Source organism: Salvelinus sp. IW2-2015, unplaced genomic scaffold (genome assembly GCF_002910315.2).
Source record: "Salvelinus sp. IW2-2015 unplaced genomic scaffold, ASM291031v2 Un_scaffold1150, whole genome shotgun sequence".
Classification (NCBI taxonomy): Eukaryota; Metazoa; Chordata; class Actinopteri; order Salmoniformes; family Salmonidae; genus Salvelinus; species Salvelinus sp. IW2-2015.
The window spans coordinates 105,056-166,003 of record NW_019942756.1 but is presented as its reverse complement, the minus strand read 5'-3'; the positions used below and the strand labels follow the sequence as shown (position 1 = coordinate 166,003).

General features: G+C 43.4%; 2 protein-coding genes across 2 annotated transcripts; one reads left to right on the top strand and one right to left on the bottom strand.

Annotated features, from left to right (window-relative positions):
- The first annotated feature begins 986 nt into the window (after positions 1–986).
- Positions 987–36,085, top strand: LOC112069912 (protein FAM193A). Its single transcript, XM_024137306.2, is given in 26 exon segments — positions 987–1,542; positions 3,618–3,692; positions 4,078–4,323; positions 5,964–6,148; positions 13,609–13,776; positions 14,316–14,547; positions 17,167–17,291; positions 17,528–17,675; positions 17,895–17,969; positions 18,194–18,268; positions 18,391–18,503; positions 18,906–19,160; positions 20,330–20,486; positions 20,905–21,048; positions 21,268–21,370; positions 21,373–21,414; positions 21,417–21,440; positions 21,443–21,546; positions 24,008–24,224; positions 25,029–25,358; positions 26,409–26,709; positions 30,848–31,034; positions 31,400–31,741; positions 32,082–32,955; positions 33,139–33,220; positions 35,119–36,085. Coding segments are annotated over 26 exon segments (4,917 nt in total). The 5' UTR covers positions 987–1,323; the 3' UTR covers positions 35,213–36,085.
- Positions 36,086–43,504: 7,419 nt separating this feature from the next.
- Positions 43,505–51,466, bottom strand: tnip2 (TNFAIP3 interacting protein 2). Its single transcript, XM_024137305.2, has 6 exons — positions 50,950–51,466; positions 49,964–50,269; positions 47,716–47,805; positions 46,730–47,071; positions 46,275–46,397; positions 43,505–44,425 (listed from the first exon to the last, which is right to left on the bottom strand). The coding sequence occupies exons 1-6, from the start codon at positions 51,268–51,270 to the stop codon at positions 44,132–44,134; spliced, it is 1,476 nt and encodes a 491-aa protein (XP_023993073.1). The 5' UTR covers positions 51,271–51,466; the 3' UTR covers positions 43,505–44,131.
- Positions 51,467–60,948: the final 9,482 nt, after the last annotated feature.

Below are 60,948 nucleotides of genomic sequence, written 5' to 3'. Positions count from 1 at the left end.
GGTGCTCTACGGACAATTCCTTCGACCCCATGGCTTGGTTTTTGCTCTGACATGCACTGTCAACTGTGGGACCTTGACAGATGTGTGCCTTTCCAAATCATGTCCAATCAATTTAATTTACCACAGGTGGACTCCAATCAGGTTGTAGAAAATCTTAAAGATGATCAATGGAAACAGGATGCACCTGAGCTCAATTTCGAGTCTTATAGCAAAGGGTCTGAATACTTATGTAAATAAGGTATTTCTGGTTTTATTTTGTATAAAACCTSTTTTCGCTTTGTCATTATGGGGTATTGTGTGTAGATTGCTGAGRATTTTTWAAAATCCATTTTAGAATAAGGCTGTAATGTAACAACATTTGGAAAAGGTCAAGGGGTCTAAATACTTTCCGAAKGCAGGGTAATGGATGAGGAGAGGAGAAAGGAGCATGAAGACCTAAGCACAAGGACCTAATAACCAATATTCTGGCATTTGAGCAAAAAGTGAAATGGGAGCAGAACTAATCTTTAGAGCTGGACTGGACTCGGCACATGGCCAGKTTCTCAGACCAGTGGGCCCAGCAGGAGAGGGTCTGAAAGAGGGAGCGGGGAGAGATGACGAGGAAGATATACTGCTCAGTGCTCACCACCAGAGATATCCAGGATACTCATGAGAAAGTGTAGAAAGAGAAAGCTGAGATGTGGGTAAGAGCTTTAGGATGCAGAAGATCTTAAGCGCGCCTCCAAGCAGACCAAGGCTGAGAACGCAAGGGCAGAGAMGGAGAAAGCTACCCTCCAGGAAATTATTCACACACTTAATGAAGATGAACGAGGATATAAACGGTGAAGCCTAGTTAATGCAATGAACAATCTGTCATGACCTACTACAGATCACTTGACTGAAATGATAAATACTTGCCCACTCCCCCTTGAGGACACATAATTGCATATACCTGTAGCATACAAATTGCCACTTGCATTGATGAACAGGTGTGGATTTAAGAATGGGATCATGAATGGTCACTTCTGGTGTTTTTCCCAATTTTGGGGATGCAGTCAGAAAACCAGTTTGTCATTATCCATCTCACCAGCACTAACGGAAAAAAACATCATTTCCCATGAATCCTCAAAGACGTACTGTTGCAACGCAAGCTCGAGCAGCCAATTCCTGTCCAGTGGCCATATTGAAATCTCAAGTCTATTAGGACTCTAAAGGTACTGGATGGCTGTCTAACTGGAAGTCTTTAAAATATCGTATTTTTATAACAGAGGGATTTGAGCCAGACATTCCACCTGAGACTCTGCCTGTACTGGACGGCAAGTTGTCGCTGACTTTTGTGGGAAAATGAGTCCAACCGATGCTAAACGAGGAGCTAAACGCAGGAAGAACAAGCGGGGCGGTGGCAGCAGTAGCACTGTCTGCAGTACCAGTGGCAAGGCCGGGGTTTCAGCCACGGCCCTGAGTTCTCAAGCCACGGCAACACCCGTGTCTGCCATGGGCTTTTTGACATCAGGGAGCTCTGGAAATGGGAACATGGTCTCTATAACAGGCCTGAACGGAGAGGTGAGAATATACAGTCGACGTGTTGAACACTAACGTTAGAGATCGCGTTTAACGTTACACATAATCGAGAGACATTTGAGGCCTGACATTCTTCAGTAACGTTAGTTAAGCCACTGAGGTAGCTAGTTAGTTAACGTTAGTTAACTCGGGAAATGGCAACCTTACGTTGACAACAGCCAACAAGTTCGTTTAGCTGGCTAACTACGTTAGTAAACTTTCTAGATAAGGTAACGTGTTAGTTATAACGTTAGCTACTTGCTCAACTTGAACATAAACTAGCCTGGCTGACGTTTCTAGCCATCTTGTTCTAGCTACTCGACAACTACAATGTTGACAGCCCGAAAATAGCATAATTTGCTTACTCGACAGTCRTTATCTTATTAGCTTATTAGCTAACTGTTCGCGACGTTGTGTGATTGGATGTTTGTTACTTGCKAGATGGATAACTTAGTTTACACGCTAGATAGTTAGCTATGACCAAGCTGACCATCGACACTGCACTGTGCCCTTAAACTGAATAGTCTCTTGTAACTGACTAGCAACTAGTTACAGAATGCAACTAGCTAACAATTTCGCATCAATTTGTACAGCCAGTTGGCCGTACATTTCTTGTCTGATGTTTTCATATTCACAATTTTAGCAGGAGTAGTGGCTCACCAGACTAACGTTAMAGGAAGTCTCAGTCGAGTCTGTCAGTGTCATCGGATTTGCCTGCTAAGTAACAGTAGGCCTATAGTTTGTTTACTCAAACTAATTATTTAATAGGTAGGTCATTACTAGTTAGGTCGTCCCCTGCGTTTACAGACACAAGAATAATGTGTAAGACAACGGCAAGAMTACTGTCACACAGCCAAGCCAGCCAAAGAACTTCCACAACCACGATCCTGCAATATACCAATGGCATAGCTAACATAACAAAATTACATACTTTGCTGTGAAATGGCATATTGAGTGTCTTGCTTTGTTCTAGGTTTCTTACCTCCTCTCCATATATTGTAGCTATGCCTTGTCAGTCTCTCTATATCACAACAGTTGCCAGGGAAACAACATCCACTAATCACCAAAGACTAGGCCTATCATGTGTACGTCACATTGGCTACTACTAGGTTTACCATCTTTAGGGCTGAAGGACTTTCTCATATGATGAGCCAATATTCCCAAACAAGTCCATAATGCAGACTTGTTAATAACTTGCATACCTAGTCACTGTCTAAGCAAATCCAAGGAAAGTCTGATTTGAGCAAAATGCAACGTATTGCACTCACTCATTCAAAGATTGAGTTTCATTAGAATAACTAGCCTATATGCCAGACATTTTCTCCATTATGTACATTCAGTAGGCCCCATCTCTTGCAGGACCAGTTATTGGTCAAATTATTCATCTTGTTGGTTGTGTACTCAAGGAAAGAGAAAGACAGCTGCCAAGAGATGCTGGGTAGTGCACTTACTTTACATGGYATCTGCTGCCTGTCTTTGGGAAGGTTTGGGGTCAGTCCCACTCAAGACAAACAAAGCAGCTAGGCCTGGCTAATTATTGTAGAAAGAATTTACATAGATCTGCTCAGCATTTACACTTGTCAGGACTATTATTTTCATCTAAGAAGTAATATAATTTTCTCATAACCTTTTGTTTAYCTCATCAATGTCTTTTGATTCATTCTTCAGATGTTTACAAAATCTTTGCATAGTGCATACATACACTGCATTTGATCTATCAACTCCAAATCGAGACTACACTCCGCGTATGTAAAGATCAGCTGTTGAAGACAGAAACAGCAGGTGAACTTGCTSGCCGTGTCAATATACTGCTGCGCTGAGCATTAATATGAAACGTAATATCTGCATATGTCCCTTGCAATATCGCCAGGACACATCATCAACWGCTTTGTGTTTTATTTGTAGTTCAAATAACATAATTCGGAGACAAACCTTAATTGTGTGTGGCCAAGTAGCCCCCAGCCAGGTCAAGTGCTAACATGCTTCAGATGGCCTTGTAATTGACGCTTGGCATCGKTGCTAATGAGAGGGGTGACTCCGGAGGTGTTGGTTCATGTCGGGCCCTTTGTGTCCTCCAGGTCCCTATGAACGGTAACGTTACACCACAATTTTCGGAGGGGCCGGTGAATTCCGACTTCTCTGGAGTCCTTCAGGTAATACATCACTCACTGTCTCTGCAGCTACTCATATTAGGCCTACGGTAACATAGATCAGCATCAGTTTATCTGCTGTGAGTATCACTGTCTGTGTGAACTGAAAAGCCGGGGTGGCGTTCAATAGGCACAAACTGTATGGGAAAAATGGAGATGGCCCATCCTAAACTTTAGGACCAATAATAACTCTACCAATCACTTTCCAATAAAAAAATGTTCCTACCTGTTTGTGCTTACTGCTCGTGACATTGTCTTAATTAACTTTAGAACCTGCCTGGGTAGGCTTCATATTGGAGGACTGACTAGTTAGTAGCTACTGGTTACTGCCACTACAGTAGTGCTACACCCTCGTCTAACTGACATCCACTCCGTCTCCAACCACCAGACCCCGTTCACATTTGGCCTGAGCCAGAGGGCCCCATACTCCACTACCGGTGACCGCTGCCTCCTGTGCCGGAGTGAGCGCAAGCCAGACAGCACCCTCCATCCTGACATGGGGCTCCCCGGGGCGGGGCAGAATGGTATGGTGCAGTCCCCCAGCACACTGCATCTGCCCCTGTGGGTGTGCTCCGACTGCCGGCGCACGGTAGAGAAGGAGGACCGCCACGCCTCCCTGGAGCAGTCGCTGGTGGTGAGTCACCACGGGCTGGTGGAGGGGTGTGGGTGGTGGGGGGGGAGAAGTAGGGTGGTGAGAAGKTGATGCTGGACCAATGAACTGAATGACAAAGGCTGTTTAAATTGATATTTGTGTGCAGTTAGTGGATAGCCAAGCGCTAGATAGATGCAGGCAGGCATTGGTGTAACATCATAACATAAACATTTTGTCTAGGCCTTTCAAAGTGTRTTGCATTATGGGGATGAACATTTTCTGACTTGCACCTCCAGGTCGACTGCAGGAACTTTCCCAAAACCATGTGATCAAAGATCATGCAGTTTTTTTTATGAAGTCGCCTTCAAGTCGCTGCAGTTGCTTCTCACCAACTCCAMCATGCAGCCATCACCTGCATTGTGGGAGGCACTATTTGTCAACCGATCATTAGGGTGTTTTTGGTTGACCCGTGCGAACGTGACCAACTACCTGACTGAAATTTGAACCAACTTTACTGCTATTCTACAGAAACAGGAGATGCAAACGAAAGTGATATTTGAGGACTCTAATCAATACATTTTACACACGTTATGTTTTCATGTTGTGAGTGTGATATGGGGGTACAGACATTTTTATAAAGGAAAAACTTTTATAAACAATAGCAGACAGTTCCATGTTGATCTGAGCGTTGCTGTTAGAAAACCACCACAGTGTCTGACTTTCGGCTGTCGCAGATACCTTCCCCGACTTCACTCGCTGACTTTCGTCTACTGTCGGCTTTGCTAGAGTACCTGCTCGAACACATCCATAGAGTCGGGGCAAAAGCGTGATGGCGACAGGCATACTAAAGGTAGAGCACAACAAGGATTAAAGAGGTAAGGAGACAGAGGGCTTGCAGCCGACTGACTGATCTACAAATTACCTTGCCATAAATAACTACTCATTATTTGTAGAWTAGTCAGTCAGCATTTACCCAAATGCATGACAGATTTGATGATGTCGAAAAACGACCAAATAGAGAGACACCGACCCGTACCACACAGACGCGTAACACACGCACACACGCAGAGAAAGTGGGGGAAACAGGCAAGCTACAGGTGGAGGTGTAACAAGGAGCAGAAACACCTGAGTCCTGAACAAACGCACACATTGTATAACATTAGTTTCCCTCTGTCTGATGACTCAGCATTATAGAGGCTTTGGCTCCTCCTTTCCTATCAGCGGGAGATAATGACCTAAGACAGAAAGCCACACCAGTGTTTAGACGTCTGTCTTGCTAATGACTTCATGTTAATGGCTGTTCCGCGTACACTGTCTTGCCTCACTCGTAAGAGCCACTCTGTGTTGGCGACGTCTAGCGGCTAATTGAATTCCGAAGTTGGGGAGAGCCCGACAATTCCTGGAGTGACCCTCTGGCCTGGAATGCGCTTGTTTTTCTTTCCATCTATTTTTCTGCTATTTGCTTGATTACGTTCTCTAATTTCCCTCCTGTTCTGCAATTTTGTCTCTAGTCAAGTATAACGAGCATCGACTTCTATGTGCACTTTGCTGCAATGAAATAATTCAGAATACAAACCTAAGGTGACAGTTGGTAAAGTTGTGTCACTTTTATGGTCACGCTTGGTTGCATTATCACTGCTGTTTTGCACTTTCTGATGCCCTGTAATTTCTCATTCCCCCAGAGCCAAGACTTCCTGTTGCAAATGCCTGTGGGTAATGGAGGCTTGGGCCAAGAGCTGCCTGCCACAGGGGGCAGACTGACCAATGGTGGCACACCCCCAACCCTCCCCACTCTCCCCGTCCCAGACCTCACCACCTCTATGACCGCTGACACYGTGTGCAGTTGTGAGGCCTGCAACGAGAGACGGTGAGCTGGATGGACACATTTGTGGTGGTCACTAGACAACCACACTAGAAAGGACGAAAGTGTATCGTTTGACATATTGAGCTAGCCTAGTATATCAGCTATGTGTTCAGGAAGTTCCAAGAAGTTGCCACCTGTGCTACCATCCTTTCTAGCATTGTCAGATAATGACTAATCTAGTCCACCAGCCGGCTCTCTCTCTGTCGAACAGTCTGGAGTGGACGACCAATCCGCTGGTTTTATTGGTTGATCTCTGTCCATCAGCGTCTTTTCTTTTTCTTTCAAATACTTTAACTTCACTTGATTGATTACCTGTTTGCTAAAACTCTAATAGTTCACCTAATTTCAGTTTGACAAAATAAGCTAAACTCAGCAAAAAAAATTGCCTTTTTCAGGACTCTTGTCTTTCAAAGACAATCCAAATAACTTCACAGATCGTAATTGTAAACGGGTAAACACTGTTTCCCATGCTTGTTCAATGAACCATAAACAATTAATGAACATGCACCTGTGGAACGGTCGTTAAGACACTAACAGCTTACAGACGGTAGGCAATTAGTCACAGTTATGAAAACTTAGGACACTAAAGAGGCCTTTTTACTGACTCTGAAAAACACCAATAGAAAGATGCCCAGGGTCCCTGCTCATCTGCGTGAACGTGCCTTAGGCATGCTGCAARGAGGCATGAGGACTGCGGATGTGGCCAGGGCAATAAATTGCAATGTCCGTACTGTGAGACGCCTAAGATAGCGCTACAGGGAGACAGGACGGACAGTTGATTTGTCCTCGCAGTGGCAGACCACGTGTAACAACACCTGCACAGGATCGGTACATCTGAATGGAATGAGCGTTACACCGAGGCCTGTACTCTGGAGCGGGATCGATATGGAGGTGGAGGGTCCGTCATGGTCTGGGGCAGTGTGTCACAGCATCATCGGACTGAGCTTGTTGTCATTGCAGGCAATCTCAAAGCTGTGCGTTASAGGGAAGACACCCTCCTCCCTCATGTGGTACCCTTCCTGCAGGCTCATCCTGACATGACCCTCCAAGYATGACAATGCCACCAGCCATACTGCTCGTTCTGTGCGAGATTTCCTGTTGGATCGGAGGGTGAGGGCTAGGGGCTATTTCCCCCCAAAATATCTGGGAACTTGCAGGTGCCTTGGTGGAAGAGTGGGGTAACATCTCAAATCTGGTGGAGTTCTTGAGGAGGAGATACACTGCAGTACTTAATGCTGCTGGTGGCCACACCAGATACTGACTGTTACTTTTGATTTGGACCCCCCCTTTGTTCAGGGACACATTATTCAATTTCTGTTAGTCACATGTCTGTGGAACTTGTTCAGTTTGTCTCAGTAGTTGAATTGTTGTTGTTGGTCATGTTCGTTTCATATAAAGCAGTAAAAAGTAAAATGTGCTCAGTACTAGTACGGTTTTAAGCCGAATACTTCTCTATGCTGCCTGCCGCATAATCTGTTTTCTATTGCGCACATATGATACACAGTTGTTGGTCTGAACACGTCTCTGGAGCCACTGAGACAGAGGAGCATGTATCAATCCTTCACTGCAATTCATTGATTTATTGCGGCCAGCAGTTCAAACAAAATAATAATGATTCTCAAATCAGTCGGGTCATTTAAAAAAACAATTTAAAAAAAACACATTCGTTCGCAAACTGCACATCACTACCACATATTTCCCTGTTATCTCTTCGGTCATGGTGATCTGGCTCTGCTGTGGTGGCTGTTCGGACCAGAGTATGTGAGCGAAGCTGGAGCGGATCGAAGAGTGGAGCGTGCCCAGTTTGACTGCCGCAAGATTCCCAAAGGCTGGAGCGTCGGCCTTCTYTCCAGCTCCAATTTCGCTGCAGTAGTGCTCACTTCACGAACTCAGGGCATGCCCGGCCCAGGATGCATTTGTAGTCTYCTTGTGTGCTGCTGCTATAGCCCCTTGCTTTAGCTACTGTGATGGAGTTCACTAAATATTTTCATAAAGAAACTGATAAATCAAGGTGACTTACAAAGATGAGGAGCAAGAGAGGGAGTSGATGATGTAGTGTCCACAACTAAAGAATCGTTGTCGAATCTGAAAAGACACATCCCAATAGCATGATAGTGTATTTACTACGTGTACACAGTGGTGGAAAAAGAACCCAATTGTCATACTTAAGTAAAAGTAATGATGCCTTAATAGAAAATGACTCTAGTTAGTCACCCAGTAAAATACGACTTGAGTAAAGTCTAAAACTATTCGTTTTTAAATATACTTAAGTATTAAAATTATTAATCATTTCAAATTCCTTATATAAAGTTAACCAGACTGCACAATTTTTCTTCTTTTTAACCAGGGGCATACTCCAACACTCAGACATAATTTACAAACGAAGCGTGTGTGTTTGGTSAGTCCGACAGATCAGAGGCAGTAGGGATGACCAGGGATGTTCTCTTGATAGTGTGTGAATTGAACCAACATTCAGAATGTAATGAGTACTTTTGTGTGTCAGGGAAATTTATAGAGTAAAAAGTACATTTTATTTTCTTCAGGAATGTAGTGAAGTAAAAGTTGTCAAAAAATATAAATACTAAAGTACAGATACCCCCAAAAAACTACTTAAGGTATTTATACTAAAATACTTTACACCTTTGCCTGTACATGCTAAAAGAAAGGGACGAGTTGGGTAGATAACTAAGTGCGTCATTGTAGCAAAGTATTTATAAACCAAAAATCTGATCTCAAACTTTTTGTTCTATTATCTATACAATAGACCATCCTTTTTTGGTTTTAATTTGTATTTCATTCTATGTATGTTACATCCTACAGTTGAAGTCGGAAGTTTACATACACCTTAGCCAAATACATTTAAACTCAGTTTTTCACAATTCCTGACATTTAATCCTAGTAAAAATGTCCTGTCTAAGTCAGTTAGGATCACCACTTTATTTTAAGAACATGAAATGTCAATGCTTTTATTTCTTTCATCACATTCCCAGTGGGTCAGAGGATTAAAAACACACAAGTAGTTTTTGCTAGAATTGATTTTAAATTGTTTAACTTGGGTCAAACGTTCCGGGTAGCCTTCCACAAGCTTCCCACAATAAGTTGGGTGAATTTTGGCCCATTCCTCCTGACAGAGCTGGTGTAACTGAGTCAGGTTTGTAGGCCTCCTTGYTCGCACAAGCTTTTTCAGTTCTGCCCACAAATATTCTATAGGATTGAGTTCAGGGCTTTGTGATGACCACTCCAAGACCTTGTTAAGCCATTTTGCCACAACTTTGGAAGTATGCTTGGGGTCGTGGTCCATTTGGAAGACACATTTGCGACCAAGTTCTCATTTAATACTGCGACCTGGCTGAGATAAAGCAAAGCAATGCGACAAAAACAACACAGTTGCACACAAACAAACGTACAGTCAGTAACACAAAAGAAAAGAAAAATAGAAAAATCTATGTAGTGTGCAAATGTAGAAGAGTAGGGAGGTAGGCAATAAATAGGCCCTAGAGACGAAAATAATTACAATTTAGCATTAATACTGGAGTGATAGATGTGCCTATGGTGATGTGCAAGTAGAGATACTGAGGCGCAAAAGGGTAAGTAATAATATGGGGATGAGGTAGTCGGGTGTGCTTTTTACAGATTGGCTGTGTACAGGTACGGTGATCGGTAAGYTGCTCTGATAGCTGATGCTTAAAGTTAGAGGGAGACTCCAGCTTCAGAGATTTTTGCAATTCGTTCCAGTCATTGGCAGCAGAGAACTGGACGGAAAGGCGGCCAAAGGAAGTGTAGGCTTTGGGGATGACCAGTGCAATATACCTGCTGGAGCGCGTGCTACGTACGGGTGGGTGTTGCTATGGTGACCAGTGAGCTGAGATAAGCCGGGGCTTTACCTAGCAAAGACTTATCGATGACCTGGAGCCAGTGGGTTTGGCGACGAATATGTAGTGAGGGCCAGCCAACGAGAGCGTACAGGTCGCAGTGGTGGGTAATATAAGGGTCTTTGGTGACAAAACGGATGGCACTGTGATATACTACATCCAATTTGCTGATTAGAGTATTGGAGGCTATTTTGTAAATGACATCGCTGAAGTCGAGGATCGGTAGGATGGTCAGTTTTACGAGGGTATGTTTGGCAGCATGAGTGAAGGAGGCTTTGTTGCGAAATAGGAAGCCGATTCTAGATTTAATTTTGGATTGGAGATGCTTAATATGAGTCTGGAAGGAGAGTTTACAGTCTAGCCAGACACCTAGGTATTTGTAGTTTTCCACATTCTAGGTCAGAACCGTCCGGAGTAGTGTTGCTAGTCGGGAGGGAGGGTGCGGGCAGCAATCAGTTGAAGAGCATGCACTTAGCTTTACTAGCAGTTGAAGGCTACGGAAGGAGTGTTGAAGCTCGTTTGGAGGTTTGTTAGCACAGTGTCCAAAGAAGGGCCAGATGTATACAGAATGGTGTTGTCTGCGTGGAGGTGGATCAGAGAATCACCAGTAGCAAGAGCGACATCTTTGCTATATACAGAGAAAAAAAGAGTTGGCCCGAGAATTGAACCCTGTGGCACGCCCATAGAGACTGCCAGAGGTCCGGACAAGAGGCTCTCCGATTTGACACACTGAACTCTATTTGAGAAGTAGTTGGTGAGGCAGTCATTAGAGAAGCCAGGGCTATTGAGTCTGCCGATAAGAATGCGGTGATTGACAGTCGAAAGCCTTGGCCAGGTCAATGAAGACAGCTGCACAGTACTGTCTTTTATCGATGGCGGTTATGACATCGTTTAGGACCTTGAGCGTGGCTGAGGTACAGCTATGACCAGCTCGGAAACCAGATTGCATAGTGGAGAAGGTATGGTGGGATTCGAAATGGTCRGTGATCTGTTTATTAACTTGGCTTTCGAAGATTTTAGAAAGGCTGGGCAGGATGGATATAGGTCTGTAACAGTTTGGGTCTAGAGTGTCTCCCCCTTTGAAGAGGGGGATGACCGCGGCAGCTTTCCAATATTTGGGGATATGAAAGAGGTTGAATAGGCTAGTAATAGGGTTTGCAACAATTTCGGTGGATAATTTTAGAAAGAGAGGGTCCAGATTATCTTGCCCAGCTGATTTGTAGGGATCCAGATTTTACAGTTCTTTCAGAACATCAGCTGTCTGGATTTGGGTCAAGGAGTTTGGACAAGTTGCTGCAGGGGGTGCTGAGATGTTGGCCGGGGTAGGGGTAGCCAGGTGGAAAGCACGGCCAGCCGTGGAAAAATGCTTATTGAAATTATCGATTATCGTAGATTTATCGGTGGTGACAGTGTTTCCTATCCTCAATGCAGTGGGAATTAGTGCTACAGGAAGCACATTTCTGTTTCATAAAGCTTGCCTTAGCTTTCCTAACTGACTGAGTATATTGGTTCCTGAATTCCCTGAAAAGTTGCATATCGCGGGGCTTTTCGACTCTAGTGCAGAACTCCACAGGATGATGTTTTTGTGCTGGTCAAGGGCAGTCAAGTCTGGGGCGAACCAAGGGCTATATCTGTTCTTAGTTCTACATTTTTTGAACGGGGCATGCTTATTTAAGATGGAGAGGAAATAACTTTTGAAGAGCAACCAGGCATCCTCTACTGATGGGATGAGGTCAATATCCTTCCAGGATACCCGGGCCAGGTCGATTAGTAAGGCCTGCTCGCTGAAGTGTTTTAGGGAGCGTTTGACAGTGATGAGGGGTGGTCGTTTGACCACGGACCCATTACGCACGCAGGCAATGAGGCAGTGATCGCTGAAATCCTGGTTGAATACAGCAGAGGTGTATTTAGAGGGCAAGTTGGTCAGGGTGATATCTAAGAGGGTGCCCATGGTTACGGATTTAGGGTTGTACCTGGTAGGTTCCTTGATGATTTGTGTGAGATTGAGGGCATCTAGCTTAGATTGTATGATGGCCGGGGTCAGCGTCCCACCTCGCCAACAGCCAGTGAAATTGCAGGGCGCCAAATTCAAAACAACAGACATCTCATAATTAGAATTCCTCAAACGTACAAGTATTATACACCATTTTAAAGATAATCTTCTTGTTAATCCAGCCACAGTGTCTGATTTCAAAAAGGCTTTACGGCGAAAGCACACCATGCAATTATGTTAGGTCAGCGCCTAGCCACGGAAAACAATACAGCCATTTTCCAAAGGAGAGGTGTCACAAAAGACAGAAATAGCGTTAAAATGAATCACTTACCTTTGATCTTCATCTGATGGCACTCCCAGGTCTCCATGTTAGACAATGAATGTTTGTTTTGTTCGATAAAGTTCACATGTATGTCCAAATAGCTACATTTTGTACGYGCKTTTAGTCCAGTAATCCAAAATACACAAGGCGCGGGCACTAAGTCCAGACGAATAGTCGAAAAACTTTCCATTACAGTTCGTAGAAATATTTCAAACGATGTATATAATCAATCTTTAGGATGTTTTTATCATAAATCTTCAATAATATTCCAACCGGACAATTCCTTTGTCTTTAGAAATAAAAAGGAACGGAGCTCGTGCTCACGGCTGCGCGCGTGACTAAACTAAAGGCTTTCAACCAGGCCACTGGTTCAAACAGCTCTTATTCTCTCCCCCTTCACAGTAGAAGCCTGAAACAACTTTCTGAAGACTTGACATCTAGTGGAAGCCTTAGGAAGTGCAATCTGACCCCATAGACACAGTATATTGGMTAGGCAATCATTTGAAAAACTACAAACCTCAGATTTCCCACTTCCTGGTTGGATTTTTCTCAGGTTTTCGCCTGCCATATGAGTTCTGTTATACTCACAGACATCATTCAAACAGTTTTAGAAACTTCAGTTTTCTATCCAAATATACGAATAATATGCATATTCTAGCCTCTGGGCCTGAGTAGCRGGCAGTTTACTCTGGGCATGCTTTTCATCCGGACGTGAATATACTGCCCCCTACACCAGTGAGGTTAAACAGAGTTCGTACCTAACAGTACAAACTCTGAAGATAGATGGCAGGGATAAATTCAGATATGGTGTCCAGGGCACAGCTGGGGTCTATAACAAGCGGCAACTGTGATGGACTTGTTTCTGGAAAGGTGGATTTTTAAAAATAGAAGCTTTAATTGTTTAGGCACAGACCTGGATAGTAGGACCGCCCCTTTGGCAGTTCTATCTTGTCTGAAAAAGTTATAGTTAGGGATGGTAATTTCAGGATAAATAAATGTGTGGATTTGTTGATTTGTGTTGAGTTATGCAATCACAGAATTGTGGAATCCTGGAGGGACTGGATATTAGCCCTTTAAAAGAGGAACATGGATGCACAGAATCACTAATACTTCGACTATATGGGTTGTAGGAAACGTAGGAAACGCTCATTTTTGTTTTCTTTTGCATAATGTTTGCTTGCCCTAATGAACATGACCCTGGGTCCCTTGTCTAAGAGCACCCAGTGTCCTCTCACTGATGCATCACAATTACCTCTTTGACCTTCACCCCCTCCAGGGAGATTTCGGCTGAGTCAGAGCGCGAGTCCCAGCTACTGCAGAACCACTGGTCGGAGGTACGCTACCTAGTGCGGTGCATCTACCGCCAGACAGGCACGCCGCTGGCCGACGACCAYGACCATCCCCTGGACCGCGACAAGGAGGGCATGAAGGAGCTGGTGGACAGGTAAGAAGACCCAGCTAGAAAGAAGGCAGCATGTCTTCCACCCTCTTTCCCTCAGTCTGTCTCTGCCTTCTTCCTTCCTCCCCTCTTTCTATTCCTTCCATCTTTCCTTCCCTCCTACTTTCCTTTACACACTCTCCTTCCTACCCTCCATCTCTCGCTGCTTCCTGCCTCATTCCTTTCTTTCCTTTTGCCCTCCATGCTCTCTCSCATCCCTACCATCCTCTTTTCACTTCCATCTTCAAGGTGATCAGTTATCTGACAAGAGTACCGCAGTAATCATTGAGGAGTGGTTACCTCACTTTCCCTTATTCAATTTTGCCAGAAAAGAGATTACTTTCAGAAAATGGTAWGTCATTTCAGAGGCTAAACCTTCCTCTGCTACTACTTGGCGCTAGACCATTTGTTACGTCGTTCCAGAAAAACTAAATCAAACTCGAGTCATTTGAAAGTGTTTGAGATGCATTTGACTGACCACCATAGATAATCACTACAAGTATTAGCATATTGTATGATATCCATCTTGCCCACCTCCTGTTCAGGCTGTGCGAGAAGGACCCGTATCAGCTCTACCAGAGGCTGGAGCAGCAGGCCCGCGAGTACGTCCTAGAAATGAAGGTGCGCCTGCTCAAGCACCTGTCGACCGGCTCCAAGGCTGCGGCGGCTGCCGCCCAGGGCCCCCCGCAGGCCCACCAGTTCGTCTCGCTGCTCCTGGAGGAGTACAGCGCCCTCTGCCAGGCTGCGCGCACCATCAGCAGCTTCCTCCTCACCCTGGTGAGTCTTCTGCTGTTAGCGATAGCATTAAAGATAGCATCAAGTTAGCATTAGCAATAGCATAGTCTTAGACCAGTGGGCTTTTAAACAGTTTTGCTCAATAACTTTCAGGGTTGGCATTTCCGCTAGCCTTAGTGTTAGCCTTAGTGTTAGCCTTAGTGTTAGCCATAGTGTTAGCTTGTGCGTTAGCCTTTATCAAATCAAAGTTTATTTGTCATGTGAAATGCTTACTTACAGGCTCTAACCAATAGTGCAAAAAAGGTATTTGGTGAACAATAGGTAAGTAAAGAAATAAAAACAACAGTAAAAAGACAGTGAAAAACAGTAGCAAGGCTATAAAAAGTAGCGAAGCTACATACAGACACCGGTTAGTCAGGCTGATTGAGGTAGTATGTAGATATAGTTAAAGTGAATATGCATATATGATAAACGGAGAGTAGCAGTAGCGTAAAAGAGGGGTTGAGGGGGGGGGGCGCACACAATGCAGATAGTCCGGGTAGCCATTTGATTACCTGTTCAGGAGTCTTATGGCTTGGGTAAAAGCTGTTGAGAAGTCTTTTTGTCCTAGACTTGGCACTCCGGTACCGCTTGCCATGCGGTAGTAGAGAGAACAGTCTATAACTGGGGTGACTGGGGTCTTTGACAATTTTTAGGGCCTTCCTCTGACACCGCTTATAGGCTGTCTTTTGAGGATCTCAGGACCCCAGGCTTTGTCGTGCCCTCTTCACGACTGTCATGGTGTGTTTGGACCGTTCTAGTTTGTTGGAACTTAAAGCTCTCAACCTGCTCCACTACAGCCATGTCAATGAGAATGGGGGCGTGCTCGGTCCTCCTTTTCCTGTAGTCCACAATCATCTCCTTAGTCTTGGTTACGTTGAGGGACAGGTTGTTATTCTGGTACCACCTAGCCAGGTCTCTGATCTCCTCCTTATAGGCTGTCTTGTCGTTGTCGGTGATCAGGCCTACCACTGTTGTGTTGTCTGCAAACTTAATGATGGTGTTGGAGTCGTGCCTGGCTATGCAGTCGTGGTTGAACAGGGAGTACAGGAGGGGACTGAGCACGCACCCCTGGGGGGCTCCAGTGTTGAGGATCAGCGTGGCAGATATGTTGCTACCTACCCTCACCACCTGGGGGCGGCCCGTCAGGAAGTCCAGGATCCAGTTGCAGAGGGAGGTGTTTAGTCCCAGGATCCTTAGCTTAGTGATGAGCTTTGAGGGGACTATGGTCTTGAACGCTGAGCTGTAGTCAATGAATAGCATTCTCAYRTARGWGTTCCTTTWGTCCAGGTRGRAARGKCWGKGTGGARTGCAATAGAGATTGCATCATCTGTGGATCTGTTTGGGCGGTATGCAAATTGGAGTGGGTCTAGGGTTTCTGGGATAATGGTGTTGATGTGAGCCATTACCAGCATTTCATAGCACTTCATGGCTACGGACGTGTGTGCTACGGGTCTGTAGTCATTTAGGCAGGTTTCCTTTGTGTTCTTGGGCACAGGGACTATGGTGGTCTGCTTGAAACATGTTGGTATTACAGACTCAATCAGGGACATGTTRAAAATGTCAGTGAAGACACCTACCAGTTTGTCAGCACATGCCCGGAGCACATGTCCTGGTTACCTTTACGGTTGCCTTTGTGTTAGCCATTTTGTTAGCATCAGACTAGCACAGCTTGGTGCTGCTCAGTGTCTCTTTAGCGGTTTAGCCTGAATTTTGGCGACAACAACAGTTATACTAGACTTGCCCCCAGTACGTGAAGGCTAATAAGTAACGTTGCCTCAGTAACTTGCACAGGATTAACATGGGCTTTAGAATCTCCACAGAACTCTGGGACAAGCCAAAGACGGTGTCACAGAATGACTCATACTTTTCGGAAGCAGCACAGATGTTTGTCTGAAAGTTGTCACCTTAGATTAGGGACAATAGTCATCAGCCTAGACAGCTGCCACTGCTGTGGTTCTGGAATATGGGGTAGCAGCCATTTAGCCACCTGACAATGGTGTCGCTCCAGTTACTTTATACACACACACACACATTGAGGTCCAGATTATTGACAACCTTGATAAAGATGATTTAAATACTGAGCTATATTTTATGCTCAAAGAAATTTGGTAAATCATTTTATACTAATACAATTGCTCAGAGAAAGTGATTTTGTTTATCAAGTAATAAAAAAWAATCTCTCAAAGGTAGGGGTCAAAATGATTGTTTCAATACTTCACCTTTTGAGGATAACGGCACTGAGCTGACATGGCCATTGCAAAATGTAGATTTTGTGACCAATTTAAGCATTTCTTTGGATTTTGATGTGTGCTTGAGCATACAAWATAGCACAGTATTTTGATCTTTCTATAGTCATTTTTGCTTATCTTTATGAAGGGTGTCAATAATTTTGGACCGCACTGTATATTAAGGAATTTTCTGAATTATTATTTTAGAAAAAAAAGAAAATGTGTTAACAGATAGTGAAAGAGGATGATAATGGGGAAAGACATCGAGGTTGTGTCAAACGGCCCTATGCGAACACAGTAGACATGTGTGCCTGAGGCTGCGGCATTACCGCTTGACCGGCCAGGACGCATGAACTTGGTTTCTAACTCTTTTCTTGTCTGGGTTCCACAGGAGAACGAACACTTGCAAAAGTTCCAGGTGACGTGGGAGCTGCACAACAAGCACCTTTTTGAGAACCTGGTGTTCTCTGAGCCCATCCTGCACAGCAGTTTACCTGCACTGGTTGCACAGCTGAGGTAGGACTGAGTCTAATGACAAAACAGCCATTAAGAAGAGGTGTTATTAAAGTGTATGCTTCTTCTTTTTTTTTTCATAGACTCCTTATATAATCCCTTTGTTTTGTTTGTCTTAGTATAGCAACATCATTAAACCTGGTCTATCCTCAAACCTAAATAGGCCATTGGTATGATAAACTGGCCTAGCTGTGTGTTTCCAATGTTTTCTTTAAAAAAATTATGCAATTTCTGATTAGGCATGGCACGGCCTCCCTCGACACGTACAACGAGGACATGTACAGGACCCTGCTGGAGAGCTACCAGCAGCTGGAGCAGGAGATGGCCGCCGTGGCGGCCGAGTGGCAGGAGTGTGAGAAGAGGATTGACGACTACGTCGACGAACAGGTACACACACACACAGACTGAGAGAAACGCATCAAATACACACACAATATCCCTGTCTCTGCTACACTCCACGGGCTGTTCCTTGTGTGTGACAATGGAACTTAAATACGTGTAATTTACATATTGTGATGTCCTGAAGGTTTTTAACACATACGTCTCCTTTGAATGGTTTCTTTTGGTTTTTCTGATGCTTAACAACTAGTTTTCTCTTTCTGGCAGCTGCTTTTTAAGGTGGAGGGCCAGAATCTCACAAATCAACGGACAGAACCACATAAGTCTTTAATTAGCAAAAATGTAAGTGGTTTATCACACAACTAAATTTCAAGTAATAAGACAATTACTCTAGGTATCAGCATTGGCTATCTTTTCATTCCCTAACCCTTACCCATTTTATKTATGTCATATTATTTATATAGTCCAACAGAGAAAAGGTGAATAGGTGCTCTAATTTATTAAAAAGCCGACACTTTTCGACCTCAATCTGTCAAAGYGCATAATTAATGTCTACCTATTTCCAGACTTTGAAAACAAAACAACGGATGCTGAAGGAAGACTGGGAGTTCTTTAAGCAGAGGAGGTTTATAGAGGAACAGGTATGATGAACAAACAGTCTATAGAAATAGTATTTTTTTTTTGTGAAACTGGTCGGACAGATTTTGACCGTGTACATTTTTAAATCTGCTGTACATTAATTGTATTATTTTTCTCTTCGCAGTTAACCAACAGTAAGAAGTCTTTAGCTGGTGACAGTAACTTTACAGACACGATGAGAATGCTCTCCTCTCGTCTCAGCATTCCAGACTGTCCAAATTGCAATTATCGAAGACGGTGAGTTTGGAGGACTCATTTAGCCTGCGATTTACAGATGGTGCGTTTGTTTCTTTGTAGCGTGTAAAGTAAAATACAAATTTTTTTTTTTTTTTTTTTTTTACCTATGTGGGTATTGTATGACATAAGTCCAATGAGACATTCAAACTTGTGTGCGAGGTATGTTTTTAATCATAATTTATTAACCCAAAGTAAAACAAATCGATGTTTCTAACCAGTACCCAGTGACCTTATTCAGTGACCTGAAAGGAAATGGGGTATAAAAGTGTTTAGCATCTCATGAACCACATCAATATAATATATTAACCACAAAAACGATGACCTGGAACACCACCACTGGCCACCTGCRACCCAATCTTTGTGAAACCACCTTTTAATTAACAACCATCCCTCCTCTCCCAGATGCACCTGCGACGACTGCAGCCTCTCCCACATCCTGACGTGCGGCATCATGGACWCGCCCATTGCCGAGGACCTCCACATCAAGCTGCCGCTTCAGGCCACGGAGCCCCCACAGCACCGGGACTACCTGGCCGAGGTGCACCCCCCCAGTCTCTCCTCCGGGGGCAGCTCAGCCTCCGCTTCGGCCTCCAGCTCGCCCGTCACCATACAGCAGCACTCGCGCCTCATCCTGCCAGAAGGGGTCGCCACCACCYTGTAAGTCCACCAGGGGTGGCAKGTTCTTTGTTGTAAAAATATGTATTTATTCAGCAGATTATAGCAAATTTATTTTCAAAACAAGACCTTAGTATATCATGTAAAGCAATAAAATAACATACAAAAAAAAATACATTACAATAATGTAAAAAAATACCTATCTATCAAAGATACACATTACTAAAATGAACAAAGAACAGGCTTATGAGTTCATGCTAGTGCTGGGACGATCAACTGAAAATTATCAACACATTATCGTGGACATTATGCTGATATCGTTCATTACGATAAATAACATATAGGGCCCTACTAGGCGTGGCAGGTAGCCTAGAGGTTAGAGCGTTGGGGCAACCGGAAGGTTGCTGGATYGAATCCCCGAGCTGACAAGGTAAAAATCTGCCGTTCTGCCCCTGAGCAAGACTTCCCCGGGTGCCGAAGACATGGATGTCGTTGTGTTAAATGCGGAAGACACATTTCAGTTGAATACAATCAGTTGGACAACTGACTAGGTATCCCCCTTTCTCTAGAGAATTATTTTACCTTTATTTAACTAGGCAAGTCATTTCAGAACAAATTCTTATTTACAATGATGGCCTACACTGGCCAAACCCGGACGACGCTGGGCCAATTGTTTGCCGCCCTATGGGACTCCCAATCACAGCCGGATGTGATACAGCCTGGATTCAAACCAGGGACTGCAGTGAAGCCTCTTGCACTGAGTGCCTTAGACCACTGCGCCACTCGGGTGCCCTTAAATGTGAAGTATGAAATGAGTTTGCTAATACGGGTAGTTGTTAATGGGACAATTCATAGCTACAGTATTCAAAGTAGGAGTTTTAAGGGTAATATTACAAAAAATAACTGTTGGACATTGTTATAAAGTTATTGTTCAATTATCATTCATCCAATTTATCGTGATGTGTATTTTTTTKGTCCAGATTGCCCAGCTCTAGTTCATGCTACCAGCATTTATCCCAATATCTAGTTGATGTTGTTATAGATGTATTTATTATGGTTATGGTTACTCTTGTGGTATATGTAGTTATAACTCCTTGTTATCAGGTATGTGCTCTCCAATCATGWAATTTCCTATAATCATTTTATCATGTTAACATGTTTTGGTATTCACCTTCATTATTTTCTCTTTCCCTATCTCTTCTTCCTCCTAGCCATGGTAGTGACGACGATGAAGTGCCTCCACTGTTGGGCAAGTTTGCGGACATCTACCCCATGGGCGGCTATGAGGACCCAGGGGTGGTGGCCGGCATGAACGGCCTGCACAGCGAGCTCAACGGTGGCGGGGAGAACATGGCGCTCAAAGATGAGGTGTGTGGGTGGTTGATGGCCCTGGGGTGTAGTTTACCCTAGGTACAGATCTAGGATCAGCTTCCCCCCCCATCCTGACCTTAACCATTAGTGGGGGAAATGCAAAACTGGCCCAAGATCAGCATCTGGGGCTACTTCACCATACACCGTGAGTGATGGTGCCCTTGATGCAAGTTTAACACATTTCGCTGCTGAATTTCTCTGTCCAAGTTCCTGGACTGGGAAATATTTGATTGAGGAAATGTTCTTTTGACTCTTACTTATTCCTGCTTCCTTTCTCTCTCCCATCTCTATCCTCCTCACTCCCCTCTCTCCCTCTGTTTTCTCTCATCCTCTGCCTACTTCCTCCCATCTCTCTCTTTCCATTCCCCTCACTCTCCCCTCTTCCTCTGACTACTCTCTTCCCCTCTCCCTCCAGTCTCCTGGAGGGAGCAGCAGTAGTTCGTCGGAGGGCGACGAGGAGGAGGCTGACGAGGAGTGCTGCGGGGAGCCTCCGGGCCAGCGGAGGGAGCATTCCCCAGGGAAGAGCAACAGCCCTCCGCCCTACTACCAACAGCAACAGGTACAACCACACTACACAACTAGGGCTTGAGGTAGAATTGGTATCAGGTTAACCTACTGAGATGTAGAATACCTAGAGAGAGATTATATTAAATTTGAATAGATTCCAATGCATGGRGAACACAGCCGATTGTGTATGTCGCCATCTAGCGTAAAATGCTCACATTGGTGCAAATGAAGTAAAACTCACGGTAGCCATCTTGTTTCTCTCTCATTCCAGGTGGAACAGCACGCCTGTGAGTGCCACGTGTGCAACCAGGACCTGTCCTCCTCCCTCCCCCCCCTGGGCCCAGCTCCCCCCCTCTCCCCCCGCCAGCACACGCCCCCTCCGGCCACCACCATCAGTTCTTCACTGAGGGCAACAACAGACCCCCAGCCACTCGGCCCTCCACCTCTACCCCACATCCACGGCCACCTGCCCCTGCATAACCTCTCCCACATGCCCCGGCCCCTGCTGCACCCCACACTCTACCCCAGCCCCCCCCTTTCACACAGCAAGGTGAGTGAACACACACATACCACCAACAAGGGTTAAGGGTAGATGTTACCCTTAACCACAAATCTAAGGTTAGATTATTACCCTACTTCCAATACTGACCTGGGGTGTCCGAGGGGGCGGGGTGAATGAAATCTGACCCTGTGTCAGTGGTTAGGGGCAGCTTATATTAACTCCTGAATGCTCAACAGATACAGGCTGTGCACCAATAGTCTTGAACGGCTTCCTTTACTTGTGTCCCTTACTGATCTTACCACTGCTCTRTAAGGGTGTTGATAGGTGAAAACCATTTCAACGGTCTTGAGGGAGAGGAGACAATGAATGGAAGTAATTTATGGGTATTGGGATACAGCCATAGTCACACAGATATGGCTAGCACAGTTATTGTATAAACAGTTATGGACAATGACCATGAACAAAAAATTATAATCGTCATAATAGTATTAGTACATTCATTTTAGGAGAATGGGGGATTGAACTATGTATAGTTTACCCAATAGCAGTTTTTCATTTTTACATGRATCGGGTAAAATTTGTAATAATTTTACGAGAGGTCGGGAGGAGAAGCTGAATTTCCAAAAGTTCCCAAGCAGTCAAAACCATTTGTTTTTGAGACAGTGGTGTCACCAAAGCTGTGTTATATTCATTAGGTATGTTGTAGCAAATTTTCAAAGATGCATTATAAGCTCAAAACATTATTCAACACAACGACAATTGAGTAACCGTGGTCATTTGCATGATAATTGTTACCAAAAATTCCATTATTGTCACAGCCCTAGTTAGACACTTTATTGGCTATACTTTGTCTAGAAAACTGATGGGGATTTACATTTATTTAAGTTTAAGGATATGATWTGAGTGGTAACACCTCTCATCCCTCTTAACTGGTMATTTAGGGTGTTTTCACCTTGGGAACTTTTCATTGGTGGAGTTTGTTTTGCATGGCCGGGTGGGTGGAGTTTTTGCATTTTGGACCATTCCATTGGTCCTTAAGTGAAATATCCAGCCAACCGGGGCACCGGGCCATGCAAAACGAATTCACCCATTGATACATTCCCTTCAGGGGATTTACATCACAAGGAAGTGATTCAACTATGTCATACCTTTTTTTGGTTGGATGTTTCACTGTAATTCCATGGATATGCCACATGGTCRCACTGTATCAAATGAGCTCTTATCTACTATGAGAGATTGCAGCTTGGTTATGCCAAGTGTTGTAAAAAGCTGTCACTATTGAAAATATCCTAAGGGTCCAAGCAAATACAGTTGGTTCTGTGTCCTTATTGCATTTATTGGCATTATTTTGGCAGTTTTTTTCACAGACACCAAATTAATATGGGCTGAGGGTCCAAGCACCAAGGGCCAGTTTCCCGGACCCAGATTAAGCCTACTCTTGGACTRAAAAGCAAGATCAATGGAAAATGCTTTTTAGTCTAGGACTATCAATCAGTCACATTTATTTGGCAAGGGAAAAACTCTCKMRARRSRSARMMCYMKAGAGGAGCTAGGCTRAAGTCATCAGGCACACAGGACAACAGATAAGACAGGATAATTACACCAGATAGGATAGACTGAACCTAGGYCCCTGGCACAGACTATTGCACCATAGATACTGCACCCGTCCTAGGGCCGGCATGGTGGAGCACTAGTAAGTCAGTGACTCAGCCCGCGTAATATAGGCAGAGAATCCCAGTGGAGAGAGGGGATCCAACCAAGCAGAAACGGCAAGGGCGATTCGTCATTCCAGTGTCTTGCCGTTCACCTTTGCACCCCTGGGCCWGACTACACTCAATCATAGTAAATAAGAATTTGTTCTTAACTGACTTGCCTAGTTAAATAACAGTTCAATAAATAAAAAATAGGACCTACTGAAGAGATGAAGACTTAAAGTGAAGTGAAGACTTAAAGGTTGAGACCGAGTCTGCGTCTCTCACATGGGTAAGGCAGACCATTCCATAAAATGGAGCTCTATAGGAGAAAGCCCTACCTCCAGCTGTTTGCTTAGAAATTCTAGGGACAATAAGGAGTCCTGCGTCTTGTGACTGTAGCGTACGGTAGGAGCCCATGTAATGCTTTGTAGGTTAGCAATAAAACCTTGAAATCAGCCCTAGCCTTAACAGGAAGCCAGTACTGGAGTAATATGATCAAATGTTTTGATTCTATCCAAGATTCTAGCAGCCGTGTTTGGCACTATCCAAGTTTACTGCTTTATCCGGGTAGCCGGGGAGTAGTCTAATCTAGAAGTGACAAAAGCATGGATTAGCTTTTTTGCATAATTTTTGGACAAAAAGTTGTAGATTTTTTTACGAAGATGGAGAAAAGCTGCACTTTAAAATATTCTTGATATGTTCTTCAAAAGAGAGGTCAGGGTCCAGAGTAACGCCGAGGTCCTTCAGTTTTATGAGACAACTGTACAACCATCAAGATTGTCAGATCAAACGGAACTATTCTATCCTGTTCCTAGCCTCTCCCCCCTTCCCCCACATCGAGCCACACAGGGCCCAAGCAGCAGGCCTTCAGCCCCTCCCTACCGGACCACGTCTACCAGAACTGCTTTGGCGGCGGCGCTGGCGACTGGAACAGCTCGCTGCAGTGCCTCTCGCTCAAGTTCGAGAACATCTGCGACGCTGCCATGATGAAGAATTGGAACCCATCAGTGCTGCTGCAGGAGCCCCTGCCAGGTGAGAACATACCTCTTCATCTAGCCCATGGACGACCAACCTTCCTCCTGGAGAGCTGGTGTAGGGTGAAATCGCCCCTTGACGCTGGTACTGGGTCCGTTTAGCATTTTCCGCACTAATGGTTACAGTTAAGATTGGGGGAGGGAAAGCTGATCCTAGATCTGTGTGGGAACTTCACCCCCTGAGCTAGCTACCCTACTGCAGACTTTCACTACAAAACCTAATATAGCSCGCCTGATTCTACTAACCAGCTGCTCACACGGAATAATTCATCTTAATTAGCTAAATCAGGTGTGGTACAATGGGGGTGGAGCAAAARCCTGCATACCAAGTAGTTCTCCAAGAGAAGGATGATTCTGCCATCCCTGCTGTAGGCTAAAGGAGGGGCTCATTTTTATTTCAGCTCCCAGCTCCATTGCCTGCAACTACATGCCTGATCTTGTAGTAAGAGTTCCACTCCCATTTCAGCCTCCTTCCCCCAGCTCCTCYTCCTTCTGACTTAGTCTCTGTAGTTTACACAAGGATGGGTCCYGACAAGGTTCAGTGTTCATTCTACTATAGTATAATTGTTCCACCCTCTTGCCATAGAATTCAATGTACAGTGACAGCCATCCTTATTGTTTGTCCAATGTTCTTTCTCACCCGTCTTTAGACTTACACAGGATCTTACACATGCGGCGAACTCTTGTTTTTCAAATGTTTTTCGCCAGGCCATCCTTGTAAATAAGAATTTGTTCTTAATTTACTTGCCTGGTTAAATAAAGGCGAAATAAATACAAATAAAATGTTTGTCTTCATCTCCAGGGGACATGCTGGGATCACCCCACCACCCCGGCGTGCCCCTCCCCCCGCCCTCCTCCGGCTATGGGGACCATGCCCACACCGCCTCGGCCGAGTCCACCCCACTTCACCTCCCCCCACCCTCGCCGTCGGAGCAGCAACAGCCSCTGCCCAGGGAGAGGAAGAACACCGCCAAGAAGAAGTGTCTCTACAATTTCCAAGATGCCTTCCTGGAGGCCAACAAAGTGGTGATGGCCACCTCTGCCTCCACCGCCTCAGTCTCCTGCACGGCAACCACTGTCCAGTCAAGTAATAATCACATCCAAGTTTCATCTAAAAGACCCAACTCCTTAGGTAAAACTGAGGAGGAGGAGGAGCGCAGCTTTGGGCTCGCCCAATGGCACACTACTACGCTCCAATATCCATACTTACACACCACCACATGCATACGTTTGGTTAATTCTAAAGACGTAAGCATGCTTCATCACCGAATTAGTGGGCTCGTGTACTCCCTTTAAAAGATCTTCGTTTGAAAAATTTGATAAAAGCAGCAGTAGTACTGTTTGTCCATTTTGAGACGCTGTAGTCAGAATTCATCTAAGAACTCAAGAAATCCGTCCATTAGTTTTGACGTTTTTGACGAGAAGATCTTAGTCGCGCATTTTTACATTTAACTAAGATGTTTGGTGCAGCATTTCTCAATTAAAAAGTATGTCGTAGAAGGACAACAAAGACTATTGAAGAATATCTACTGTTGACCAATCACCAACGAAGGGGCGTAGACTTTGGCTACCGACTTCGTTTTTGCCTCCCCCAAAAAATAATAGTGCCCGAACAAACAGTCCAAAACAAACAATAATATCACAATGTCTTCATAATAAACTCTKCTGAACTTTTTCGGTTGGGATGCATGCAGAAGCTATATGAAGTATGTTAGTGTGGGTATTGGAGCAGAGCCATATCTGCATAGTCTAAAGTTGCATCATCTCCATGTCTTGTTGATATGTACATATGTGACAAAATGGGGGGGGGGGGGGGGGCTTACGGCTAGCAGTCACTAGCCCCAAGGCTGCGTCTCAATGGCCTGGATTAGCTTCTTCTCATTGACATCTCCTTGATCTGTACTGATGTCACAGGAAAGCTGCCTGAGAAAGGGAAAGTGTTGTGTTTGCAGTATTGGTTGTAAATTAACATGTTCCAAATACACAATAGACAAGCAGAGGTCAGAATATATCTGATGACCCAAATACATGGGTGTSACTTATTGTTGGTAGATTGTAAATGTATTTCCTCCATTGAGGCATTTGAGATGACTTCATGTAAATTGTCTCYGATCTTCACTGACCAGCTGCTGAATGTTCATCATTTCGTATGCATTCGTTTTTTTTCTTCTGTCTCTGCCAGGTGAYGTATTTCACAATATAGGTAAAGAGGACCATAGGCAACAACCTGGCCCCATCGCCCCTAGGAACAGCCCCACGGGCTTGGCCTCCCTCCCTCCCCTCTCGTCTGGCCCAGCCCTGCCACCTGCCCCTGGCAGCACCGCCCAGCACCACTACCCCAGCATGGGCTCGCAGCCCTTCCTAACGACGGCCGCCCCAGGCTTCATGGAAGCYCACCACCAGGGCATGTGCCTGTCCCCAGCCGAGCCGCCTGCCTCCGCCCCAGCCGACGGGGCCATTAGCGCCCCGCCCAGCGTGTGCAGGTCATTCCCTTTAAGTTTCCTTTTAACACAAATCTAAGATCAGATTAACCTACTCCTGATACTAACATTRACCATTAGAGTGATGAGAAAATATCAAGGCCTGAGTGTACTGCAAGCTTTATTTTCAAAGCCTTTTACATTTTAATTCAGCTCGTGTCATGCTAATTTTGCTTTCTGCGACCTGCAGAAAACAACTTGGAAGACGTTGACCAAAAATATGTATAATCCTCAAAAGTTTCAGCGAGAAAGCTACACTACTGTCAACAGAGCTCGGTGCTTATAATCGGAATTATTAGGTTACAAAATCTGGCGTTTTGGATATAATGATGTTGTAATGACCCTGGGTTTATAAGCGCGGATATCGACTCTGCCGCTCGAGCATGCTTTTGTGGCACAGTCGATAGCGCGCTGGACTTCGGGCTAGAAGGTGGAGGGTTCRAGACCTGCTCCCTGCTGTTTCATTACAATATGTTAGAGAAAGAACCCACAGAACGATTCMGAACAGGAAGAATCATATTTGTCTTGGTAAACTGTAAAGAAGGCAAATGTCATCACCAAAGTGCGTTTTCACCAACTCTGGTCAGAGTAGGGGAACACCCTAGCCTGTATCAGTGGTTAGGCATTGGCATGTCACAGCTCTAGGATTAGATTAACCTATTCCCAATACTAATATTGGCCATTTAATTAAAGTCTGATCCTGTATCAGTTGATAAGGCAAAACTTCTGCCTACTACCGCTCCATGGCTATTGGAGAGCATTGAATTGTAACCACCCATTGATGCTTTGAGTGGGCTTCTACACAACTAGGTCTTACTCATAACATTACTCATAAGAACATTGGAAGCCTATCGCTCCCTTCTRTACTTCATAAAATGGATGAGCTACATGCCAACGTTAAGTTCCAATGGGCATACTGAGAGGGCCAACTTGATCTGTCTTACTGAACCATGGTTAGATGACACATCATTGACTCAGAGCTGAGCTTTGCTGGATTCGGAGCACCATACAGGCATGACCCAGACATGGGAAAAGCACAGAGGTGGTACATTTCTATGGCAACGAGTCATTCAGAACTAACTTGCTCCAGGTCAGGCTAACTCCATTTACCTTGAATGAAGCTGTCTGAGCTGTGGTTTGAGGACCAATGAAATCATAATCCCTCCCTCTCTGAAAGATTGTGTCATCATCCCCTTTAGTTGAAGAAGATGACTGAGTAAATCTTGTATTTATTATTTTGTTAACTATAGTAATTTTAGAATACCTAGCACATCATACATTTATTCATGACAAAATGCCTCTGAAACTTCACACACCTTTGTATGACTAGGCTAATACAATTATTTTAGGAGCGGGGGGGGGGGAAGCTGCTGTTGCATTGATTAGCACACCAAAGACGACATTAAAGATACGTAATAAAAGAGACGGCACTTCTAACGGCCTCTTTCACACCATAGCCTGCTGAATTTGCAAGATAACTCGAAAATCATTTTGATTTGGGCACAAATCAAAAATGTGGCACTGACTCGCCCATAGATTTTTTWAAAATTATTATTATTATTATTYWTTTTTTTWGACTTTTCAGCATTGTCTCAATCAAGAATTCGGTGTTCGACATGCACGCCCCGCTACAAGCCTCATAGAGTTAGCGGCAGGCATACGAGCAATATCCACTGTCGTAGTACCAATGAAGTCTCAGCTGGAGTGTGAAGCTAACTGACGTTGGCTAGCTTTATAAAAGCCTGAGTAGATCTAGCTTGTATTGTAGTATATTGTACCACTCTGGAATCGCACTGCTCATCAGATGTGGCGCTACTATCCCTCTCCTTCAGACCAAAGTACCTGGCCCGTGAWTTCGGTCAGTTCTTTATCACTCTTGTCTATGTACTACCCACAGCCAATGTTACTTGCACTGCAGCTGTTATCACTTCTTGCGTGCAGCGCATAGTCAAAATCACCCGGACTCCCCGATTTTAGTCAAACTGGGGGATTTCAACAGCTGTACTCTCAAAAAGACTCTTCCTTCTTATCAGCAATATGTTACATGTGCAACAASGCGTAGTAGAACACCAGTCTATTCAGAAGGCTCCTCTAAGCACTGCGGCTCATAATGCAGTCCACCTCATTCCAGCCTACCGAATTAAACTACAGAGAGAGGGAATGGTCTATAAATGAGTCAAACCGTGGAATGAAACATCCAGGGCGGTGCTGCGAGACTGCTTTGACAGTACAGATTTGGACTGTTCTCGGAAAATGTCACACTGGATGAGACTTTAGAGGCTTTGTCTGATTATAGAATTGGCGGCCTTGTGTTTTCAAATAATATGCCCTGCATTACAAAGGAACTGAAAACGACGTTAAATTCGAAAATAAATAGCATTTTCCTCTGGTAATAGGGCTGGAATCAAAGCGTATTCAGCTGAAGCTGAACAGACCACTTTGTAACCCTTTTTGCTTATTTTATTGAAGGGTGAAGGACTATTCCAGGATGGAAAGATGAGGGGTACTTGGAAGGGCCTAAAACCCTCTCTGGACTACCAACTAACCACACTGAGCTCAATRTCCRATCAAAAGAACATTGCATTGAGTTTTCCAAGAGTCTGAACACGTTTTATTCTAGGTTTGATAGTCTGGACTTCAGTACTGAGGAGGATGAGCTGTTGTGTGAATTTTTATCTTTAGCAMAAGGAAAGCTGATTTGGTTATAGAGGAAGCATACGTCGATAGGGTGTCACATCTAATGTCAGTAAACAAAGCGACTGCCTCAGACAACATCAGCAACTGAATTCATGCCCCAAGGAATTGTCAGGTGTGTTCTGTGAGCTGTTCAATCGCTCACTGAGGGAGCATACAGTACCAGCCCTGTGGAAATGATCCATCATACTCCCAGTGCCCAAGAAGATCCGCTCTGCTGTCCTCAGCGAATACCACCTTGTTGCATTAACGCCTGTCATAATGAAAAGTTTGGAGTGTTTGGTTTTCTCCCACATACGAAACCCCCTTCAATTTGCCTATAAGCAACGGCGTGGATGATGTTCTTGTGTTCCTACTGTACTACACCTTGCTAAGTCCTATGCCTGGATGGTGTTTGTGGCCTTGTCCAGTGCTTTTAGCACTATACAGCCATATCTAATGGGTCAGAAACTTTTGAATATGAACCTAAGTCAAACTCATTCTGTGGATTTTATATTTTTTGTCAAATAGACCACCATTGGTGAGATTCAACTGTGAGTGCAGCATAGGGCTACCTATACGGAGGACTGTAGGAGCTCCTGCCCTGAGAGAACATACAGTACATAMAATATTCAGATGACACTGCTAATCTTGGCACATCTGATGACCTGATTCAGTCCACAAGTGGACAAGTTTGACCTCTGGTGCTGAAATCCAAAGACCTAATCATGGACTTTAGGAAGCAGCCGTCGAGCTGATTTGCTCCAAGTCAATTGCCATCAGTACAATAGTTAACAACAAGCTGAACTTAGGAGCCAACTTTGGGACAGTGTTATCTAAATACCAATCCAGACTGTACTTCCTTCGTAAACTTAGAAGTTTGGCTCCCTCACAAGTCAGAATACCCTAGAGAGTTGTGCAGGTCAGTGGTAAGATTGTAGGGAGAAGGTGAAAGGCTCTCCTATGTTTACAAAGAGGGGTAAAGAAATACTTTTGGATCTCACACATCCACTGGACAACCAATATGCAGTACTGCCACCAGGGAACAGGCTCAGGTCTTTTACCTCTTTAAACCAAGAGCGCTACTAACAGTTTTGTATCGGTATCAGTACGGCTTTTAAGTGAAGAATGTGTTTGTGTGACTTACATTATGTTTATCTTGTATAGCACAGCTCTTTAATGAAGTAGATATTTCTGCTACACATTGATCTTGCGTATACCTTGTAAGCATTTGTATCAGTCATGTGTGAATGTTGCTGGTTATATGTTTACTATAGATCTTTGTCTTATCCGACTTGTCACAACTGAGGTTCCTTCTGGAAAAATAGAATACATTCAATTGGAAGCGCTTTATTTGACAGTACAGAAAGTTCYGATATTTATTGGGTGAAATTCACCTACCGGGGCTTCAACTACTACATTTTGGCATGACATTGACATTTTGACCTTGGCGTTTGACCCCATCTAGTGACCCCGAGTGTGAGGGCCACCGTTGCGAGGGAAACGGGGCGTATGACCACCAGGGCTACGACGGGGAGGAGAGCCAGGACGAGGACAGCTGCTCGGAGCACAGCTCCTCCACCTCCACCTCCACCAACCAGAAGGAAGGGAAGTACTGTGACTGCTGCTACTGCGAGTTCTTTGGCCACGGCGGGGTGAGACATGCACGCACACGCATATACTCATGTACTAATATGAGTATATTACTATGTATCAACTTACAGAAAAGTCAGAAACAGAAGTCTGTAATAGTGTTTAATGATATAGACTGACATTATGTAGAATACAATATCTAAATCTTTACTAGAATGGCCTGTTGGACACTGTCTAGCCAGCAGCTGAACGGGCCTAGTCTAGAGAGCTGGCACTTTCAATAGAACTTTTGATTAGGTCCCCGACACATTTTACATTGTATGGGGGTAACTCACCCCAGATAGTATTGAGGGCTCTGATATTCCACACACAATTTAACTCAAACTACCAGAATAATCTAACCCTATTTCCTTGTTTCCTCCCCTAGCCCCCGGCGGCGCCCACCAGCCGCAACTACGCGGAAATGCGCGAGAAGCTGCGTCTACGTCTGACCAAGCGGAAGGAGGAGCAGCCCAAGAGGGAGGAGCAGCCGGCCGTGGTGGAGCGTGACAGCGCCGCCGACGGCGTGGAGGACCCCCGTCGGGTGGAGGACCCCCGTCGGGTGGAGGACCCCCGTCGGGTGGAGGACCCCCGTCGGGTGGAGGACCATCGGCGGGTGGAGGACCATCGGCGGGTGGAGGACCTGCTGCAGTTCATCAACAGCGCCAGCGACAACAAGCCCGCCTCCAGCTCCAAGGCCGCCAAGCGGGCCCGCCACAAACAGAAGAAGGTATTGATTTAAAGAGTTTTTCAACATTTTGAAGGTGTTTCAAGTGTTATCCCTTTTTGTTTAGACGACAGTGTTGTGATTAAAGTGTCACTTTAAAGTAATAGTTCACCCCAGGCATTTTGACCTCAAAAGTGGTCTATAGTTGCGCTGATAATCCACACATGATATGTTTTAGTATTTAATTTTGGGCTGAACTAACCCTTCAAGGTGTAATTTTAACATTGGTGCAAAGGAATTAGTTCAAAARGGGAGTTGGTTCAAACCATCGTTTTTTTTTGTTACTAAATGAAGCAAAGGACCAACTGGATATGAACTGTGCGTGTGTCTGTGTGTGTCTCAGATGGAGGAGAAGGTGCGTCTGGAGGCGGAGGTCCGCGAGCAGCAGGAGCGGCGGTGTCGGGAGGAGGAGGCCCTCCAACGGGAACTCCTCCGGCTGCAAGAGTTGCAGCACCTCCGTGCCGCCAAGAAGAAAAAGGAGAAGGCCAAGGAGCTCGCCACCCCGCTCCCTGCCCCCGTACCTCAGAACAACCCCCAGCCCCTCAAACAGACGGCCCAGAATGTCCTGGAGAACCTCCGCAACGGCAAGAGCCAGCTCCTGCACAGCCTCATGCGCCTCCCTGGCCACAAGGATCCCCGAGTGGAGCACCGACCCCAGCCCCGGCCCCATCCTCCCCCCTCACAGCACAGCCCAAAGAGCAGCAGGGAGAAAGCCCCTACTCCGGCCCTTTTCACCCAAAATGCCCCCAACTCCCCAGCCCCCTTCCTTCTCAACGGTACCTCCGCCGCACGCCAAACGACAGAGGCCAATGGCAAAGCCAAGCCAAAACAGCARCAGCCAATCGGGCAATCCGCCAGCGAGACGACGATGGTCAAGAAAACGCCAGRGGCGACCACCACCAACGGTACACCACAACTACCACAAGACGTCAAAGTGACCCGACCCAGGCCTCCCGCGGAAGATCCGGTCGCCCCTCTGRCACCGGGACCCAGGAAGGAGGAGAGGAGCAACGGGAAAAGGCAGCACCATCAGCAGTCGGCGAGCCAGGCGAAAGAGGAGAAGAGCGGACCCTTGATGGAGCCCTCCCCACCCCCTGCCTCGCAGACGAAGCAGCCCCAGCAGAACGGCAAACCCCTCAGCGCAGAATCCCCCCAGCCCAAGGCCAAGTCCAAGAAGAACAAGAAAAAGAAGGCTGACAAGATGAACAACTCAATAGGTCAGCATGCTATGCTCGGCTAGGTTATGGTGTGCAGTTTTATTTATCCCTGTAGGATGGTTATTTTCAGGGCTGCAGAAGTGCAGCATACAACATCCAGACATATTGAGACGGGGACAATGTGAAACATACATTTACAATTGTTAACTTGGCATTTTGTGACCGAGTGTTCTCTTATTGCAGATGATGTTTTCCTGCCCAAAGACATTGACCTGGACAGTACTGACATGGACGAGACTGAGAGGGAGGTGGAGTATTTCAAAAGGTACGGGCCTAATTCTATTCACTCAAATGACTCTTGCTTTGCACTGACTCCATAAAGGTTTGTTTAAAGACAAAAATGCTTAAACGATCTGTCCGAAAGCTTAGCTGCGAAGTATTTCAATTGAATCTGGCTTGAAGTGAAGCTGGATGGTTTATAAACTCAGCAAAAAAAAGAAACGTCCTCACTGTCAACTGTGTTTATTTTCAGCAAACTTAACATGTGTAAATATTTGTATGAACATAAGATTCAACAACTGAGACAAACTGGACAAGTTCCACAGACGTGACTAACAGAAATGGAATAATGTGTCCCTGAACAAAGCGGGGGTCAAAATCAAAAGTAAGTCAGTATCTGGTGTGGCCACCAGCTGCATTAAGTACTGCAGTGCATCTCCTCCTCATGGACTGCACCAGATTGGCCAGTTCTTGCTGTGAGATGTTACCCCACTCTTCCACCAAGGCACCTGTAAGTTCCCAGACATTTTGGGCGAATGGCCCTTGCCCTCACCCTCCGATCCAACAGGTCCCAGACGTGTTCAATGGGATTGAGATCCGGGCTATTCGCTGCCATGCAGAACACTGCCATTCCTGTCTTGCAGGAAATCACGCACAGAACGAGCAGTATGGCTGGTGGCATTGTCATGCTGGAGAGTCATGTCAGGATGAGCCTGCAGGAAGGGTACCACATGAGGGAGGAGGATGTCTTCCCTGTAACGCACATCATTGAGGTTGCCTGCAATGACAAGAAGCTCAGTCCGATGATGCTGTGACACACCGCCCCAGACCATGACGGACCCTCCACATCAATCCTGCTCCAGAGTACAGGCCTCGGTGTAACGCTCATTTCTTTGATTATAAACACGAATCCGACCATCATCCCTGGTGAGACGAAACTCGTCAGTGAAGAGCGCTTTTTGCCAGTCCTCTCTAGTCCAGCGACRGTGGGTTTGTGCCCATAGGTGACGTTGTTGCCGGTGATGTCTGGTGAGGACCTGCCTTACAACAGGCCTACAAGCCCTCAGTCCAGCCTCAGCCTATTGCGGACAGTCTGAGCACTGATAGAGGGATTGTGCATTCCGGATGTAATTCGGGCAGTTGTTGTTGTCATCCTATACCTGTCCTGCAGGTGTGATGTTCGGATGTACCGATCCTGTGCAGGTGTTGTTACATGTAGTCTGCCACTGTGAGGACGATCAACTGTCCGTCTTGTCTCCCTGTAGCGCTGTCTTCGGCGTCTCACAGTACGGACATTGCAATTTATTGCCCTGGCCACATTTGCAGTCCTCATGCCTCCTTGCAGCATGCCTAAGGCACGTTCACGCAGATGAGCAGGGACCCTGGGCATCTTTCTTTTGGTGTTTTTCAGTCAGTAGAAAGCTCTCTTTTAGTGTTCTAAGTTTTCATAACTGTGACCTTAATTGCCTACCGTCTATAAGTGGTTAAACCCTTTACAATGAAGACCTGGGAAGTTATTTGGATTTTTACAAATGATCTTTGAAAGACAGGATCCTGAAAARGGGACGTTTTTTTGTTGCTGAGTTTATGCATAATCTATTATGTGACTCAATTTGTCATTAAATCCACAAAAAATATTAAAACAAATGACTTGTATTCCTAAATTTATGCTTGTGGGCGTGGAGAGGACTACTGGTGCAACCCCAATAATATACATTTTCCCMTGAAGTGTGCACTTGTTCACTACTTCCCATAAATACAAAAGCATTAKGTTGGTGGAGTCCTTTCAAATCAATGAAGGGAAGTGAACAAATGCACACTTCAGGAGGAAGGAGAGATAATTGGTAGTTAGCTTGAGCGTACTTCCCTCCTCCAAATGCCCCGAGTGGAAAACGTTGCATAGAGTAGATCTTTAACTCCCCATCTCTCTCCCTCCCTCCCCAGGTTCTGCTTGGATTCCGCCAGGCAGACCCGACAACGGCTGTCCATCAACTGGTCAAACTTTAGCTTGAAGAAAGCAACGTTCRCCGCCCACTGATGGGACCTCCCGTAGGGCAAAGAAAAAGAGACTGTGGCAGGAAGCAATCAGCACCCACTCCCCCCACATGCAAACTGCTATCACAGACCCCGTCATCACCTAGCCCTGCTGTGCCCACCCACGCTGCCTTGTTCCTTGTTGCTGTGCGGTTCTACCATGAACCCATCTTCTGRTCTGATCCTCAAGCAGAACTCTTGAGAGAGAATTTGTTTTTGTTTTTCTCAATTAAATGACACAAGAAAAATTACAAAATGCTACTTTCTACCTGGTTTTGTTTTTATTGCTTGTTTGTGTCCTTTTAGTCTGAGGGGCATTTCTCTTGACTTAAAGCCATGTTCTGAAATTCATTTTCTCTTTTTTTTTKGGCTGATTCGTAGTCAAAAGATGCTTACTATGTATGCCTTCTGAAAACAGACACACATGGAAAAAATGAGATGTATCTAATGAATTAGCCTTTCATTCAGTTATTGTGGCTTACTATCCCCTTGTTACCCATGATTCCTAGCACGGCATCTCATTCAGTTAACTGACAAGGGAATGGGCATGGACTGCCGCACTCCCCTGCCCCACTTGGCTTAATACTTGACAACGTTCTTTTTTTTTCTTTTCTTTTTTTTCAGTTCCATTTAACAAAAACGATAAGTGAAAGTGTACCAGTTACAGTTTTTTCTTTCCTATTTTTGACTTGTATCCAGCTTGTATCACAATACTTTCAGAATGAAATTGAAGAGAAGAACAATGCACACTATCAATCTGTTATAGAGTGTATATTGTATTAACACTGAAGCCAAACTGGCTACCTTTTAACATATTGTTAAGTAATATTAAAATCTTATCTTTCTTTTTTGAAAGATGGAATACAGTAGTATGGCAGGATGTGTGTCTTGTCTGTGCTTATTTCCTTGGTGGTGCATCTTTAATGCAGTGTGGGGGGGTATATTTAGTATAGTTTAATTTAGGAGTATTTTTTGTTGTTGTAATTGTACATTTTCCTCAAATGTATAGGGGAGGTCCAGTCTCACCTTCGTACCTGGATGGACCTCCTCTGGTGGAGATTGTAAATCATGTCCATCCGCACATTATACATCGAAATAGATTCAAGAGAGCTGTAGGCTAAGAAGATTCTGTAGCACTATCATCCCTTCAATACTAAGTGACTTTAACTGTTCACCATTACCGTCCTCCTCAAGGTGATTCATATTTACTGGTTGTGCTCTCAGGGAATGTTTGGCAWATAAAGACATCACTGATGCTTCTCCATTTGGGGTGTGCAGCCACACTAGACGACGGGACAATGAGTCACGTGGAGTACCGTGTGCTTTCCTGGATCTCTACCACTGATTGTATCAATCGGTAGTGGACCTATGACTGAGTCCTGTGGGACCCCATGTTCTCGTAGCAGTGACTGAAAAGGTAAGGGGCTGACTTGACTATCATGACTTGACTATGTGTTATTTGTGCCCTCAGTCCTCTAGAAGAACATAAGTCACTCTGGCTCTTCGATACTCACAGAACTCTGGGGGGAAACGTGGTTGATGACGGTGTTATGAAATTGATGGTTTTCCCTTGGAGGGTAAATGGGTGATGTGTGTTTGTGGAATGACGTGGTAGTCTGGTAGAAATGAAGGTCCTAGATGCCCAAATACCAAACCAATGTATGACACTGTTGGCATTGTCTGACCCTCTTATTATATTCTTATTAAATTATATTTACTCAATGTAATCTGTGTAAATGTGCCTTCAAAGTATTCACACCCTTGACTTTTTACACATTTCATCCTGAATTTAAAATAGATTAAMTTTAAACAAAAATAGTCACTGGCCTACACAAAATATTCCATAATGACAAAGTGGAATAGTTTTTTGAAATGTATTACAAATTAATTAAAAATTAATAGCTGATATATTTGGGGTCAAGTATTTAACCCCTTTTTTTATAGAAAGTCTAAAGTTCAGGAGTAAAAATGTGCTTAAGTTGCATGGACTCACTCTGCAGTAAAAATAAGTGTTAATTGCTYAAGGATTTCACCATGAAAGCCAATGGTGACTTTAAAACATTTAGAGTTTAATTGATGTGATAGAAGACAGGATGGATCAACAACATTGTAGTTACTCTACAATMCTAACTTAATTGACAGAGGGGAAAAAAGGAAGCCTGTACAGAATAACACATATTACAAAACATGTATCCTGTTTTCAACAAGGCACTAAAGTAATACTGCAAAGCAATTAACTTTTTGTTAATACAGTGTTTGTGGTGATTCCAGTAACATTACTGAGTACCACTCCATATTTTCAAGCATAGTGGTGGCTGCATGTTATGGGCATGCTTGTAAATGTTAAGGACTGGGGAATTTTTCAGGATAAAAAATAAACAGAATGGTGCTAAGCACAGGCTAAATCCTAGAGGAAAACCTGATTCCGCCTGCTTTCTACCAGACACTGGGAGATGAATTCACCTTTCAGCAGGACAATAACCTAAAACACAAGGCCAAATCTACACTGGAGTTGTTTACCAAGAAGACAGTGAATGTTCCTGAGTTAGTTTTAACTTAAATCTGCTTGAAAATCTATGGCAAGACTTGAAAATTGTTGTCTAGCAATGATCAACAACCAATGGTTGTCTAGCAATGACAGAGCTTGAAGAATTTTGAAAAGAATAATGGGTAAATAATGTACAACCCAGGTGTGCAAAGCTCTTAGAGACTTATCCAAAAAGACTAACAGCTGTAATCGCTGCCAAAGGTGATTCTAACATGTATTAACTCAGGGGTGTGCTAATTTGCAAAAATTTATAAAAACATGTTTTCACCTTGTCATTATGGGGTATTGTGTGTAGATGGGGGAGAAAAAACGATTTAATCCATTTTGAATTAAGACTGTCTCACAACAAAATGTGGAATACCTCAATGGGTATGAATACTTTCTTAACATACCTAAAATGAATGCAGTGCACATTCATAGGGGGCCCAGGAGGATGTGCTCTTGAAATGACAAACCACATGATTTTTAGCCCCCAATGGCAACCCCCATTAATTTTATTTTCTCTTTCAAATGACACCTACAAAAAGGGAACTTTTTGAAGCTATCTGTCGTCTTCTGAACTTCCTTTGTTTTTTGTTTAGCATCCTGCCAAGCGCCACAGTGCGCGGTTGAGCAAGCGCCCTCGATGTCACATGACACCAAGCAAGATTAATTCAACAGTGCTTGATCATCTGAGCTCATTTCCATATGAATAGCAAGACAAACTAGTTATTAGGTAGATTAGCTATCTGTTTTACTGTATGAGGTACTGCACATTTGCACTAAGGGTTCACACAGGAATGAGGTCACAGTCACACAATAACCAGTATGTACTTCCTGTGAGCCAGACTTCCTGTGAGGCAGATTAACACCTACTTAAAACTGACAGGTGTAAGGCTTTATAACTTGTTATAAGCATGTATGAGCCTTTTTGATGTCGTATTATAAGGATAAAAAATATATTATGTCAATCTTTGTAGCAAATTTTCAACTGCCTCAAATGACTAATGGGCCATACATGTTCACGACAGGTATTACAGTGCATTATAATGCATTGTAAGTAAAGTGTTCTCACAACATTACATACTCATCAAATATAGTTTTTTTTCTCCCATAAACTTAACTCGTAAAACTACCTACCTCTTTAAAGAGTATCTTAAATAAATCCCACAGCACTTGTCTTTTCCTACTTTGATGATAACTACTTTGTTGCAACTTGCCAGGTCGCAGGTCGCAACTTGCAGCCTACCTGGTTAAATAAAGGAGAAATAATTAAAAAGTTGAGGGTAAATGTACTTGCTACGATTGTCATATGTTGTTGTCTCACCTAGTTTAAGATTAAGATGAATGCGCTAMTAATGTAAGTCACTCTGGATAAGAGCGTCTGCTAAGTGACTAAAATATAAATGTAAAACAAGTTGGAGTGACTTAATCAAACATTTCAAGAGAGGAAGAGGAATTGAGTAACAATGACCTTAACAGTAGGACATTCTCCCTTATTGCTTGCTTCCTCATATTTTTCAAGGATCAACTGTTCTTATCACAGATGGGTTTCACAATGAATAGTCACTATTCATACACATTTGTCGGATGAAAGAAATGCGGGAAATTTTCATCAGAGAGAAGTTAAAACATTATGGATTGAAGAGACAGCACAGCTGAAATTAGTCATTGTTTATTTCTGTAATGAATAGCTGACCAACTGACTGCCTGCCTGTACAGTGTGTTTGCTCTCAGTCACCAATGATGTAAGAACGGACATCTGCTTTTGAGTAAGCGAGGGCATACAAGAAGGACTACCTGAACTAGACAAGGACATTAATATTTGCTCTGGTATTTGTGAAACATAATTTAAATTACTGTAAATTATACATTAATACATTGATGAAAGTATTATTTATTTCCTTTTTCAGGAATCCCTCGGTGTCCAAAGTTCATGAAAATGAACATGTATGATACATAATATATGCCATTTAGCACACTTACAGTCATGGGGTGGCAGGTAGCCTAGTGGTTAGAGCATTGGACTAGTAACAGAAAGGTTGCAAGATCAAATCCCCAAGCTGACAAGGTAAAAATCTGTCGTTCTGCCCCTGAACAAGGCAGTTAACCCACTGTTCCTACGCCGTTGTTGAAATAAGAATTTGTTCCTAACTGACTTGCCTTGTTAAATAAAGGTAAATTAAAAGTATACATTACRTATGGGTGGCCCCAGGAATCGATGCTAGAACCCTGGTGCAATTGCCATGCTCTAACAACTGAGCCATACTGGACCACATGTATGACATTACTCTTATTCTACATTTTCTATATAACTAAAATAATTTTAAAAACCCTATCTGCATCACTATTACTTTGAAGAAACCTGACAATCCTTGGCTTTGGCCTCTATCCCTAGCCTGTGATGGCTGGGGTTAAAAAATATCATGGTGCTATTGAGTTTTCAGTACACAGGGCAGGGCTCTAACTACAACAGGGGCGAGAGGCAATAGGGTTATTAGAGGGGATCAGACCTGAAGGTTGCCTGTAGSTTGTARKSAGKRGGGGGGGGGGGGGGTCATTATTATACTCCACAATGACGTTTTGTACCAGCAAGTGGCAAACCACTCTAAGCCAATGAACTGACCTTTCTTATAAAATAAACGAACAAAGGAAATTGGCAATAATACCAACCACCTCCAACCCCCTATAACTAATAATGATCTACAGCTCCCAAGAATAGAGCTGCCACGCTCCACTTTCAAGTGAACCAGAGAGCATCGCATACAGTGCGTGTTGGGAATTCCCTTTATGGGAATTTCCCATTCTTTTTGGATACACATGAGATTAAAGGCCACATTTATCCATTCTGTAGTCTGTCTAGATAAGTGTCAGGCTAAGTTTTCCCATTGCTGAAAAAATGCATCACTTGGACAGATCTCGTAGACTCCCGGTTAATGGAAACCTAGTGGCGCCAGGAACTGTTTTGCCACGTCATCTGACTTGAAATTCATGGATTTGTAAACGTAGGTAGTCAGCCATTGTTTCTATTAAAAGGTCGCTGAGTACAGCAAAAGGGATTTGTGATACCACACTTTTCCACTCCATACAGGTGGGCTGTGTGTTCACATATAGACCAACCGTGCAGTTGTGTAGGTGTTTGGGGGGGAAATTCCTGTCAACCCCAACCATGGCTTATTTGGGGGCCGTGTGTGTGTGTGTGTGACACTATGTGTGTGTGGGTCTTATGCAACAGTCAAATAAGGATTGCTGTACAAAGCTACAATCTGAAACACAACCAATTGAATTCTTGAATTAAACTTCTCATAGAATCACCCTCTTTTTACTGAACAGATGTAAATGTGTGAGAATGATAGGAACTGGTCCAACCGCAAACATCTTCCCCAGACTGCATATGAGTACGCGGCGTGCAATGTCATCTCGAGACTGTGGCTGAGTCTCACATGACACCCTATTCCCTATTTAGTGCATTACTTTTGAGGGAATAGTGCACTATATAGGGAATAGAGTGCCATTTGGAACACAGTCTGTGACTTAGCTCTTCGGAGGACTCTGAAACTTCTGATGGAGTTTCTATCTCTTTCAGCTGCTATAGTCCCTTGACACAATTAGCGAGGCCTTTCTTGTAGAAGGTCACAGTTCCTATAAGTGAGGCCCCATCTGCATCTGTACAGCAAGAGTGACCTCRTGTCTGTACTCTACTTCTATATAGGATATAGTTATTAAAGGCTGTTAAGGACACTTTTTAGAGTTTAGAAGTTTAGAGTTTAAAATTCGATTGAAGTGTCATTGTACAATATTACAACAATAATACCTATTACAGACTTAAAAAACATATTGTATATACTGTCTGTGACACTATAATCCTCCGTAGGCAGTCATAATACACTATATCAATATCAGCCATAATACACTAGGCTAAATCGTCAATAAAAAATATAGAAAGGTACAAAAAAACAAAGTAACACCTATACCTCTTTGAACTGCAAAATAATTGACTAGGTTTTTAAATTGTGTTCTAATCATACCAGAACACAGAAGAGTGTGACATGGAACTCTCTCTCTTTCAAGATAAACTGGGACTCCAATAACAATATTGCTCTGCAATATTAAAGCTGATCTACCCACAAAAAAAAMAAAAMWATGGAGCTTAACGATCCAGTGATCTGCTACTTTAGTGTCTCGAACACGGAAATACATGGACAATACACACACACACACACAGACCTTGTTTGGTGCTTCATCTGCCACCCCTTTAAATAGCTACTTTCTAACAGGGAATGTCCAGTTCCCTGCGGCCATATTGTACCCGTAACAACTGGTCCTGGACTTGTGTTGTTATGCTCAAAATGATTTAATTGAGAACTAGTCTGAAGACAACTGATCCCAAATCAGTAGTTAGGAGCAGGATGTAACCAGAGCCTCTGTCTCACTGGTCTCTAGTCCCCTTGCTGTGTTCACTTCAGCCACACAGGACAGCTGGGAATGTGGCACTGACACAGGACAGCGTGCCCATTCAGGCTACTCTGGGAAGGGGTTTTCCAAAGTGTGTACAAACATACACACAGTCAGACAAGGAACGTCCACAGTCACACAAATGCACACATACCAGCGCACGCACGCACACAAATATTAACACTTGTTGGACACACACACACACGAATGCAGATACAGACGCGCACACACACACACACACACACTTGGGTCCTGTGGGACCTGAGTTTCAATGGTTAATCTATGGTCAGAGCCTCTCGCTGTCTCACACTCTCACTCCTCCTGACTCTGCCCCCCAAACTATAATTTGACAAGCAGTTATCCACCAAGCAAACAAAAGTCCAACAAAAGTTCCTCAAGCTGAGATGTTGTCTGGTTTGTATCACAAACACTCCACATGATTGGTCAAACAACCGTTTTTTTATTACAAAAATATCCTTTCCATTAAACAGGTTAAAACAAATAGTCACATGTTGATGTTTATAAATCAATGGCTTCTAGAAAAATAAAACTTGAGTCAGTTCGGAGGTAATTTCTACTAATGTAGTTTCAAATGTCAGACACTTTTTTWAAGGTGCCATGTTATGGAGAATTTGTCTCCCACACTGTCTTATCGTACCAGGATGTGGGAAACATACTGCTTTGGTGTACCAGGATTCAGACGACACCTCAAAACATGATGGCGATGTTCATGTTGACACGGCACTGTAAAGATTTGCCAATTTGAAAAAGAAATAGCAAATAAATATTCAATCGTATATAATACTGTGAATACATATTTCCAGGCACAAAGATCATAGGTGAATATATATAGGTTCAATTGAAAATAGATGACTTACACAAAACATGTCAACAACATCAAAATATACAGTACAACAAATAGCACCATGGTAACGAAAGGCAACGTTCATACATTATCTTCAACCAGAAAGAAGCTTATGTATTTCAAATCCAATAAATGCATCTGTACATAAACGATTACTTTGGTAACCAGGTTAGGAAAGTGCAACAGATTAACAATTTGATGCCGGAATATTGAATTGAGGTTTGTGACATTGAAATATTGCAATTAACATCTAATTTCCCATCTAGATTTTCGACAGAGCACGCAATCAACCATCTCCACACAGAAACACACCCATGCAGTATCATGTGATAATTGACATGGATCATGTAGTCAGACATGAGTGGGTTTGCACTGGAAATCGCTTCGGCTTGCCAAACCAAAGCTATTTCACAAAAACTTGATTTTACACACTTACTTTTCCCACTGGTATTTATCAGGTATTTACTAGGAACTCAACCCATTCAAAATGGTGGCCAGTGGTGTTTGTTGTTATGAATCCGAAAGAAAGAAACAGATCATTCAAAGTCATTACTGTGTTATCATTTTACCATGTAGTTTCCTGGTAAATACCTGCTCTTTTCTGTACTGTAAAATAAAGTGCTACCGCTATTTCTCCCACTACGACCATCAAGCTAGTACTGACACTCCAACTCTGCATCGATAATATATTTGATTCTGTCCTTTAACAACCAAAAAGCATGGTAGCGTCTGAAGTCCAGGTAGTACCTCCCTGTTTCAGTCCGTTTTCTTCCATTTAGTGCCTAATGAACACAACCCAGTTGAACTAGTCAGTTTTCGAAGCTCCCCGGTACCAACCCTTCTTAGGGTGCATGTAGTGCTTTTTCTTCAGTGCTCAATTATCATCAGTTAGCGATATTAGTCTTAACACCCCCGTGGGGTGGGCGGGGTAGTAACTCTCTTAGCTTGGGAGTAGGGCAAAGTTGCCCCTAGACACTGATCTTGGGTCAGTTTTGCATTTTCCCCACTTTATGGTTTTGTTTKGGGAACGGAAGCTGATCCTATATCTGTACCTAGAGGAAACTTCACGCCGGAGCTCATAGTCTGGCACACTCCTCGCAGTGATTGAGGTACTCCACCGTATGYGCGTCATCATACGTGGTGAAGCATCGTGGGCATTGGAGTTCCGACGAACCCTGGCACTTTGTCCAGGTGGGACTGGGTGMTAATACCGCCGACGCCGCCCCAGGTGATGTCCCGCTTTGATGTTTTGCCACAGGTGGATCAACGCTGTTCCTCAGCAGTGGTTCGGCCGAGTCCGTGCTCATACGTGGGGAGATCCGGTGTCCCATATGGACTCGGAACGTGGAGTCGACATCTCTAGTAGGGCTCTGGAAGAGAAATTAATGATAATCATGAGTAAAAGTGTTCCTTCCCATAGCCAAACTGGGCATAGTAGCACTTTGAGGATAATGTATTAAACACTCCATACAAATAAAATGATCACTATATCATTATTATTATTTTAAGAAAGTGCCCTCTGTTGTTCCCTAATGTGATGGCTGACCAATCAGGCTGTTACAAACCCGTAGTAAACTTTTTGAAAAAATTGTGTTTGACCTGATACAATGCAATTTTACAGTAAACAATTTGACAACAGACTTCCAGCACGCTTATAAGAAAGGACATTCAACAAACACAGCATTTACACAAATGACTGACGATTGGCTGAGAGAAATTGATGATACAAATATTGTGAGGGCTGTTTTGTTAGACTTCAGTGCTGCTTTTGACATTATCGATCATAATCTGCTATTGGAAAAACGTATGTGTTATGGCTTTACACCCCCTGCTACATTGTGGATAAAGAGTTACCTGTCTAACAGAACAGAGGTTGTTATTTAATGGAAAGCTCTCCAACATAATCCAGGTGGAATTCCCCAGGGCAGCTGTCTAGGCCCCTTTTTTTTTCAATCTTTACTAATGACATGTAAATCCAGTGTGTCTATGGATGACTCAACACTATACACGTCAGCTACTACAGCGACTGAAATGACTGCAACACTTAACAAAGAGCTGCAGTGAGTTTCAGAATGGGTGGCAAGGAATAAGTTAGTCCTAAATATTTCTAAAACTAAAAGCACTGTATTTGGGATAAATCATTCACTAAACCATAAACCTCAACTAAATCTTGTAATGAATAATGTGGATATTGAGCAAGTTGAGGTGACTAAACTGCTTGGAGTAACCCTGGATTGTAAACTGTCATGGTCAAAACATATTGATACAACAGTAGCTAAGATGGGGAGAAGGCTAAAGTGCTGCTCTGCCTTAATAATACTATCAACAAGGCAGGTCCTACAGGCCTTAGTTTTGTCGCACTTGGACTACTGTTCAGTTGTGTTGTCAGGTGGCATAAAGAGAGACTTAGGAAAATTACAATGAACTCAGAACAGGGCAGCATGGCTGGCCCTTAAATGTACACAGGGAGCTAACATTAATGATATGCATGTCAATCTCTTCTGGCTCAAAGTGGAAGAGAGATTGACTTCATCACTACTTGTTTTTGTAAGAAGTGTTGACAAGCTGAATGTACCGAGCTGTCTGTTTAAACTACTAGCACACATCTCGGAAACCCATGCATACCCCACAAGACATGCCACCAGAGGTCTCTTCACAATCCCCGAATCAAGAATAGACTATGGGAGGCGCACAGTACTACATAAAGCAATGACTACATGGAACTCTATTCCACATCAGGTAACTGATGCAAGCAGTATAATCAGATTTTTAAAAACAGGTACAAATACACCTTATGGAACAGTGTGAACTGTGAAGAGACACACACAAAAGGTACAGACACACGCATACAAGCGCTAGCACACGTATATTGTAATATTGTTGTATGGTGGTATTATACATTTTGTATTGTAGATATGTAGGGGTGTAGTAATGTTATATGATGTAATGTTTTATCTTTGTTTTATATGTAATGTAAGTGCCTTAATGTGTTTGGACCCCAGGAAGTGTAGCTGCTGCCTTGGCAACAGCTAATGGGGATCCCTAATAAATAGAAATACAAATACTGTATCTTATTAGCCGTTGTATGAACTGTATGAAGAACATGTCTGTCGAAACATCATTGTATCATCAATCCTCAATAAATGGCAAATGTAACATATCTCCTGAAACACATTTGTATGTGATGTATGTTAGTAATGACTGTGTGTGTGGCCTTACCTGTGCCTGTGTGTGTAGCTGCTCTTGTAGTTGAGATACTTCCTCTTGCAGGTCCTGGATCCTGCCCTGCGCTCTCTCCCTGTCTGCCCGCTCCGACTTAAAGTCATCTGTGTAGATGATAACCTGTGAAGGAGAGAGGGAAAGGGTGAGGGTATGTGTGAGAAAGAGAGAGGGATACGTTTCTGATTCAACTGAATAGGGTGGAACTGTATGTGAGAGAGAAGAGAGAGAGGTTTCTGGATTCAATGGGGTTTTCTTTAAAGACTGTGCTATGTGATGCATGGATTCATGTGTACGTGTCAGAGAGAAAGAGAAGGAAGAGGGAGAGCAAGAGTGGGGAGATAGAGGGAGAAACAGACAGAGAGATAGAAAGAGAAAAAGAGAGAAAGAAAATGTGAGAGAGACAAAGAGAAATTGAAAGAGAGATGAGTCAGACGATCCTACACCAGACTAACCTGTTGCTCTAGCGTCTGGATGCTCTCCTGGTATCGTCTCCTGTTCTCAACCAGCTCTCTCCCCAACCTCCCACAGTCCCTCATCTTTTCCTCCAATAGGCCGTTGAGCCTGGCTATCTCCTGCTGGAGCAACCCAGCGTTGGCTGAGGCCAACTCAGGTAACAAGCCCAGGCCAGCCCCAGGCTCTTGTGTAGGCCTGGGCCCTAGCCTAGGCCCCACACCTGGAGCAGGGCTGGAGGCAGCAGCCAGGGCACTAGACTTATTCAGCCTCTGACACAGGCTCCTCACAAACTCTTCCCTGCTCGAGTCATACTTTTGCCATTTGGAGTTCAGACCTTCCACCTGGGAAAATGAAGGAGGGAGGGGAAGAGGGAGACATTAGTCACAAACATGTACACACACTTGTGCACACACAGCTTCTCACACACACACGGCTGTTCAACTTTGGTTCTTTCAAAGAAATATAAAATATTCATCCTTTATTTAACTAGACAAGTCAGTTAAGAACAGATTCTTATTTTTACAATGACAGCCTACACTGGCCAAACCTGGACGACGCTGGGCCAATTGTGCGCCGCCCTATGGGACTCCCAATCATGGCCGGTTGTGATACAGCCTGGATTCAAAGCAGGGTGTCTGTAGTGACACCTCTAGCACTAAGATGCAGTGCCTTAGACCACTGCAGTGCCTTAGACCGCTGCGCCACTCGGGTTCTGACAGCCCATTTGCTATGACAATGTTGGATTACTACAGTCTGCAAAAACACTACAGTAATTACTATAGTATACGCATACTACAGTATACTACAGTCATGTATACTAAATACTACAGTATTCACTGTTGTGTTTTTGCAGACTTTAGTCCATAAAAACACGACAGTGAATACTACAGTAAAGTCTGCAAAAACACTACAGTGAATAACATAGTATACTATAGTATTTTTTAAGGTAGGTAGAAGGGAGTTTCTACAGTGTGTTCCTGCTTACATATGCCACTCTTTGTTTTAGCTGTTGGTTCTCTTCTTGGAGTTTGCTGACCAGAGTGTCACCGCGACCCGCTTCCGTATTATCCGACATCTGACCATGAAAAGGGGAAACAAGAGCTCAAAATGAAACTATCTGTTTAGAAATACAACAGAAACAAACACTAACAACTTGGCTGAAAAGCACATAATGGCAGAGACAGAGAGATTCCAAACGCTTTAGTACACACACATCTTTTTCATTACCTACATTTTTTTGTTTTGAAAGAGTTACAGTGAAAAAGCTTTTCCCAGTGAGCAAATACGTATTTTCAATGTATTTTGCTGATGGGTATGTAGTTTGGATGTAGCCACTGCTGTTCTCCTCTCTCAGTTGGAGTTCAGTGCTTGCAACCCCAGGATTGTGGGCTTTTGGSTTCGATTCCAGCATAGGCCACATATACTGAATTAAACATTCAGTATATACAGTTTGTGGATATGAGTTAGCTCTTTACACTCGTACCCTTCTAAGGGTTCAAAATAGCGGATTTGGGTGATGATAAACACATAAATTGGTATGCAGCGGCTGTACACTAATAGCTATATGTAACGTCAAAGCGCAAGGTCTCTGCTTCCCAACGCAGTATTGGTTTTGACTGACGGCGGTTCTGAACATGAACAAGAAGTTACCCCCATATCTCCCACAAATTGTGTCGTCTGAGTGAGGGAAATGCTGTCAATAATGAGGACTCTTATGTACTTTGAAAGATGAGACGTTGACGATTATAATACCACTTTGGTGTCACACAAGCAAGCCAAACACCCGTTAGTTCAAACGTGCAATTCCCCATTTCATATCACAAAACTCATGTCATATACAGTGCCAACGTTTATGATCACTATGCTTTATGTGCAGTTACAAGAATGACATGGTGTATTGTGAAGACATTTGCCGGGAACTCGTGATTCTATTCTAGTCGCACCAAAATGACAATTTGCTTTTCTGAATTGCCTTGTGAGAGCCTAACACCGTAAGATCGTATTTCGTAACTTAGCTAGCCATGTTCGCAATAGAACACGCTTTCAAATGATGCCCACCTGACCAGATTGCGATTTTTAATGGACCATTTTTGGAATGCCTAAACAGCAACAGTAATTGTGTAAAGGCGGAGATCCAGGGCTGTGTTCCTAAGAAAACAACCACTGTACAAGTCTGCTTGCTCTAGTTCCTCAACGGTACAGCTAGGAGCGCTCAAAATAGCACCTTGTAGTTGAAGACTCTTCTTTGAGTCATAAAAGTGCACTGAAATTAAGTAGGAACTGTGCACACTTTGGAGAGGTGTGTTGCCACATGGAGACACCAGTTAGACCTCTCACTTGTAATTTCTTTGTCTTATGTTGCACCTACCCCAAATGACCATGAATATTCTTATCATGCTACCAGAGTATTTTCAGAGTTCATTTTATTTAACCTTTATTTAACTAAGCAAGTCAGTTAAGAACAAATTCTTATTTCACAATGACAGCCTAGGAACAGTGGGTCAACTGCCTTGTTCAGGGGCTGAACGACAGATTTCTACCTTGTCAGCTCAGAGATTTGATCTAGCAACCTTTCGGTTACTGGCCCAACGCTCTAACCACTAGGCTACCTGCCGCCCCCAAATGTGGCAAACAGAACAGTAAATGTAAAACACACATAAAATCAACACAATAATGTTTGGAGTCAGTCTTGTGTCAGATTAACTGTTTTGTCCTCACCTTTAGTCTAATAATTATTTCCCCATAATCTCCAAACTGTTCCCTTTTGATTTCTACCATGGTTATGCATATGCTTTCCATATTTCTTCTGTAAAAAACATTTCAATTTAGCCCTATCTATATAGGCCAATTCCTACGAGTGTAAGGGGTTAATTGTAATTTGCATTGGATAAAAGCGCTTGATAACCATGCTACTACACACTTATTATAAACTGGGTGGGTCGAGCCCTGAATGCTGATTGGCTGACAGTCGCGGTATATCAGACCGTATACTACGGGTATGACAAAACATGTCTTTTTACTGCTCTAATTACATTGGTAACCAGTTTATAATAGCAATAAGGCACCTCGGGGGCTTGTGGTATATGGCATATGTGGCATTTGTGGTATATGGCCAATATACTATACACTCTGCGTTGCGTCGCGCATAAGAACAGCGCCTAAGCCATGGTATATTGGCCATATACCACATCTCCTTGGGCCTTATTTCTTAATTATACAACCTTCATACACACCTCTTTTGCCTTCTGCTGTATTTTCACCTCCTCCGTCACTCTCTCTCCTCCTTTCTTCTCTCCCTCTAGTCGGCCCAGTAACTCTTGACACACCCTGACTGTGGCTCCCAGTTGGCCCCGGAGCTGGTCGGCCTCTTCAGCCAGCGAGGTGCACAGGACTGCACGGGTGGCCTGTGCTCGGTCCCTCTCGGCCAGGGCAGAGCGGAGCCTCTGGATAACCTGGTCCTTCTCGTGGTCCGGTTGACGGGTCACACTCTCCAGCTCACGTTCCTTCTCCCTCAGCTGCTGTCGCAACCTCTGTATCTCCTTAAGGGGTGAGAGAATAGAATAGGCTTGAGTGTCAAATATGAGTCAAATGCCGAAGATACTTTTTAATTTTTTTTATTATTATTGATGGATAATATAGCTTTTTGTAATGTTTAATTGTATTGAATTATGACTTTTATGTGATACAGCTTTGTGTTTGTTTCGTGAAGTTAAGGCGAAACAACACTGACACCTGCACCCCGCCACACATTGAAATGGAAAAGAGAGGTTATTGCTATAGCAACATCCTCTATGCACTGCAAGGTGGTTTTGAAGCAGGGACATTTAATTAAGCCTAGTTGGCAAGTTTGGTGGTTGGTTAGGCCTACACTAGTAGTATTTCCAATAGACCTCAGTTAGGAACTAGTGTAGGGTTAGGGTTCTCTCAAACCAAGTGCACATAGGCGTGGTGTAGGCTAGTGGCTATTTTCAGAGAAGACCATTTACAGTAGGCCTAAACTACCCTTCTTTCATAATGTGCAAATTGAAAATGAAAGGACAACCTTCATGTTGATCTAAATCTGTCATAAAGGATCGTTTTTATTAATTGACGTTGAAATTTCAAGTAGGGCTATAACCTAATGTTAAAAGGCACAACTATGTTTCACAGGGTTAGTCTAAATATTAAATTCCACATGATAAACATTTAGAACACATAAAACTCAGTAAATTCTACTCACTTTTTGGCTCAACTCTGCTTGCTGAGCCGTATTCATTTCTGTGTCTTTCCATTTTTGCTTCAGTTTGCAGATCTCTTTGCATAAACTTTCCAGCAAAGATTTGGACGGTGCTATGACAACATGGTCATACCCTTCCACATTGATCCAGGTATTCTCGTATTTGCCCAACCTAGCCTTTAAATCTGCGATTAAATTGTCCCTTTTGTAGATGTTCTTATTTAATGTGTCAATCTCCAGCAGAGTTTCGTGGTAGAAAGTATTCAATGTATTGCAGCTCCGTATCTTTGCTTTCAGTGTATCATTATCCAAATTGACATCCATCGTGTTCCTTATTCCAGAGTTAACACCTTTGCTTCTGATAGATGGGGATTGGGAAAAATCTTCAATATTCCATCAGTTTCTTAAATTAATCTGTTTATTGGTTCGATAGAGTTTGTGTTCGTAGGTTAGGCAACATGTCTTCAAAATTAGACTGAGGAGGATGTCAACTATGTAGCCAAAAGGATGTGGCTCATCTGAATTTGGAAAGAAATATTTCCGACAACTACAGGGACTTTCCTAGAGGGACTTCCCCTAAACAATAGGCGGACTTTTCTTGTACTTTACTTTTTAACAACGTCGGGTAAATTGACAACTCCTTTCCGAGTTGTTCAATCATCCATTCCAGTAACAATCTAAATAATATGATTTCGTTAATTGTCGACTGGACTAAATTGACACAGTTTGACAGGAGTAAAATAAAAAAAACGCAGCTGCTAGAAGTCTTTGCACATGCGTACAACATTTCCGGTAACATACTAGGCTACCTCCCTCTTCTGATTTGCGTAAATCCACAGATCATGCAATTCTGGTTTGACGGTTTCTAAACATATGGCCTTTGCTTGAGTAATCCGCCTTGGTAAAAATCCGTGAAGCAACTCTGTTTTATCGGATGGAATGTAAAATGAGTTGCCGGTAGCTCTATTTTCCTGAATGAATGACAATTCCTAATAATTTCATGAAAGGTTGTCTGCTGTTATGTAGCCCTAATCTGGTGTGTTTAATTCATTTGTTTACAAAACAGATGTTGAATTCAACATTATGGAAAAGCGTCAATTGTAAACGTGCCAGCAGTGGGACGTAGGTTAGTTTATCTGGGACTGATACATGAGTTTACCCGTAGGCAATGAATTATCAACCTCAAATCTACCTAGCCTACATTGGGATTTTGACCAAAAGGATGTGGCCAGTACCTGTATCGTACCCGCGACTTTCGCGTTATTAGCAGGACTGAGCTAACCGGCTAGGTGAAACCAGCAATGGCTTATTGTATTATTTAAAGCAATCATGTATCCATTCTGCAAGCYCAGTTCGTAATGATACATTGTAACAACGGCCAGGTCGCACCAGACGCGAAACAAATCACGATACAAAAGAAAATCGGTCGCCAATGTGAAATTTATTTTCCTTGTCGATGTAGGCCACTGCCCTAAAGAAAGTAAGATCTGAGTGGGTAACAGCTCATCACAATTTTCTAGGCACTGGGGGCCTTAAGTACATAAGTAAAACTACTTTGAAGTACTACTGAAGTAGTTTTKGGGGGAATCTGTACTTTACTATTTATATTTTTGCCAACTTTTACTTTTACTTCACCACATTCCTAAAGCAAATAATGTACTTTTTACTTCATACATTTTCCCTGACACCCACAAGTACTCTTTACATTTTGACAGGAAAATGGTTCAATTCACACACTTGTCAAGAGAACGTCCCTGGTCATCCCAACTGCCTCTGATCTGGCAAACTCATTAAACACAAATGCTTCGTTTGTAAATTATGTCTGAATGTTCAATAAACATAAAAACACAATTGTGACATCTGGTTTGTTTAATATAAGGAATTTCAAATGATTTATACTTTTACATTTACTTTTGATACTTAAGTACATTTTAGCAATTCCATTTACTTTTGATACTTAAGTATATTTAAAACCAAATACTTTTAGACTTTTACTCAAGTAGTATTTTACTGGGTGACTTTTACTTGCTCATTTTCTATTAATTAAGGTGTCTTTACTTTCACTCAAGTATGATAATTGAGTACTTTTTCCACCACTGCCCAAGGCCATGAGCTCAAATAAACACAAAAATTTGTCAAGCATCTACAATTGGTTCAGACAACAGACAGATTTATTTAATTACCCTTATTATCAGGTAAGATGACTGAGAATGTACTATCTTTTACAGCAACAACCTGTGGAAGAGTTTCCACTGGGAGGAGAGGGGATGAATGAGACAATTGGAAGCTCGGGATGATTAGGAGGCCAAGGGGTGCCACATTGGGAATTTAGCCAGGACACCAGGGTTAATACCCCTACTCTTAGTATTGGTGCCAAGGGATCATTAGTGACCACAGAGAGTCAGGACACCCGCTTTAAAGCCCCGTCCGAAAGACTGCACCCTATGCAGGGCAATGTGAACTTCACTGCCCTGAGGCATTGGGTTCTCCTTAGACCAGAGGGAAGAGTGCCCCATACTGAACCTCCAACACCACATCCAGCAGCATCTGGTCTCCCAACCAGGCACTGACCAGGACCGACTCTGCTAAGGTTCAGAGGCAAGCCTGCAGTGGGATGCAGGGTGGTATACTGGTGGTTAACCCCATATCCCACAAGTTGTTTATTACAGGTTATAGGCCTACCCTACACCCTCCTGGTCTAGGCCTTTATTCTTTTGAAGTGGAGAGAATYATGGCATCCCAATGCTCTTTAATGCGGTTAAGTTTATGCAAGAACACTGATGGATTGGTAATTAATTGTATTTTAATCAGTGATTATTAGATAAATTACACAATAATATCAACACCATTCTGATTACTGTGCAATACAATTCGAAAATTGCATTTACAATACAGAAAATATAACAAAATACAAATACAACTATACAGTACCAGTCAAAAGTTTGGACACACCTACTCATTTAAGGGTTTTTCTTTATTTTTAATATGTTCTACATTGTATAATAATAGTGAAGACATCAAAACTATGAAATAACACATATGGAATCATGTGGGAAACAAAAAAGTGTTAAACAAATCAAAATATATTTGAGATTTGAGATTCTTCAAAGTATCCACTCTTTGCCTTGATGACAGCTTTGTACACTCTTGGCATTCTCTCAACTAGCTTCATGAGGTAGTCACCTGGAATGCATTTCAATTAACAGGTGTGCCTTGTTAAAAGTTCATTTGTGGAATTTCTTTCCTTAATGCGTTTGAGCCAATCAGTTATGTTGTGACAAGGAAGGGGTGGTACACAGAAGATAGCCCTAATTGGTAAAATACCAAGTTCATTTTATGGCAAGAATAGCTCAAATAAGCAAAGAGAAATGACAGTCCATCATTACTTTAAGACAAGAACTTCTAAAGTTTCTTCAAGTGCAGTCCAAAAACAATCAAGCGCTATGATGAAACTGGCTCTCATGAGGACCGCCAGAGGAAAGGAAGACCCAGTTACCTCTGCTGCAGAGGATAAGTTCATTAGAGTTACCAGCCTCAGAAATTGCAGCCAAAATAAATGCTTCACAGAGTTCAAGTAACAGTCACATCTCAACATCAACTGTTCAGAGGAGACTGCGTGAATCAGGCCTTCATGGTCGAATTGATGCAAAGAAACCACTACTAAAGCACACCAATAAGAAGAAGAGACTTGTTTGGGCCAAGAAACATGAGCAATGGACATTAGACCTGTCGAAATCTGTCCTTTGGTCCGATGAGTCCAAATTGGAGATTTTTGGTTCCAACCGCTGTGTCTTTGTGAGACGCAGAGTAGGTGAACGGATGATCTCCACATGTGTGGTTCCCACCGTTAAGCATGGAGAAGGAGGTGTGATGGTGTGAGGGTGCTTTGCTGGTGACACTGGTCTTTGAAAGCCAGATTACAGATTACCGACCATTTCGAATCTCAGCGTACCTTCTCCGCTATGCAATCTGGTTTCAGAGCTGGTCATGGGTGCACCTCAGTCACGCTCAAGGTCCTAAACGATATCATAACCGCCATCGATAAGAGACATTACTGTGCAGCCGTATTCATCGACCTGGCTAAGGCTTTCGACTCTGTCAATCACAACATTCTTATTGGCAGACTCAACAGCCTTGGTTTCTCAAATGATTGCCTCGCTTGGTTCACCAACTACTTCTCCGATAGAGTTCAGTATGTCAAATCGGAGGGCCTGTTGTCCGACAGTCTCTATGGGGGTGCCACAGGGTTCAATTCTCGKGCCGACTCTCTTCTCTGTATACATCAATGATGTCGCTCTCGCTGCTGGTGATTCTTTGATCCACGTCTACGCAGACGACACCATTCTGTATACCTCTGGTCCTTCGTTGGACACTGTTAACTAACCTCCAGATGAGCTTCAATGCCATACAACTCTCCTTCTGTGGCCTCCAACTGCTCTTAAATGGAAGTAAAACTAAATGCATGCTCTTCAACCAATCGCTGCCCGCACCTGCCTGCCCGTCCAGCATCACTACTCTGGACGGTTCTGACTTAGAATATGTGGACAACTACAAATGCCTAGGTGTCTGGTTAGACTGTAAACTCTCCTTCCAGACTCACATTAAACATCTCCAATCCAAAATTAAATCTAGAATCTGCTTCCTATTTCGCAGCAAAGCATCCTTCACTCATGCTGCCATACATACCCTCGTAAAACTGACCATCCTACCGATCCTTGACTTCGGCGATGTCATTTACAAAATAGCCTCCAACACTCTACTCAACAAATTGGATGCAGTCTATCACAGTGCCATCCGTTTTGTCACCGAAGCCCCATATACTACCCACCACTGCGACCTGTACGATCTCGTTGGCTGGCCCTCGCTTCATACTCGTCGTCAAACCCACTGGCTCCAGGTCATTTATAAGTCTTTGCTAGGTAAAGCCCCGCCTTATCTCAGCTCACTGGTCACCATAGCAGCACCCAACCGTAGCACGCGCTCCAGCAGGTATATCTCACTGGTCACCCCCAAAGCCAATTCTTCCTTTGGCCGCCTCTCCTTCCAGTTCTCTGTTGCCAATGACTGGAACGAACTGCAAAAATCTCTGAAGCTGGAGACTCTTACCTCCCTCACTAGCTTTAAGCACCAGCTGTCAGAGCAGCTCACAGATCACTGCACCTGTACATAGCGCATCTGTAAATAGCCCATCCAATCTACCTCATCCCCATACTGTATTTATTTATTTATTCATCTGGCTCCTTTGCACCCCAGTATCTCTACTTGCACATTCATCTTCTGCACATCCTACCATTCCAGTGTTTAATTGCTATACTGTAAATACTTTGCCACCATGGCCTATTTATTGCCTTACCTCTCTTATCCTACCTCATTTGCACATGCTGTATATTTTTCTACTGTATTATTGATTGTATGTTTGTTTATTCCATGTGTAACTCTGTGTTGTTGTATGTGTCGAACTGCTTTGCTTTATCTTGGCCAGGTCGCAGTTGCAAATGAGAACTTGTTCTCAACTAGCCTACCTGGTTAAATAAAGGTGAAATAAAATAAAATAAATAAAAAACACCTGTATTTGGGGAGTTTCTCCCATTCTTCTCTGCAGATCCCCTCAAGGTCTGTCAGGTTGGATGGGGAGCGTCGCTGCACATCTATTTTCAGGTCTTTCCAGAGATGTTAGATCGGGTTMAAGTCCTGGCTCTGGCTGGGCCACTCAAGGACATTCAGAGACTTGTCCCGAAGCCACTCCTGTGTTGTCTTGGCTGTGTGCTTAGGGTTGTTGACCTATTGGAAGGTGAACCTTCGCCCCAGTCTGAGATCCTGAGCACTCTGGAGCAGGATTTCATCAAGTATCTCTCTGTACTTTGCTTCGTTCATGTTTCACTTGATCCTGACTAGTCTCCCAGTCCCTGCCACTGAAAAACATCCCCACAGCATGATGCTGCCACACCATGCTTCATGGTGCCAGGTTTTCTCCAGACGTGACGCTTGGCATTCAGGCCAAAGAGTTCAATCTTGGTTTCATCAGACCAGAGAATCTTATTTCTCATGGTCTGAGAGTCCTTTAGGTGCCTTTTGGCACACTCCAAGTGGGCTGTCATGTGCCTTTTACTGAGGAGTGGCGCAGCGGTCTAAGGTGCAGCGGTGTAAGGCACTACCTCTAAGTGCTAAAGGCGTCACTACAGACCCTGGTTTGATCCTGGGCTGAATCACATCCGGCCGTGATTGGGAGTGCCATAGGGCGGCGTGCAGTTGGCCAGTGTAGGCCGCCATTGTAAATTTGCGTTTGATTCTGAAACACAATGCCAGCAGAAAACCGCAATGCATTTAATGACAATCTGTGTGCCAGCATCGACAATCAAATCAAATCATCACGCTCATTTAAAATCTTAACAAGTCCACCATTGCCCAAGTAGAGAATATGGGTGTATACAGTGCAATGAGCTCTACCTCGAATGCAATCTAAACTTGAGGTTTGGCACAGGAATGATGAACTACCGTAACTGTCAGATTTTCTGACTTGGACTGCGTGATTGCAGTCGACAGGCTTGCGTTTGTGTGCGTTTTTCAGACCCACACCCCAACACAACAATCAAACTGCAGATACTTTTGATTGCTTGTTTTGATTGCACTTACCACGTTTTATGATTCCAGTTCGCTCTGCTCCAAAATAACTTTGTACAGAATCTGTCAAAAAAAACATAAACAGTAGGAGAACACAATATGTGAGAGTACAAAAATAATACAAAAGGCTGATGTGTTAAATCTATATCAACTCCTCATTTACATTTTATTGTGAATAAATGAAGATTGTTCAATAAAAAAACAAGGGTACTTACTGGGTTGGCATAAACCGCCCCCACCAAGCAAAACAATCACTATTGTAATCTTCATTCTACAACGAACACAGAATATTAACATTGTTGATTTTAGTAACTGTGGATTGATGGATTAGCCCTACTGGAATTTAAAAAAATATTTCCAATAACATGAATCAAGCATCTAAATAAAACCATGAATATTTGTCGTTGGTGTACTGTTAAAAGAAAAGGAAAGCAGAAAAATGTTGCCATCCCAAACAAGTGAGACAGTCTCTTAGGCAGTGCAATTCATTTTCCACATGCAGTTTTTTCATATACATTTGATATACTATAGCTACATTCACTCTATATACTACAACTATACACACTCCAATGTATAAATTCTGTGTTAAACCTGTGTATTGTGTATGTGTTGAAATCAACCACGGTCCTTTACCTTTTCCCCAGTTCCACCAGAATCAGATGCTTCTAGCTGTAAACCCAAATCTGCCAATGGTCCATGTACTGTGTACAGTAGTAGTTTGGAACGCCAGGCACTACTATCCCACTGGATGTTGAGACAATAAGAGCGAGATTAAGTGGATGTGGTGAGTTGAGTAGACAGACAGGGCTATATAGTAACCAGAACCCTCAATTGACATGATCGCCTCACTTCCTCCCAGCCAACTCAGCTTCACACACTTTTTGTGAAGGTGCATTGGTGCCGGATACCAAATGCACACACACCACACATGATTCCAAGAGCATGACCACATCGACCACACCATCTTCTCCACCTTTATGGCCTTCTACATCCCAATGGTCTCATCTTCATTTTCTACTACAGGATCTTCATCGCGGCCTGGACCTTGTACCACAAACGAAGCTCCTCAGGGACCCTGTGTAAGAGGAGAGCCAGCAACCACAACTACTTCAGTTGCTGCCGTGTCACACCAATGTTTCTCTAGGACTGCTTTCGATGGCTATGTCTGGACTGATTGTTAATCGGGCTGTAAACAATGTATTAAAGATGCAATGCTGTACCATAGAAAATGTTAACATTTTTGGGGAATAAAAGCGGGTTTCATTTGTACTGAGAAAATTGTAGATTGCCTTTATCCAGAGTGGTATTAGAGAAGAGTAAAATAACAGATCATTTACAGAATGTTACCAGTAGTGTAGTGGAGGGTAAATGCACACAAACGCTGTTCATGCACGTTTTTTCAAATCAAATCAAATTTTATTGGTCACATAGACTGTAACGGCTGTCGTCTTCCTCCTCGTCTGAGGAGGAGAAGTTTGAAGGATCAGAGGACCAATGCGCAGCGTGGTAATTGTTCATCTTATTTAATGGAAGTGAACAACTCAAAATACAAAAACAACAAAGTGAAAACCGAAACAGTTCTATCTGGTGCAGACACACAAAGACTGAAAACAACCACCCACAAAACCCAACAGAAAACAGGCTACCTAAATATGGTCCCCAATCAGGGACAACGAATGACAGCTGCCTCTGATTGAGAACCATATCAGGCCAAACACAGAAAACCAACACAGAAATAGAAAACATAGATTACCCACCCAAMTCACGCCCTGACCACACTAAAACAAAGAAAATACAAAAGAACTATGGTCAGAACGTGACATAGACGTGATTAGCAGATGTTATTGCGGGTGTAATGTAATGCTTGTTTTGCATAAGCGTTTACCCACCTTTTGCAGAAAAATGCATTGAAAGTAAAGGGAGTATTACTTTACTCACACTGACTGGCGATCAGTGTTGACCCACATATTTTTTTACCACTACATCATTGCATGTTACAATAACAAAAAATGTACTGTGCTATGCGTTTAGCTGTCAATATGCTTTTCATCTTTCGTCTTGTTAATGAAAACACCAATAATAAAACACCTTAGCAATTAGTCTTAATGTTTTACAGTAGGCTATACAATTACCATTTTGAGTGGAGAAATACAATGACAGTAAGAGTGCAGGATTGAAGAACAGGTACGGCTCATGACATGGTTGCACCATAAGCCTTTAAATCTCTGCGATTTCATGTGCCATCCTTCATGCATATTGAGTTACATCTGCCAGGGCCTAGTCTCCAATGCAACCAAGGTCGGGAAATTTGAAAATACATGGAAACGGAAGGATGAAAAGATACTGTGTTGTAGCTGTTCTTACACTGAACAAAAATATAAACGCAACATGTATTTGTATTTCGTATTTATATTTATTAAGGATCCCCATGGCAGCTACTCTTTCTGGGGTCCAGCAACATTAAGTTATATACAGTTTAAAATTTTACATGACATTTCATTTCATAACACTTTACCCAATACATTTACTGTGTTCCCTCAGGCCACATATTTACATATTTACAATACAACATCCATGTGTACGTGTGGGTAGAGTGTGTACCTTATCATGTATAAAGTGTTGGTCCCATGTTTTATGAGACAAAATAAAAGATTCCTGAAAATGCCCATACGCACAAAAAACGTATTTCTCAAATATTTGGTGCTCACATTTGTTTACATCCCTGTTAGTGAGCATTTCTCCTTTGCCAAGATAATCCATCCACCTGACACGTGTGACATATCAAGAAGCTGATTTAATAGCATGATCATTACACAGTTGCAGCTTAAGCTGGGGACAATAAAAGGCCACTCTAAAATGTGCAGTTTTGTCACACAACACAATTCCACAGATGTCTCAAGTTTTGTGGGAGCATGCAATTGGTATGCTGACTGCAGGAATGTCCACCAGAGCTGTTGCCAGATAATTTAATGATCATTCCTCTACTATAAGCCGCCCCCAACATTGTTTTAGAGAATTTGGCAGCCGCTACCAACATTGTTTTAGAGAATTTGGCAGACCATTATTCCTCCTACACCAAACTTTACACTTGGCGCTATGCAATGAAGCAGGTGGCGTTCTCCTGGCATTCGCCGATCCCATATTTGTCTGTCGGACTGCCAGATGGTGAAGCGTGATTCATCACTCCAGAGAATGCGTTTCCACTGCTCCAGTGTCCAATGGCGGCAAACTTTACACCGCTCCAGCCGACGCTTGACATTGTGTGAGGCTGCTCGGCCATGGAAACCCATTTCATGAAGCTCCCAACGAACAGTTTTTGTGCTAACGTTGCTTCCAGAGGCAGTTTGGAACACTGTAGTGAGTGTTGCAATTTAGGACAGA